Source organism: Amphiura filiformis, chromosome 1, assembly GCF_039555335.1.
Source record: "Amphiura filiformis chromosome 1, Afil_fr2py, whole genome shotgun sequence".
Taxonomy (NCBI): domain Eukaryota; kingdom Metazoa; phylum Echinodermata; class Ophiuroidea; order Amphilepidida; family Amphiuridae; genus Amphiura; species Amphiura filiformis.
This window is the reverse complement of record NC_092628.1, coordinates 60219316-60284324: the sequence shown is the minus strand read 5'-3', so window position 1 is coordinate 60284324 and position 65009 is coordinate 60219316. Positions and strand designations below refer to the sequence as shown.

The 65009-nt window shown below is 36.7% G+C and overlaps 2 protein-coding genes across 2 annotated transcripts; one reads left to right on the top strand and one right to left on the bottom strand.

The window, feature by feature from the left end:
- Positions 1 to 10918: 10918 nt before the first annotated feature.
- On the bottom strand, positions 10919 to 46720 carry LOC140150041 (BTB/POZ domain-containing protein KCTD5-like). Its single transcript, XM_072172049.1, has 6 exons — positions 46464 to 46720; positions 25839 to 25947; positions 16324 to 16415; positions 15600 to 15695; positions 14897 to 15022; positions 10919 to 12604 (listed from the first exon to the last, which is right to left on the bottom strand). Exons 1-6 carry the CDS (start codon positions 46665 to 46667, stop codon positions 12560 to 12562), a joined length of 672 nt encoding a protein of 223 aa, XP_072028150.1. The 5' UTR covers positions 46668 to 46720; the 3' UTR covers positions 10919 to 12559.
- Positions 46721 to 50359: 3639 nt separating this feature from the next.
- Positions 50360 to 63801, top strand: LOC140150030 (ADP-ribosylation factor-like protein 6-interacting protein 1). The gene is made up of 6 exons (XM_072172038.1): positions 50360 to 50441; positions 55127 to 55260; positions 55912 to 56031; positions 57729 to 57846; positions 58432 to 58516; positions 59437 to 63801. Exons 1-6 carry the CDS (start codon positions 50376 to 50378, stop codon positions 59565 to 59567), a joined length of 654 nt encoding a protein of 217 aa, XP_072028139.1. The 5' UTR covers positions 50360 to 50375; the 3' UTR covers positions 59568 to 63801.
- Positions 63802 to 65009: the final 1208 nt, after the last annotated feature.

Sequence of the window (65009 nt, the reverse complement as noted above, 5' to 3'; positions counted from 1 at the left end):
ATGATCACTTCTTTGATGCGTAAGCGGCCAATCAGATTACTGGTCTGCTGTTATGATTGTGAGATGATTGAATTAGCCAATCAGAACACAACTTCCATGTTTACACTGTATGCTCTCAAAATGTAAACAAGTGTCGTTCTTTTCTGCGAACAAGTTTAATGAGCATGATTCCTTTTACAAAATGTGTGTACTTTCTTGCATCCAGCATGTAATTGCGGTGCCACTGTTTGACTGCTAACACAATCTGACAATAGTCAGCAACAGTACTAAAGCCCCTGCCAGTTGGCAAATGCTGATGGTGAATGTGCACTCCTTGTAAAAGGAATCCTGCTTGATATTTTAGTTTAGGATACTGCATATTTTGGAGTAGGGGAACAAGCAGAATTATACACTTTACTAATACATGCAGCAAACCATGGGAAATATTTAGGTAAGTTGGCTGATCACTAAATGGAGGGTGATCCTCATTGAAATTTCAACATTTTCCATCTAAAATAGGAATTTGAAAAAATAAAATTTTCATCTATATAGGTTCCAAGGAGGTCATTGCACTTTAACATGCTAACAGGTATTGCAATTTCTATGCTATGTACCAAACTATGACAAACCATGATATTGCAAAATAAATTACTTCAGATCATGTCACAGACATTTCCCATCGGATTTGTGCATCAACATTTACGCAGTAATCCCTCATTTCATATCAAAAAAAAATTGCAAAAAGGCTGTAAAGAAAACTGGCCAGATTATACTACTCAAACATGGAACTAAAACAATGAGTTTCAGGTATGTTGGTAAGCATAGAGTGTTAGATAAGAGGGAAACACAGAATAGTATGTTCTGATGATATGAATATCTACAAAAAACCTTCACAGATGTGCATGTGTAATTAATGTACAGTAATTGATTGACTAAAATCATACAAAAGTGTTTTTTGAAAGCCAAGATATATAGACAAGATATAGGCAAAAAACATAATGTGTTGAACAGTCAAAATATATCAAACCCCGAGACATGATGTATGGAAAAATAGGAATGGCAAATGATATTCAACAGTTGCAGCATCTTATCCACAGATTCTAGTCATTTAATTGGTGCAAATGTATCACATGAAGGTGTCGGAAATAGGCAGCTGTTGTGAATTGGTCAAATTGTGGTGTCCTGTAAATAGTATTGACCTCTGGCGAAAATGGTTTTAGTTATTTTGAAGCGGACTTGACATCAATTCAAATATTAGTAAATTCAAATATCAGTTACACGTTTGTAGGTCTTGTGGTTCTTGAAGTAAAGAGTGTTGAAACGAAACATCTTCATAAAATGACACATATCTCAAGAACCACAATACATTAGGCAATTTTTGAAAGTGCATGTTTTGCATCCGTACCTATTCAAATCTTCAAGGTGTAACTTTTCATGAATCCCCTAATCTCGACAATAAAAATTTATTTTTTGGAGTTGAACGACCACGATTACTCCAACACGCCTTAAACACAGCATCATCTATGTTGTTGATACTTGCAAAATTGATCACTGATCCAGCTAATAATATTGCATGTGATGAGTAGCCACAACCCACAAATGCAATTGTTTACGGACTGTGTCATTTTTGATGACACATTGGCATTTGAGAATGGTGTATTTCACACCAAATGACCAGTATCTATGAATAGGTTATATAAATCGGATATTTGTGTGATGGTACAATACACCAACCCTGATTGGGAAATAATTTGCCCATTCCACTCGCTTATCAACTTGTAGAAAGAAACAAATCATCTTTCAAATTCGGATGATGCATCTACCATCTCACTCAGTAAGAACTGTATACTAAGCATTTACTTGCATTTTACAAAACTTCTGTCTATATTCACTAAATAAAATGCATGTCAAGATAGTTGTTCCGACTATAGTGTTCAGCAAGGTTCTTCAGTGGTCTGCCAATTTGGCCCAATTTATGGCGTATATGGAAGTGGGGTTCTGATTGGCTAAAAGTACTTGAATGATGTCATCATCACTACGGCACCTCATTTGCTGGTCAAACTGCGTAGCATCGCGCGGCCTAGTTCTTTTTACGCAATAATCAGAAAGAGCAGACATATACCACTGAAGGAATTAGCTGAATACTAAAGTGTCTAGGATTTCAATTGGGATAGTATAATGAGTAGAAAAGATGCTACTCTGGCAGGCAGGCAGAAATTCAATGGTAGTATTTGCTGTATGACCATGTTAACCAACAGCAGTTGGCCAACATTTTGATTAGGATGAAGTATTATTAACTTCTGGAACAAAACAATCAAAAACAGGGTTGAACAAAAAAACCCTATAGATTGGATTCCATCTTTACTAACCATTTTCCTCAAAACACCCTGTCAACAAACCAAAGATCCTGGTTCAAATCCCAGAGATATGGCCACATATTTGTTTTCACTGCTTTCATGTCTGATTTCATTACAATATGCTTGTCTATTAATTCCATTATTAATACTTTTACTGAAACATCACATCATTTTATTCCCAACGTTACAATGAGTTTCCAATGATGACACTGTACATTCCTTTTCTAAAATGCCATGCTGGTGTGTGTCACTTACATGTTGGCTACATTGTGAGACATTTCGGTAGTGCGGTGTGACTTTCATGTGTCAGAGGACACAATAACAACATTCATGGTTGCTTTATTTTATTGGAAACTATTATCACTACTTTGGGGTAATGTGACAGTACACTAAAAATACCCACTACACTCAACCAATACAAGCAATACTATGTTCATTGCTTTATTAAAATCACAGTCAGTAGATATTTCTCGGTGTAAATTCACATCAATAGATGCAATGGAACATTATTTTGTATCTTCTTATTTGGCCTAATTTCTGGCCAAATTCTGTATGCACTGTAGTGTATACAATTGCAAATAACAACCCTAAATTAATCTATTTATTATATAACCTGGGATGACCAATCAATGCCCTAATATTAATACCTTTTCGGTAAATGGCAGCATGGCAAATGAACAACTCTTAGGCCAGAAGAAGTCAAAAGTATTACTGCAGATTCTATGAGGCACAGTGAAATATGTGTATTGCACATCTGTTTACTTCACTAGCTCATTTGTACATTGCGTTTGCAGTGGGACTACACAAGGTATATGTAATTACCTACTCCCAGTCCCAGGCCAGGGATGGATTTCATTAAAATTTACACCACATCAATTTTATACACAAATCTTTTCTCTGTGTGTATCTGCACTTTGACCTGATTGATGAAGTCATGTGACACAAAGAAATGAAATGAAATCAAACAATCACAGAGGTAAACGAACCGATTAGCATAAAATATTAAGTTACTGTCTAACTCATCTAAAATAATAACTCTATATTACTGCCACTGTCTATAACCATATAAAATAGTAAGCCTATCTCACGGGATCAAATAGAATGTTAGAACATCAGACATATCAAATTGCATTCTGAATATGAGGAATGCCCTTCTGATATCAAATAATTTTTTGAAATTTATGATATAATACAAATTTTATGACAAATTATTAACAATTGATAATTTTGACATTTAACAGTCCTCCCAGTAAACTTCATAAATCTAATGATATGTACTCAAAGTGTATGTAGCTGGGAGGAAAAGCTGTCCATATTTGACAATTTTGACCTCTTGTATTGAAGGTAAACATTTTTTCCCAAAAATTTTAGGTCTTTTGGGGAAAAAATGTTTATCTTCAATACGAATATCTTAAATACGGATGGTCAACATTTTCAAATGATAGACAGCTTTTCCTCCCACATACCTTAACTTTAAGTACATATCATTAGATTTATAAAGTTTACTTTGAGGACTGTAAATATAACAAATATCAAATTTTAATAATTTGCCATAAATTTGGACTATATCACAAATTTCAAAAAATCAAAATTATATAAAATCATCAGGACATTCCTTGTCATCAGAATGCAATTTGGTGTGTCTGATGTGCTCTCAGATCCCACAAAAAATACTGTGCAAATGTTGCCATCTGATTCCTTGAGACAACTGAATTTCCCTATATGCAAGTAGTTGGTTCACTACTTTCACATTTGTTTCCTCTACAGGTTCACACTGAGGTCACATTTCAAAGTGTAATGTGCACTGAGCAAAATTTTGGTACAATAAATTTGATTGAAATCGCAATGTTAGCTGGAGAGGAAACAAATTATTTTGGCACTGCCAATGAATTGAAGAATATGTCTTCCACTATCTTTGCATGCTGGAGAGAAAAATAAGGTAGCTCTAGAATGTATTGCAATGCATCCAGCTATTTTAGTTTTGAGTATGTACATGTCTAAGGCCACACAAACTTTAAGTGTATTGTGGGTAATATGACTGCACTCACTGCAGAGTTAACTGCTACATGCATAAACCTTTGAAATCATCCAGGAGAGTGATAAGTAGCTCTCACAATCTTCAAAGTGATGAGCTACTTCATTGCTCTCACTCTCCTCAGTGGACAATATCTGCTTTTGTGCTCGTCCCGTCCAAAGGTTTTCAGCACTCAGTCCCATTGGGGTGTGATGTGTGTGTGTGTCATCTCTACATATGACAGTACTTGAAATTATTTTGACCTCGTGCCAACCCTTACCAGTATATAAAGACACGGCTAAAATACACATATGCTGCCAGCCTCTGCAATTTCCAAGGTGAGTCAGTCACAGTCTAGTTGCAGAAAGTATCAACTATTTGGTCAATTGTCACCTTTAAAATACTTTAAAATGTAGCTGAAGTTTTGCCGCTTCTGATTAAAAAGACAAAAACGTTCCAGTTTGGAACAAAAGGTTCTTTCCCAACCTGTAGTGTTTTTGTCTGTTGGAAAATGGAGATTGTTGGATTGGCAACACAGCATTTTAGGCCTTGTATCAATAATACACATTTTAACACAGGTTCAATAGGCCATTTTAATTTTCATGACATTCTTTTGAACCACAACACCAACTGAAATGAATTTTACATTAATTTCAGTTTTCTACGACACCCTACAATGGCCCATAAATTATATTGGACTGGCCACTTTTCTTGGTCATTTCTACCATTACATTTAAATGATCACAATTTCATCAAACACCATCTCACCATCTATATATTATGTCTAGGCTCTACAATGTACATTTGTTTGCATCCACACTGGGTAGTTACACGCAAAGGTGTATCAACCATTTAACATTTAAAATGCATATAACTGAAAATCAAATATAAACAAGCTATGACAATAAAACAACATACATATATTCCACAATGTAACAGTCTATAACATTTCTACATAATGACAAAATTGTTATATAAATACTCTTTATATATACTCTAGATACAGTTTGATTTATGTAAAGCTATAAATGTTTGATGATACTACTTTCTCGTTTTTCCAGAGAGCCTTACATAAAAGTTACAACAGGAGTTTGATGGCTTACCCCAGCCACCTGTATGGTGTTGCCAACAAACTTAACCCTTTTATCAAGTATAAAGTTTAAATTTGTTTATAGATTTTTAATAAAAATTCAACCTGCACCTCAGGTCACAACAAGGAATTCACAAACTTGTTCACATCTCAGTGGGCTAATGGATTAAATCAGCATGTCAACTCCACAAATGTGTACATCAAAATATCAAAAAGATGCACTTGTTGGCTGCTACATGTGTCTCATTTCATATAATAGCTAGGAATAAATACCAAACTCATCTCCAGTAGAGGTCACTTCAAATCATCCCCAAGACACACGGTTAAGGAATACAGAGAACATTCCTAAACCATGTGAATTGGGGAGGATTTGAAGTGACGTCCACTTGAGATGAGTTTGGTATCTATTCCTAGCTATTATGTGAAATGATCAAATGAGACACATGTAGCAGCCAACAAGTGCATCATTTTGATATGGATGTACACAAATATCAGTTACCATTGTTGATGCAGCTGCTATTACTGTTGCATGTTGTTGTTGCTGCTGCTGGTATTATTATGAAGAACCTCCAGCCCTATTGAAATGTGATACGATGAAGTGCTTTATTTGAATCAGAGATTGAATGGACATATTTTGCACTGCACACGATTTGTACAATGAGTGTTTTGCAGGGTACTAGGTATGAGGCTGGTCGAGTGCAGATCCATCGGAACACGCTTTTCAATATGGAATAAACGCTAACCTCATTGTGACATCATACAAGCAGCAAAGTTCATTTCCCGTTATCCGACAGATCTGCAGTCGACTATTCTGGTATAGTTTGATCAGCTTATAATTTGCAAAAATGATTTGGTTTTTGTTATTGCGCACATCAATCAAGTCCCAACTTATGCCCGCATAAATTCACATAAGCGCACGCTAGTAACGCATAATGCAACTGAAGTTTGTTTGACTTATATAAGGTGGAAATTATTCAGTGATGGGAATCAAAAGTATTTAATTTTTTGATTAATCTGTGTAATTCAAGCAACACTGCATAAACCACCCATTTCGCAGGTACCAAAGTTCCTTGACTTGTGTACAAAAGCAGTCTATTGTGACTTTGGTGTACAAGTTGGCATTTGGGTAAATAATAGATTTTCCCACAATGTATAGAACAAAAGCATGACACTTTATGCCTTATCTCATTTGCATGCCAAATAATACAATCACATGTGTGTATTCAATTCTGAATCTTGAGGAAGCAACTGCATGTCCTATCATTCAACATTCAGTATTAGCATGATTAGAATGGAATGAAATAAATGGAAGATTACACTTTTTTTAATTTGTTCTATTTACTGTCAAGTAAAAACAACAAAAATAATAATTTCAATACAAACTCTTTTCTAACTCCTGTGCACTATAGAGAAAGTCATGAAATACCCACCCATCTTTAAGTATGTAAGTATATATACCATACCCCCACTGACAAGTAAAAAAGCTGAAGAAAAAGAAACAAAAATATACCACATCCATTAACAACACCAATTTACAAGAGGATACCTTAACCATTATGAAGAAAAATAGGCTCCTTAGTTTATAAAATGACATCAACATCTTTGTATTACATGTACAGCAAAAGATTGAAGCAATTATAAAATAAGTGTACAACAAGTTTTCTGTTTCATATTCTGAAACTAAAGGCCTTCCTTTCTCATGCTTTCCATCATGCAATATTCCAAGGGCTTACATCCCACTATGTATCACTCTCATCTACACATACATGTGCTGGCTAAACAACAAGAGACATTTGGATTCAAACTATGAGTGTACTGTGTGTGGCCCTTGATGTAATGCATGATGGACAACTTGTGAAAAAGGTCTATATAGCAAGACTATAGTAAGTACATTATAAACACATCTGAAAGCACTTAGTGTGTTTATACCACATTTTCTTCCTACATGTGTAATGAGTTGTTTCAAATCAATTTAAGGAATCGCTGAGTGTCTATCAATATCAATGCAAATAATCATACTGCAAGTCTGACCCGGAATACAAAGTTAAGCTCCAGCAACTTAATTGTTGAACCATTTCACATGGTTGTAAACACAGTCATTTCAATTGATGACGTAAAACTGTTATACATTCTTAAATCATTGGTGAGCTGCGTAAATTTGCAAAATTACCCTGCTGCAAAATTGATGCTTTTATAAATAAATTTAAACAAAGATTAACAGTATTGGCTGAAACTGGTACATTTTTCTTACTGATATAATAAGTATAGCCACTGTTTTGTATGTAAGGTCAGACAAGCATGATTAGATACTTCTCTACTTTTGTAGACACAGAACTTCCATTTTGCACTGCTCATACTTCACTTGTGAATCCAGAGGGTGTAAAGAATATATGCACCCTGTGGGTCTGGATAGCAAAAGTAAAAGTAATGCTGGAGTCTGTACACGTCCCTGCCTTCCACTGCTGCAACTGGACCACTGAACAGTCTTCCATTAGCCACCCACTCACACTGCAGCACAGAATGTAGCAGGTTATCTCAACTATACCACTACAATCATTGTAAGTATATTACAATCACATCATACAAACTTGGAAATATTTGTGTCATGTGAAAAATGTAATAACTTAGTAGTTCCTTTTTAGTGTGTGTGTCAATTTGAAAATTAGTGAAAGGTTTCACTGCAAGGCACAACTCATCTTAAGTACTTAAATATTCTACCAATGAGCACCCAGTTCTTGTTATAAGCAAATAGTGTGGTAAATATCAAGGAATCAACAAAGATGTATATAACACCATAGAAAAAAAATATGGGTAAAGAAAATAATGTGCAACTACTTGTCGACTGCTTAGGGCACTAACTAGTTAAGTGCTTTTTTAAATCGGTCACTTATACACTGGACTATGAACATTGCAAGTGCTAAGTAAAGGGTATCAGACATTCTTGAAATGTCCGATCAGACTTTACATGTATTGCGGTCAGCGGCACACATTTCTAAAATGTTCAATGCCTTTGGCTTTACATGTACACATTACAATGCTCATAGCCAAAGGTACAAGTGACTGATATGAAAAAGTACTTAACCAGGCCTGTGCACCACACAGACGTTATAATGCTTGTGCTACAAACTTGCTGATATCAAAACTTAAATATTATTTGGAAATGCAAGAACATCGCAAGGGACCAAACATATGGCACTCACTAAGTTCTTGCATTTTCCAAACAAAATAGACTATTACACTTCATGAATGGTGCATGCCAAGCCTCGTGTAGGCCACAAGATTGCCAATGTTGAGATCAATGAAGTATAACAAACATGATGAAAACCTAACATTAACTATTGTCTTTTATGACCATGACCTTTGTACATGTAGTCAACTCCAAAACCTAACAGAAGCTTTATCATACAAAGTTTTCATTTAGTTTTGCATCATTTGTATGGAAATGCAAGGATATCCACAATTGTTGCACTAGAATCCAAGTTGCAATTTACATTTACAGCATGTTTTTTCAATACCAAAGTTCAGCTGCACTTTGTACACAATAAAATAACAAATGCTAATTAACACAGTGCTTTGTGTGGAAATGAATAACTATGGGTTAAAATAATTACAAACTCATATGATATAATTATGAAATGCTCCATTCTCTTTTCAAAGCATCAGAAAACAAAGCTATCAATATTAAAACAGATTTCCAACCAGTTTTAAGCTGTGTGCAAATTTGGTCAGATTTTACATCCTACTACTGTTTTTCTTTTCAATCGTATACATTTGTAGCTATGATATTCAAAAGGTATGGTGAATGTTTATAGAAATATGAGCTCAGTAACAAAAGATTTCCATTGTTGTATACTGTTGCTGTATCTGCGGAACAGGTTAATGTGTCAATGCAAGATACTAATGAGTTAGCCTATATGTTATGCCACACTGGCTAACTACATAGAATGAAATACCATTTGCTCAAACTGCTTTCACATTATGCTATGAAATTCCTTTCAAAATCCAGTGATGATTAAGTGATGTTGAAATCAATTAATGGACATAAGCCATTAACTGTACTGGCAACTTGCAATCTTTGACCTGTGGACTGCTTGTTACCTGCTTAATACAATTTAATTCCAGACATTTAGTCCCAGACAAATATCAGGATTGACACATACTGATCAGGCAAGTAGTTTTGTCACTTTCTCCAAATTCCTGGTAGTAGAGTGAAATGGGTGTCTTATATGTGATGTGAACAAGGAAAATCAGTCACAACTCGGAAATATTAATTTTGAGATATAGCCAACAAAGGAAATATTTCCTTTGTTTCCTGTTGTTTTGGAAACTCTTTAATTGCTCATATCTTTGGAACCGATTGTTCAATTTCAATGCGGTTTTCTGCAAAATGCAGCTTTGTAAATGCTTTTTACTATCCTATAAGAAACCGGAAATTTAATTTCTGAGTTCCAACTGATTTTGCTCGATCGCATCACATATTAGAACTGCCAAGTAACTCAATTAATTACCAAGGGAACTTTTTCACTTTTGGGAAATGATCTGTACAGAATTGCTTAGCATTAATGGTGAAGATCAAATGGGACATTGATCAAGCAGTTTGGGTGATATTTCTATACTTCACAACTTCTCAGAAGAAACATTTTACAATTGTGCCAAATCACCACAAACAATACTGTAATGAAAAAGCAAGGCACATTCCCACAAAAAAAGTTGCTAACTTCCAAGAAATGTTGAAAAGAATGAAATATCCTAATAATTAACCAAAAATCAAGTACTTGATTTATTTTATAATCCACATACAATCCATGATAACAATATACAGGCTTCTTCATAATGTAATTTCAAATTGCATGTTTTTTACCAAAAATAATTATGATGAATTTGAAACATTACTTTTGCATAAACAGTAATGGACTTACCAATTTAGTATTTCTGTGTAAATTATGATATACGTAGGCTAGCAGACAGATAGACCCAACAAGCACTTACAAAAGGAATAACTTGAGCTGTTTTATAAATAAAGTAGGATTTAATTTCACCTACTTATGTTCGCTGATCAATCAATTCTTGCGGTAATTAAGTCAACTATATATGACATGATCTGATCCCATCACACCAAAGTTGGCAATAGTGATATTGAGATACAGGCAAAAATAACAAGCAAAAGTACCACACACATAAGAAAATGAACATCTGAAAAGTACAGTATGCCAGGTATGTGGAGATTTCAACATTGATCAGTAATTTATTTTTTATTTATTTATTTATTACACTTTATCACTGGCACAGAATTACAAGAAATATATAATATTGCACATAAGTTACATCAAAAATTACACAATATTATGAAAGGAACATTTGTTTTAAAAAGTCCAGTGAATGGCTGGAGCGAACAGGTGCCAGGCACCTCTAAGACCCCCCCCCCCCCACCAAAACCAAAAAAGAAGGGAAGGGAAAAATAAATTAGAGGGGGAAAAAGTGTAGGTACTGAGCAAGTTTGACTCAACTTTAACAATTTCTGACTTTGGTCTGACTGGATCATATCATGTCACATATTGTCCATTTAACAAACTAATTTATCCCGATTACATTTGATTAGAGCCCGAAATTCTCTGTTTTATGGAAAACGGAAAAATTTCACGGGGGAAAAAATGGACAAAACAGAAAATTAACTTTTGCAACAACAGGCAAAATTTAAGCTTATTTGGGTCTAATTTCCAATGTACATTCAACAGAATGCACAAACCGATTAAATATTTCACAGAAATTTACTTCAAATTTATCATTACTTGCCTTTAGGAGTCATATTTGCAGTTTCATGGGGTTTTTTTTCCGGCTATGTCGCCGATTTTGTGAGGTCAACATGTGCATCATTCAGTGTTACTAGATAGAAACATTGTTGACAAAGCATTCTTTAATATGAAAAAATTGGGATTTCCTTAGAGTGGGTTAATTTTATGGTTATATTTAAAAAAAAACGGAAAACAACACGGAATTTAACATTTACAAAACGGAGAATTTCGGTCTCTACATTTGATTCAATGGATCATATCAACTCAATTCAACCACAGACTTGAGCTAATTCCATGAGTATCAATCATAATTTTCATATACATTACACATGACAGATTTAAAACTGAAGCCTCAGTATATTCAGCTCAAAGATTTACAACTTTACCTAGAAGCCACCTTGCGTAACTCAGAGCGGGAAAAACAGGGGTATTTAGGATGGTATAAATGCTGTTTAATCAATCTAGATGCTCAATTCCACCAATACCATCTTGTGTGTGAATTGGACAAGCAATGTGTTGAGATATTGTGACTGTCAAATTTTCACACAAGCAATCAGTAAAAAGCTAAATATCCCACTTTTTCTCTTGACTGTTACTCATTACATATGGCATTCTGATAGGTAGGCCTTTAAATTAGACGGTATAATAGACTTGCACCAAAGCAGCTCGTGGATACCAGCAACTACTACACAGATCTGTATGCTTTTTCTTTCCTCCTCTTTCCTGGCATGGTTTATATGATTCATTTCATAACCTCCATACAAGCAGCATCAACATGATTATGCATACATACATGTTGCATTGACATACACATTTTATCTACAATACAATGCAACAATTCACCTATGTTGTAGGTGTAGTATAACACTGATACATAGCTATTGCAGCCAGCTCATCTATCCATCTTGTGTACACCATCTATTCACCATACTCAAAAATACTCTTGATTTAACATTGTAAACAAAGCTCTCCAGCAATGTGTGGCAGGTAGCAACTGAAGATGTAGTTCTTGTGGTCACCTGAGCCCATTCACTTCAGCACTTGTCCTCGTTTAAAAGGTCAATCCATGCATTTGCTTTTTTTGCAATCTTCTCACTTCCCATTACCAGTTGAGATCTGATCACCAAAACACCCATCAATATTAACAGCGTTCCCTATATATATATTTTATTTCCTAGGCAATGCAAAAAATTGTTTTGGTGGGACAAAAATCCCACAGTAGTAGTAGTAGAGTAGTAGTAGAAATATAAAAACGGGTCACTTCTAAAATTAAAATTGCTGCAGCTTCTAGGTGGTATGTAACAATGACCTTTGACCCTATCATGTCCTATGACCTATGTTCTCTAACACGAGATGCTCTTTCTTGAAGAATCTGTGAAAAATAACAAGAAAACAAAGACAAAAGTCAGATACTGATAGTCAGACTCTTAATATGCTAGTTGTTTTTACAGCAAAATGGGCGGACTTTAATGGTGAATAGGCTATGAGGCAATTAAAGTATTCATTTCATCCCGTCTGGTGTTGATCGTAAAACACACTGACTCATCTACTTTAGGCAGTGCTTTACACTGAATTTAAATATGCAGTGCAAATAATCACAACTGAACAACACTCATTCATGACTTGTATATTCCTACAGTCTGCCTGTGTTTGTTTGTTTGTTTGTTAGAGTCTGTTTCTATCGTTGTTTTTCAACTTGCGGTATTATATAAGTTGTTCAAACTTAAGTTTAAAAATTCATTTACATTATGGTTTATCTGAACAGATATAACTTAATGAAAGAGGACACCCTACCCTAACCCTAAACCCTTGGGTAGTGTTTCTGTTTTCTGTCCGACAAAAAGTTTCTATGTGTTTACAAACTGATATCAAAATGATTGTATTCTACTTTGTGCATCCTTCAAGGAAAATACAAGCACACAAACAAATGAAAAAACAAACAAAACAACAAATCATTGTCAAATTATTTTTCATTCTTTACTACCAAATGATCACATTTCCCAATTTATATTTTGTTGCAATTTTTCAACTATTACAATTCAAAATAGACTTTTTAGAATAACGAACAGAATACAGAAACCCTTCTTTATCAGTTCAGTTCAGATTTTGTACCCAATCATCATAATAAAAACTACTAAATTAAGTTTATATGATCAAAAGTACATGATCAAAAGTAAACAATCAATAACCATCAAATACATAAATATGATGGTTGAGAGGATGGATGGGGACACTGCTGGGCATAAGGGGGAGTGACAAATTATCATTAATAATGGACACCAATCAGCTAGGACATAAATAAATAATACTCCCTTGGGTGGGTACTATAATATGTGACCCACTCTGTCAAAACCAGAAACAAGTCACATTTTTTACATTTCATGATTTGAGTACAGATGTAAGCACTAGACAATAAGCTTAAAAATGATACCAATATTATTAAAGAGCATCAATACTTTTCAAGGTATGGATAATTTTGTAAATAATACCTTGACAATGTTGTCAAATTGCTATTTTGAGTAATGGGCTAATTAGTTTCCTGCCTTACACAGGATTGAATAGCTATTTAATATCACAGTTAAATGTTATTTATTGATTAAATAAACCTCTTTTTAATAAGTACTTTCAACGATTTGAAAGTCCGCTTAGTCCTACAGTCAAAAACCATGAAATTAAGAATTCTGAAATTTCATTTTTTATGGGAATGTCATCTTTAAAGGCCTATAACTCAAAAACATGTCTGGTGACTTGTTCCAGGTTTTGTTGGAGCTGGTCACATATACTTTACACAATCTTCCTGCTATTCTCTGACAGGTTGTGTATGATTTTGTTTGTTTGCATTTTCAAAAAACAAGTGACATCCTGACAACAGTTTCATCCAATATTGTGGGCAATAATTCCAGTCCAACAGTTAATAGCGGAACAATTTGCTTTTGTCCCGAGGGTCACGTTTCACAGAGTGCGACACATTGATGGAAAACACTTGTGCAATATAACGGTGATGTTATTCTCATCAGATGAGCGAGCGGTCTGCAAGTCAAACACTGTTAGTGTCTATAGAGACTGGCTACTTAAAGACTCCATTATGCTACACATGACTAGGAATTAAAAACAAGGTTGATAGAGGTGTTTGTTTTTGAAGTAGTCAAGATGTATCGCTTGAGTAATATACGCTGTCCATTTTTTGTAAGAAAACCTGACAAAACAACAAACCTCAGAGTCCCAGCTTTAAAAGCATTGTCCTTTATGAAATAATAGCCAATAGTAGTAATATTGAGGCATGGTTTGGCATAATTGGTTTACAACTTTACATCACCTACCAACAGGCCATATTCTTTTAAATAAGGAAAAAACATGTTGACTTCTCAATATGGAGAAATCACCTACCTTGTTTCACAACCAGCCTGAGAGTCCAAAATCTGTCCGATGTTCTCCAGAAATCAATGCTTCATTTACCAATTTTGGATATATCACCAATAATAGACCTCTTTGCCCTATCTATGGGTTCAACTCCAATACTTAAACTACTATGCCATTAGCAATTCTGCTGCAAGCCAAATACTGTCCCATCTAACACACTGCTTAATGGTTTTTTTTGGAATCACTTCAAATGTTTTATGTGAACCTTGAATGATGACAAACCTGTGAAGAGAGAATTACTTACTTTTGCTTTATCTGTGGGTTCTATTGTGCTAACGCCATTTGTGTTACTCAGTTCCCGGGATACCACACACAGAAACTCGGACTGGTCTTCATTACCATATGTGTACGATGAACCTATGTTAATTAACTGTGAGAAACAAAATAACAAGAATGATAATAAATATTTTATTTACAAAAACATCTCTCTCCATACCTCAACATTGTATTGTGTCATGTAAACCCAGCCCATTTATACTATGCAGCAAGGTATTTACTCAAAATAACAAGAAAGATATTCCTAGCTTTACAATCTGCTAAATATCATTGGTACTGATAATAAATGTTTCGAGATCAAGTTTAAACGTAATTCTAAATATAACTACTTTTTGTCTTGTTAGAAACACTGCATCTCTTATCTTATTTTTCCTGTCTTTCAAATCCTCTTCCTTTAAAAAATAGTATTGAGGAACAAAACAATAACAACCAATGGTGAAACCTTTTTTACAATTTCCCATTTTATCAGAAACTGGCTTCATAAATGTATTCATATGTCACCAAGTTTCATAACTCTTTCTTTCCACATATGTTTATGTGTTTATTTAAGTCTGAATATGCCAACATTTTCCAGGAGAATTATAAGCTAACTCAATATTCATGAGAGCAAACCAACAACACTGTGCGGGCATCAAACTTGCATCATCTCCCAACAGACTCTGTCCCCTTACCTGTTCAAACCTCCATCCATCTGACATTGTTGATACCATCTGTGTGAGTTCTTCTTCCTGACATTGCAGTACTCGGTATACATGTTTTCTTGCCCCCTGTTCAATGAAAAACACAAGAAAAGCTTACAAATTGGACCAACTCAACAAAATATGCAAACCTTGACCAAGACCAAAAACACTCCATTAATTAAGGGTAAAATGTAACAATTTGGTCAATATTTGGGGACGGCCATACAAATCATAAAAAATAAATCGATTGGCCCTTAATTATATCAAAGAATACATGACCTAAAAGTATGAGGAAATCAGCATCAGCCAAACCCAAAATTGTGAATAATTACAATATTAAGCCTAATTAAATTTGATAAAAATAGAACTAATTAGTGTATGCGCTATGTCGGGATGCTACATTACAACAGGAAGCTGCCTACAATATGATGGTATAATTATCCAACATTAGCATTCACACATACATGTTATGAGAATCTAGGTGACTACACCTTTGTGACAAACCAGCTGAGCATTGCAAAGATGCACACACCTAATTGACACATTCTCCCTCATATGAGAGACACACAATCATGACACTCTGCTTGTCTAATCTCTATGACGTATGTGTATGGAATAGCTGCAATGATACGGAAATTACCCTTCAAAAGTCAAGCCAAATATAGTACATCTTTGCTGTGAGGAGGGAATCACCATGTGACCATTGTAAACCTACCGTTGCATTTCTTGTATCTCTGTCTCTCATTCTGTCTTTAACTAATTTGATAAGTGACGTGATATTGTAGAATTCAGCTTCTTCTAATACACCTGTAAAAACAAAATGTGTTAAAAAGATGGGCTTTTTAATGAAATCTCTAAGATATCGAACAATATCATTTAAAATTATACTATACTCTTTTGTGCCGACTGCATGAATAGTATCACACTTCTTAAGCCCACCCTTTGAAACATAGAAAGCATTGTATAGTTTTACATTAAAATGGTTCAGTATAAAAGACACATTCGTAGCTCTTGACATCGACTTATTCCCGGTTTTGTTTTTTGTATTTTTTTTTACTTAAAATATTAATTGATGTAATTTCACTGTTATATTTTCTTAGATGGTAAAATGCCAAGTCACAAATATCATAGTATCATATAGTATGTGATAAACACACTTGAGGTATGTTTTTAATATTAGTAATTTGCAAATATTACCACGTTCCAATACATTACCTGTCAAATGCTCAATTACAACCTAAGACATACAGCATAATATTTAGGGCAAAAGTTTTTCACAACTTCTGACATTAATATTTTTCAAATATTATTACCCAAAAGCTAACAGAAAAAACAAATTCTTGTCAGCAGCCCAGCATCATATTTGTTTTTGAAAAATTTCCCTTATATCTCCCAAAAAACATGAACATTTTACACACAAAAAATTGTGGTGGTTTTGCAGTGAGTCAAGCTTTTATTTCTTTACACTGTGATTGGCACAATAATGTCAAGACACTTCATCATGACTGTATGCATTCTTTTATTCTCATCCTGTATCTCTTCAGCAAGCTTACTTTCAAATTAACGTAATAACACCTTCAAGTGGCTATTACATATATCATCAAATAACACATTGGCATTTCACACTTGAGAGAGAGAGAGAGAGAGAGAGAGAGAGAGAGAGAGAGAGAGAGAGGTTTAATGTCGACATATTTAAATATCAAAAAGCATAGGAATGAAATTGATGGTGGTGGTATTCAAAAAATGTACTCTAATGATTCAAAAGCAAGTGCACAGGTCTCAAAATGAGTGCGCTTCATCAGACCATAGATGATCAGACTATGAATGACAGCGTTTTTGGCTAAGATGTTGTAGCCAATCAATATTATTAATTTTCATGTGAAATAAGCACCAGGAACCATTTGTTGCATACGATGCTATTTACTTAGAGACAAAAAAAAATTATACACACACATACAATTAGTAGAGTTTTAATTTCTAAAAATATTTCAATCAACTAGGGCCTATATTTCAGATTTCCATGACTTGTCCTTTCATTTCAGTTGGAGGTAATGTTTTTGTGATACATATCGTATATGACTTCAATTTGTAAACTGATCAGTTACTGTCATGTTAAAATTAAAACGGGACTGGTACGTAACTCAATAGACCCTATCATGGTTTTATTAAATACACATGTACATTGTAACTTATCATTTCCAGATGTAGGATTTAACCAATTTATTTTAAGAGCAGAAAAATTCACAATTTATTATTAATAATGGAATAATTCATTGGAAAATCAGAATGGTGTTTTATAGCAAATGCATCTTAAATTTTTAAGTATTATTGCCAACATTCATGATGTCAATGTTAATGTCAATACTGTTACATATTCTGGAAAGTCAACAAAGTAAACCAGCTGTGCAAAAAATTGCTCAAATCTCATTATGGATACATGTCATCTTATTAGTTTTATAAAATAAAACATCAGAGTCCTGTACATACGTTAACGTTATTATGCTGCTTGGTGAATTTGCCTACAATGTTTCCACTGAAAAATAGAACCTATTGAATAAACTCAACCGGACTTGTATAACAATTGAAATGGCAGACATGTTGGTTCTAAGTTTTAAGTGATAGAGGGACAGGTCTCTAGTTCGATTCGACAGCCAACCTATCACCTGTTTTATTGTATTATCATCAACCATTCATACCTATCACCTATTTTATTGTATTATCATGAGAATTGCCCTGTGGTACCTTATGGTGGACATAATTTTATTTAAATCAGGACAAGCAACATAGTATTCAATAGGGTCTATTACATGGCTGTATATTTTTCTTACAGGTTCTTTCTTTCTTTGTGCTCAGAGTGTTAATTAGGTTGAACACAGTATATCAGGCCTTTTGTTTTGAGGAGAGCTAGAGCTGTCACTCTCCTACAGCTCTCCTTAAATGTGTTTGATGAGAGCTATAAATCATTCCCCTTAAATGCAATCAGGGGAGCAGTTTTTCATGATTTCACCCAATAGTTTCACAGAAGTTTGTTAACAAATTATGACTGAATATCAGTAAAACATACCTGGAATCTATTGATAGATTTTACCCATTTCAAATTTACACTTTTGCATTCTATAAGTGTCCTTCATCAGACATTAATGTAGAAAAACTACACCACCACTCTCCTTAACCACTTGACCACTCTCCTTAAAAATGTCAGGGAGGCGGTTTGAACAGCTCTCCTTAATACCCTCAAGGGGAGCTGTTGCCAGCTTGCCTGGCAAAATCTAAAACACAAGGCCTGATATAATATGTACACACACTCAGCAACCATGAATCGGGTCCAATAATTGTGAACAAGCATCTGTGAAGAGCCTGCACAATTGTATCTTTTGAAGCATTAACAGCACAATCCAAATAGCTATAATAAGCCCTGTGTACTTTTCTGCATGCTTAGTCAGTCTATCTTACCACCTGGCAACAGCCATGTTTACTATCATCACAGAATACAGAAATGAATCCCTGTTAAGCCAACCTATATAGCCTCCATTGATTTCAATGTAACTGATACATTATCTCAGGACAAACCTTTACTGCATGTTGTCACTTCTACCTATGTGATCTACTCAAGAAAACATATAGGCCAGGAAATGTGGTGGTTTTTTTCAGAAAATAGATCCAGCTGGAGCTTGTTCTTCTGATAAAAAAACATGAATCTTTGCTGTAAATTTGGCACATCAGCGCTGCACATGGTACTTATGCGATGCTCATATGTGTGGTGTTATTTCTTCCCCCCACCATTCCCTCTAACATGTGCAAGATATTTCTAGGATGAGGAAATCAAGCAAAACTTTTTGTTTTGATTGGTCTTAACTCAAGAACAGCAAGACCTACAATGTAATGTACATACAAAGTGATTACGCAACGCACATATGAGGAATATCCCCGGGGAATATCATTTCTGGATTTTTCTGCCCCCCCAGAATTTTCTGAGGGGAAAACAACCGAAACTGTTGTTTAGATATATTATTAGGCTTAGCTCAAGGACTGCAAGACCTATAAATGCAAAGCTGGCGATTTTGATGGCTTTAACCCTTTTTTTCCGGAAAGCTGGAGAGTGAGGCAAAATGTGTAAGATTCTCATAAAATGCTTGAGGTTGACTCCCGGATCTAGAGTTCAAATCATACATAGCGGTGGGAAAGAGGGTGCACAAACTGCAATGGATGCATCAGCATGTTTAGATGTATAAGGGGCTGTGCCTCCGGGGGGAAAATTTCTGAACGGCCCACAAAAAATCGCTTGCCCCCCTCCTGGCCTGCCAAAAATCGCTTGCCCCCCTTTCGGCCCGCCAAAAAATCTTTACCCCGCCCCCCTTTGCACATGCCAAATTTTTGGGATCCCAATTTGCAAACCTTAAATGGTCTAGAAAAAGCGTTTCGTACTGTTTTCCTAAGCCTTTTAGAGCATTTTATTTAAAAGCGCCCCATGAATGTGTGCCAAAAATTGCTTGCCCCCCCTCTCGACTGGCCAAAATTGCTCCCCCCTTTGGCTCATCAAAAAATCTACCCTCCCCAGGTCTCATCATTATTGCACAGCCCCTAAGTCATGGTCTTCAATTTTGTCATGCATTCAATAATCAAATTTTTTTAAGTTTGATTATTTAAAATTATGCGAAAACATTTTCAAGTTATTATGTCCCTTTAATTCTAATCAAGAAATGAAAGAATTGACTTTCCACAAATCATACAAAATATATTATAAAACGTGTATAAATATTCTTGTTATTTGATTGGCCAATTGCTATTGATTATTTGTGCTATTTTTAGCATCAACTGAAAAAAGATTATTGCACTCCATGTTCCAGGCTAGTATAAATTTTCCATTGCACTAACACAGAGCTAAAATGGCAAATCTGACAAACGCATTAAGTTTCTTCCGTGCTGACCACCTCGATTCTCCAAGTACAAGTATGGTTGTTGCTTCTAAAATAAATATAGTTCAGATATTTTTAATACATTTTGTTTTCCAGGTGATTATAAAATTAAGTGGATGAAAAGTAAATATAAAAGAAATACTGAGCGACTATTTTTATTAATTTTTTTAATAAGAAGAACATTTTCATTTGGGGTCATTATTTCTCTAATCACCCAAAAAAATATGATTTTACACCTCACCCCCTTCAAATTTGTTCAAAATTGGTATATACAGGGTGATTTTGGCTGGCAAAGCTCAAATTTCAAATTTTAGCAAAAAAACAAAAAATATTACCCCTCCAATTTTTTGATATTTTGTAGACAACATATGGGGGTATAATTCCAACGCAAATTCGTCTCGCAGTCACGTGGGCAACAAGGTCAAATTCAAGGTCAAAGTACAGAAAAAAAAGGTCACAAATTTTCTCTTACTCCTACATACTCAATGATAGCAGATTTGGATTCTTTGAGAGATTAGCTAAATAATGACACCAATTTCAGCTCAGTAGGACCTACGGTTACGGAGATATGGTCGCGACAATATTGATGGGCGCACCATTTTTCGCCGAAATCGCCAAAAATGGGCGGGGCATAGCGCGAAACCGTGCGTCCGATTAAGCTAAAATTTGAAATTTGAGCTTTGCCAGCCAAAATCACCCTGTATACCAATTTTGAACAAATTTGAAGGGGGTGAGGTGTTTCCCATTGGGTGAATTGAGAAATAATGACCCTTTGGTTACATATAAACTGTTCAAGGCTTTCAAGAAAATATTCTTTCCATTGCAAAACATTTGTATACTATTTATCCATCAAAACTCACAATAATTGTACAAATTGAAACAAGAGATCATAATTTTGTCCTCAATCTATTTAAGGCAATTTCTAGTCACTAATGAAAACATTAGTATCTAAATAACTATCCAAGGAAGAAGATGACGCATGTACTGCAAGGTTACATCGTTTTTTTAAATGCTATCATCTTCATTAATTAAAAACAGGAATGTTTGCACAATGTTGGTCTACTTAATGTAGAGACTACTCTCTTAACTTTGTGTTTTGAATTAGGGATGCAATCATGTTTCACCGTTGTTTATCACCGATTAACAACGATGTGTCCACGTCGTCTGCATGGTTTACTTCGAAAGGGCAGCCAGAGCGAAGTAAATCATGCAGATACGCAACAACGAAAACAAGCTAACAACGAAAACAAGCAACAACGTAAGCAAGCTAAAGATCGTATAATTCACATGATTATTTCATGAGGAATGTCACTTAATCATTGACAGTCAGCCTTACAAAATAAAGATCGATGATTTCTGTTGATATCAGCAATAAAACTGAACAAGAGCACCAATGGTGCTGTAGCTCATTTTCCCTAATTAAATATGCAAATTAGTTAATTAATATGCTTAACATTTGAGTATTTTTTGTTTATATCAATTACTTTGTACCAAGTTTTAAATTTCTATGATATTCACACAAAAACCGATTACACCTGTCTCACCTTAATATAAAGCAGGGCCAAATTTTTACGAGCTGCATAGTCAATAAGATAACAATAATGTTAATTGGACCACTAAGTACTTATCTTGGAGACAAACAACTGGGTGAGAAGGAAAACAAGAAACAATTATATTGAGGGTTTAGGACCATACACTGCAAACCCAAAGTGCCTATATTTCAGTAGATCTTCTAAAATTGGTTTGGCAGTAACAATGAGGGATTAATTACTAAATATAGGCACAAATTTAGACCACTATTTGGGGAGTATACAATCCAGAAGATCAGACCTCAAATGTAGTCTAGTCTGATAAATAGACTCAAAATTAGACACTATAAGCCCAAAACAGCATAGGGTGCATTTTACACATGGGTGGTTCTGGAATAAGAAGCAAACATGGGTAACATTATGGGCTCTTATAAATCATTGCAAAGGAGCAATTTTCCAGTTCAGTGAATTGCTAGCAAACAATAAGCATGGATTTCAATGGTGATGTTATTTGAGCAGTAATTTTACATATAGTTGTACAACAATCAACATTGAATAATAGTTAGTGATCTTCAGAAAAAGTGTATAACAAACTAATTGGGAGGGAGCTAGCAGACCATGAATGTGTCTATAATAATTGTTTCCGTAAGTAATTTTGTCCAGTATCAGTTCAACAAAGGCTAATACTCTAGATTCATATCTAATCTCCAATACTAGAAGTTTTGCTGAATTTAGACGTTCTGGGTTTGCAGTGATAGCTGCTCCATAGACATTTGGGTAATTTCTGCATTCTATATTGTACACATTTTACACCTGGCAGCTATTGCAGATAGGGTTTTCTTGCCCTAAACCCCTAATGTGTACTGTCTTTATCTCTTATTAAGCTACTTGCAGTTCCGCCATTATGCACTATGTGCGGGAGAGCCTCGAACTGGCAGCATACATGAAAGGAAGAATTATGTAACCTTACACAGAACGTTATGACTAGTTCAATTCCCATTCATGTATGCTGCCAGTTCGAGGCTCTCCCACATAGTGCATAATGGCGAACCGCAAGTAGCTAATACTACAAAATTGTAAAAACACATAGATAGGGTTTATGCAATAGCTGTCAAGTGCTTTATTTTTAAGATTATGTATAGGGTAGCTATTGCAGATACGACCTTCTCGATATAATTACTTTCACAACATGTTTGCCTGACCTAATTAAGTGTATTTAATTAGCTCTCAGTTTATTTGCTCAGTATTTTATGACTGCTAAGCCTTTATAGTTGTTTACTGGTCCCCAAAAACCTTCCAATTGGAAAAATTACACATTAGCACATAGCAGCACCATTGAGTTATTAGTTAGCCTTGGTGCAATATCTATGGACTTGCAAAATGTATGGCAAGCAACACTGAAAAGCAAATATTGAAGCCGCACAGAAGTAACAAAATTCAACATCTCTTTTACAAAATCGCCAGATCAAGGAGTTTGAACAGTGTTTGTAATATGATCAGCACCACAAACAGTCTGCAAAGGAGACTATTCCATGAAATTTGGTAAAAAATTTTGTAACAAAATGCTCCAAAAATCACACTTTCCGTCCGAATTATCCTAGCTAAATAAGTAACAATCATGAACGATCATGCAAAGATCGCTCCCTCAAATTACCAGATCCATTGCTCAAACGATGTAGCAAGAGAAAGTAAAAAACAAACAGAAATCCGGACTATGCCTATAGTTCATTGCTTACGCAATGAGCTAATAAAACGGCAATCTTTATTCGATACTTCCAAAATACTGAATTCAACTTGTTTGCGTGATAAGCTACAGATTCCAGACATGACGAATTTTACACGCTCGTTTGCATATACGCTTACTGTAAAAGTGTGGATTCATCACGGATTAACAACGGTTGGCTCCTGTACAAAAGTATAGGAAGAGTTGTTGAATGCAAAGTTAAGAGTGTACTCTCAGTATATTTGCACTATGTGTAGTATAAATGTATGCTGAGGTTACGTAGCATGGTGTGGGGGAGTGTGTAGGGGTGTGTACGTAGGTATGCAGGGGTGCATAAGTGCAGGTTGGTGCCCGGGGGTTGGTGGGTATTTTCAAATCTTTTCTGGGGTAAACATCAAATGTGGATAGTCATATCGTTTGAAGCGTTATATTCAATTTGGCCAATAACATGCATGAAATAGCAAGTTGATATTTCTGATACTACACTATCACTGACTATATTGTTATAGACCTTGAAGGATCTTCCTCATTTCATAATACAAATAGAACCAATTAAAGCTTGTCATTTTTTATTCTCCTTTGAATTATGCCTGATTAAGTCCTCATCCCCACCAATTTTATCTCTCTCACTCGTTCCCCAGAGGCTTCAATTAACCTTTCCGTGGAATCAATTACTTGTGCGGGCAGCCAGCCGGGCAGTTGGATGGCTGATTGGGGCATTGTGTGGCATTGAGCAATAACCGTTTATACTAACTGGATGACTACAGCTGAGCCCTGCTCAGTCAGTAGATCTGTGATCTTTAAGTTATTCATTACAAAACTCACTCTAGCTCTCTGTGATCACAGCAATAACAGCAATTTAGCATTGCACTGCCTTATCCCACCTACCTTCTATAAATCCAAATAGTCTATGGGTGTCTAGATCTGTTTGCCCCAGTCCCATCACTCCCGTGTATGTGCAGGTACGAATGCTCCTCTCCAAATTCTAAAACACCTCGAGTATTTTTTTATATTCGTTTGCAAAGTTTTTAGGTGATAAACACCCTTTCAAGATAACACTGGCTCAGTTGTATCCAACTTACCCACTCTGAAAACGAGTCTGTGTTTTGAAATAATGATCTCTTTTCTTGTATTTCACAAATGATGTTTCTGTATCTGAAAAACCACCATTTTATGAAATTGAGGAAGAGCATGCAGACCCATAATAAACGGAGCACTGTGCAAAGATGTACAATCTTGTTCCTCTAAATAAAGTCTTGTTGTCATGCTACTGTTTAGAGCTGCACCAGAAGCATAACATTATTCAGTGACCCATCTAAACACCTTTCAGAATGGTGACTGTAAATGGATGGCAAAGAAGCATTAACTCATCGTAGACCAGTTGTCAATTGAGCTGGCTGTATTTTACAACTTGCCCGCCAGCATTTACAGCTTGATTTACAGGCTGGATTTTGCCAATGGAAAGGTTCTTAATTCGAGCCCTGCTCATCCATGAGGACATCAATATTGAAAGCAAACAACATTTGAAAGAATTATAATCAGTGCAGTTTTGTTTACAAACATGCAATCATAGTGTGTAATTTTTGTCCTAAAGACAGGTCACTGGCTAAGCCCTTGATTGAAATCCTTACATGATGAGATGTCATTTTAAATACCGTGCATCCGCGGGTATTCATGCTCTTCTAAAATTTCGCGAAGTAAGGGCTGTTTTCAGATGAAGAAAAGTGATTCGCGAAACACACACAAAAAAAAATTGTTTTCGCGAAATTGAAAAAGAGGGTATTTTCATCGAAATATCACTTCTCTTGCTTTTAACAGAGAAGAGGTAATATTTTATCTGTGGTTTTACGAAAATATTGCAGTTTCACAATTTTCCGTTCAGCACATCTAAAAATAGGGGTATTGTCAAAGGCCAAATAATTTGCAAAATTGCTAAAAAAGGGGTGTTTTTCCCCTGAAAACTTTGCAAAATGAGATGCAAAAGGGGGTGTTTTTAAAGTTCACTGACAAGCATGAATACCAGCGGATGGACGGGAGTGCGGGGACCAGGAAATAAACCTACCTTCTTCTGCTAAATCTTTATTTAATACTAATTTGCCATGTCTTAAGTAGTTAAGAACAGGCCCAAAATATGTGGGATCTCTGTCTATCAAATAGGCACCAGTCTCGTCCTGAAAAATATAAACAAAATAGAAATATTGAGTGTTAAGAATCAAACATATTTGTGGAAATCTCAAGACCACTGAGAAAAGTTGTGAGGAAATTGCATGACCACGCAAAAAAAATCATGTCATACAAACACAAAGTCAATTCATATTACATATTACAAGTATATACAACTAGCTCAATTCACCGATGGGAAAAATTGAACAATAATTAATTGTGAAAACCGAAACATTTTGAATACTTTTCAGTATGCTGAACATTGCAACTCAATTCAATTGTATATTTTTAGATTTGATACATTACAGAAGTAATTTTGCGCAATGGGCCCACCCATATTAAGTAACACATTTTTAATCAAATTCAGCATATACTGTTGCTACAGTTGAGATTTTGCATTAATTTGTGAAACATTATAGCTCTGCACTATCACAATCAGTCTGGAAGAAAAAAGAAATGAAATACGCGTATCTTGTGTAGCGATTACATAAGCTATAATTGAACGCACAATGCATCTCTGCACTGAAAAAGCCATTATCATAACACTTTCATTTCAATGCAATTCTTCCAAAATGGACGCAGTGACTTTTAGTATTATTTAATAATGAGCGCTTTTAAAGCGCAAGTTGCCTGAAGGGAAGAATTTAGCCACAAGAGCAAGTTAATTCAATTTTCCCCTATAGACCCACCTCTATTGATCACCTTTCTTTTTGGATTGAGGGTTATAGGATTTGCTGTTATTTATTAGTCATGCTGAATTTGGTTGTTTCAAATAGTATCATAATTGCATAATTGCAATTTAGATTTACAGCCAGACCTTGTCAGCAACAGCAGTCGTACATTATATTTGATATGAAGATCAATTTTTTTCCCCAGGAAAATCCGGATTCCGGGAAAAAAACGGAAAGCCGTAAAAAACCCAGAAAACTTACATCCCTGTTTCGTAAATAAAAGCAAATTAATAAATAAATAAATTATAAATAAACAAATAAATAAATACCCAGGTACAATTTTCCCTGTAGATCCACCTCTATCGATCACCTTTCTTTTTGGATTGAGGGTTATAGGATTTGCTGTTATTTATTAGTCATATTGTTTCAAATAGTATCATAATTGCATAATTGCAATTTAGATTTACAGACAGACCTTGTCAGCAACAGCAGTCGTACATTATGTTTGATATGAAGATCTTTTTTTTTTTTTTTTTTTTAAATCCGAATTCCGGGAAAAAAACGGAAATCCGTAAAAAAAACGGAAAACTTACATCCCTGTTTCTTGAATAAAAACAAATAAATAAATATGTGAATATTCTCAGTCATCCAGGTAGATAAACATAATAAAATGAATATTAAATCTGTTCATCTGGACTTACTATTTTTGATAGCGACAGTATCGCGTCTCATCCAAGACGCATCATCAGGCTGACTGACCAGGTTGTTGACTATTGACCTGTGACGTACTTGATGGTATGACGTCACAGGGGAGTCGCCGGGTAGCTTCCGGATTGCTGCGTCGTAGGTCCTGTTGTTCGATTCACACCATCCGCTCATTCACAAACTCGGGGTAATTAAAACCCTATTTCATCGTGCAGAAAAAATCCCATCTACCGAGGAGGCTAAGTTGGAAGAACGTAATCACCTCAAATCTCGTTAGGTACTTGTGGGTACCAGAACTGGACATTTGAGAAAGCTCTCAAACCTCACGAGAAATCAAAATCCATCTCGTCTGATTCCTCTACCACAAGGAGCACTCGTCCAAGGAACATCACCATCCCATACATTGCTGGGGTTTCGGAGAAGCTTAACGAATATTCGAAACACAACATCCCGTCTCCTTGAAACCGGGCAATACTTTGAGACAGAAACTAGTGCATCCCAAGGACAAACCCCCCAATAAACAAAGTAATATTGTTTATGCCATCCAGTGCAAAGACTCTGACTGTGAGGACTCCTATATAGGGGAGACTAAACAACCCTTGCACAAGCGTATGTATCAGCACCGTAGACCCAGTTCTACAGGTTTGAACGATTCGGCAGTTTATACGCACCTCAAATTTGCCAACCATTCTTTTGAGGACAAGGATGTGCTAGTGCTCGACAGAGAACATAAGTGGTTTGAAAGAGGAGTTAAGGAGGCAATACATGTCCGGGGGAGGAACCTTCGCTCAACAGAGGAGGGGGACTTCGCCACAACCTGTCCAGGACCTACGACGCAGCAATCCAGAAGCTACCCCGGCGACTCCCCTGTAACGCCATACCATCAAGTACGTCACAGGTCAATAGTCAACAACCTGGTCAGTCAGCCTGATGATGCGTCTTGGATGAGACGCGATACTGTCGCTATCAAAAATAGTAAGTCCAGATGAACAGATTTAATATTCATTTTATTAAATAAATAAATACATTATAAATAAATAAATAGAAAATTGTTGTACATGTAATCTTAAAATTCACATTCTAGCTGTTTTATTTTTTTCACATGAAAAAAAACCGGCAACATTGTACTAATTGAGGTTATACTGTCAGAAATGTCACATGCAAATATCAGCATCAATTATTAAAGAGAATTATAACAGAAATGTTCTTTGTGGATTTGTAAAGCCAATCAATAAGTTTTAATTATAACATTCTGCTATGCTCATATATCACTATAAATGACTGGCATGTGGATTGTGTAATGTAACCATGACATGGCCAGTATATTGCCCACTAAATTAAAATGATCTATCAGGATATTGCCACATTTATTTATTTGTGACTGCAACAGTAGCACTGAACAGCTATTTCCCATTATTAAAGCTAAAAAGCCATGCCCATGAGATCACTTGACAATTAATTTTATATTTCAGTTGAGAGTCTCCAATAAATAAAATTTTATAAAATCTTTCACATCTTCTCTAATTTTGATTTTGTTTTTTTTTATAGATTGTTCGAAATTGTCCAGAAATTACCTGAGCTACATGTACCATTCACTGTCATTTATAGCATCTTCTTCGTTGATAGCCCATTCAAAATACTAAAAGGTCATCTACACCTTCTCTACCAGGCTCAGCGGTCAACTAACACCACTGTCACCTAATCATATCACCGAACAACTGTCAGGATTGCTTACACATAAGTAATGTACATGTAGCAAAACAAGTTAGGCCAATGGACACCATGCATGGTTGGAAATTGTATCATCTTTTAAAGCTCATCCCAAATGACATAAATATAGACCTGTAAAGTAATATTTTGTTTTTCATTCATGTGTGTTGGGGGGGGTAGTGTGTTGAGTGTGTGTGTATGGTGTGTGCTTGTAAATATATCCAATCTGGGACATTTACTTATCTATAACAGACATATGGACGAATGTGTCTCCCCTTAGACCATCAGTGGCGGCTTCAGGAAATTTTTTTTCCGGGGGGCATTGAGGGGGCAAAGTGAATTTCAGGGGGCAATATCAACCAATTTTGCTTAAAATTACTGCAAAAAGGTGAAATTTTCACAATTTTGGATTTTTACTGGGAGGAAACAGGGGGGCAAGAGTTCTGACTGGGGGAATTTGCCCCCTCATGCTCCCCGTGACACCGCCACTGTAGACCATGTCCCCCAATAAATAAAAACAACAAACACACAAACAAGCAATCAATTTTATGTGTAAATGTAAATGTTCTGTATCCGTTGTGTTTATCTTTGAACATGTCTGCGTCAGACTGTGTATAACTAAAAGCATGCTCCAGTTTGCATGATTGTGTGTGAATGCAGCAATATTACTGTGTGCAATTCATTCAAGTCAGGTTTGCAGGCCGCATACTTGACATCAAGTGGAATATATGTTGCTGGGATGCAGTGACAGATGTTGGGTGTATTGGCATGTGAGGTAATCAACACCTTATCAACTTGCCTACTATCAGATTTTCTAGCTGTCCCTTGTCAATGTCCTCCCGGTTAGAAAACTTTATTCAATATAATTTATATTAAAAAATTTATAGACACTTTGACCTCTTCAAGATTGTATTTGGCTCCTGTTTATCAGGGACAGTCTGTGTTACTCAGTGGTCAGATCGTCCGCCCGACAAGTGAAGGTCTGGGGTTCAAGTCCCAGCACAGGCAGGTATGTCCAGAGTTTTTTCTCTTGATTTTTCTGCTATGCATGTTATGTTTCCATTTCATGTTTAGTTGTGCTAGTGTGCAAGGCGAGGTACTTCTTTCTCCTGTATATTGGCTAGAATACTTTGATCCATGTGATATTTTGCCCTCAAAATCTTACTTTGACCATCACTCGTTTACCTTCTCCTAACACTAACCCTAACCCTTACCCAAATACTCCAATGAACAATGACCTCATTCGACCAACAGTTGCCAAATGGTCAACAAAATGTCCAACACAACATCAGTGGACTTCTTCTGATGAAGATGTGTCAACACATCGAAAATTCCAAGGTTAGTTGAATTTGTTGTGCTGAAAGTCAGTTTAAAACTTTTAGAAAATTCTTACCCAAATAAGGTTTGATTGCCCTTTCCCGACCGACCCAAAAAATCAGTCACTTTTTATTTTCAAATTGGAAATCAAGCTTTTTTAACATTTTGATTGAGTTCTCACTTCTCAGCACTAAATATTGGTGAAATGTAGTTCAACAACTCTTCCTATTCCTTTGTACACAAACTAAGCGTTGTTAATCCGTGATGAATCCACACTTTTCCAGTAGCGTATACACAAACGCAGGGTTAAGTGTACGTGTTAAGCATGAGCGCGTAAAATTCTTCATGACTGGAACTTATGCGTAAACACTTTCTTAATGTTATTAAAGTAGCAGCTAAACATTACCGCTTCATTCTTTTGTTTTATTGCTGATACATTGTAGGCTATCAACATGTTATGGTTGAGTGGAAATAACAAACAGATATTCCGAATAAAAAAATCATGAGAATTGGACAATATTTAGCTTGTTTTCGTTGTTGAAAGGGATTCAATCATGTTTCACCGTTGTTCATCACCGATTAACAACTCGCGTCTGGCGCGTCTGCGTGGTTTACTTCGCTTGGGCAGCTTTAGCTAAAGCTGCCCTCGTGAAGTAAACCATGCAGACGACGCGGACGCATCATTAATCAATGATGAACAACGGTGAAACACGATTGAATCCCTAAATCTTAAAAGGCGTAGACCTAATATATTCACATGTCAAAGAATGCTGTAGGTCTATATTTAAAACAAATGCATGACTACGTAACTTAAGGGCAGAGTAATGGGAGAGAACATGGACCTTTTCGAGCTTCATTATTTCTGAATTGTATGTCCAAAGTATATAAAACTATACATTTTTGGAAAGGAAATGAGTCAAGGAATCCCATGGTGACGCAGATTTGTTGAAAAATCTCAAGTTTTTGAAAACATCACAAAAAATCACTTTTTTACCCCCATTTTTTTGTGACAACTTAGAAAAAAATCCGTACGGAGTAAAACAAATTCAGTTAGCTTTTCATGAAGAAGAGACATGAACTTAGGGAAGGTTTTTATTTTTTGAAATTGTCTCTTTTTTCGTAATTTTGTAAAAAACATGTGAAAAAAGCAATTTTGTCACTCTATTAAGCTAAAAATTGCACATAATGGTGTATATTTTTGTTTAAAACAAATATTTTGAAAAATGAAAAAACCTTCCCTAGACTTTGATGTAGGCCTACTCTAAAGGATAGTGCAAAAAGTTTACCCTTTGATTGCATATTTTTCGAGTTATCTTGTCACAAAAATCGCGCAATATTGTCAAAAGTGAACTCTGAGAAATCGACGTTTTAGTAAAAAAATGTCAAAATTATGCACAAAACGTCCTTAAATTTTAAAACGGTAAGACTTTCACACTTGTAAAAGCTGTATCTGGCGCATGGTCTAAATATGCATCTTTGTGCACCAATGAATCTATAATCTCTGCTTTCAGTGCGCCAAAATTCAAAATAATTAAAAAATCTAAGTGGCATTTTGAATGCAAATTTTGTTTTGTTTACACCACATTTGCTTGCGTTAACAACATACCGAATGCGCCTTGACTGCGTTGGACATACAAGCAGAGTTGCGCCGCGCATTCTGTTAAAGTTGCCTAGGTGAACATTACTGACCAAGACCAAAAACTTTTGCTGAAAGTCTAACACAACAGCCTGTGCCTGCAAATTAGCTAGAATTAATAACTGTTAAGTGTTTCTCATTGACCAAATGGTCCATAGCAAGCTGTCGATACCATGGAATACTTTGCGATCTTTAAAAAAAAAAAAAAAAAAGATCAACCTACCGACCCAAATAAATTTTGAGCTAAAAGGGCAAACAGACCTTTTATTTTTTGCCTAATATCCATACAGTTGTCAATTTACATCAGGAACTGTCATGCTAGTAGTTGCTTAGGCCAAAATAAATGAGAACTCTTGCTATCCCCTCCCCCCTAGTAAAAAGCCAAAATTACTAAAATTTCCACTTTGGGGGCAATTTTGTGCACAATTTGTTGATTTTACCCCCTATAATTCACTTTGCCCCATGCCCCTCACCCCCGAAAAACTGATGCTCACAGAGCTCAAAATCTTAATTCCAACCACAGACCCTCTAATACTAGGGATTTGAGTCTATGTTCCAACCAAAATGATATCTTGCATCATGGTCTGCTTTCAATTTTGGACCTGACAAACTACACGTATACACATCAACCACCTCATTCAGCAATTAAGTTATCATACGACTTCCAACTTCTCTGCAAATTGAATCATTTCCTTTACTATGTCAATTTTACACAAGATATGGCAGCTGATCTTCTAAACTACCTCTTAGGACTTGAGTCATGAGATACCATTTCATTATTTGATGCCAGAATTTTAGGTTGCCATAAAGCTGCGCACAGCCAATAAAGGTAAAGGACTCTGTGTCATCAGACAAATTAATTTATCAAATGATTGTTAAGTTCTAGGAAATAAGTATTTCAGACTGAATAATTGGTCACTTAAATTCCACAATTTAGTGCAAATAGGTCAAGACACTTTGGTAGTATTTTTAATCATGCCTGCTCCACAACAGTGGTAGTGCTAGCCTCGGGTAATGGACAGAAGGGGTTTACTACATGAAAAGTTTAATTTTGACGGACCAAGTGGTAAACTAGTTTAAAACTAGACGGACGGCAGTTCTCGGATGTCGCAGTTTTGCGTTGACCATGATGCCTCCACATAAGGGAGCGATTTGGCACACAAAGGCAGACTGAATTTGACCTCAGATGACCCCTGGATGACCCAAGAATGACCTTTAAAGAATAAATGGTGACAATACCCACCAAGTTTCATGTCCAAAGGACAAACTTCATGAATTTGACCTCAGATGACCCCTGAATGACCATGGATGACCCCAAAATTACCTTTAACAAATTTCCCTCTTATATACATGGTCATAATACCCACCAAGTTTCATGCCCATAGAACAGATTTAACAAGAAACGGCTTTCTCTCTCTCTGGGCCAGATGGCGCAGCATTGAGCTGCTGTGGTCTTCACAAGAGTACGCCATCTACTTCTATCAAAAGCCAAACATGTACAAGAGTACGCCATCTACTTCTATCAAAAGCCAAACATGTTGCACCATACATTCCATGTGATAAAACGTTCATCACATCATTTGTCCAAGATGTTGATGGACGTCCCCTTCCACGATGGCCTTCCACAACTCCCTGAAGAATCTGCTTCTCAACTCCACCATCATTTCTTACAATGTGGCCAAAGTAGCGCAATTTCCTGTCAATGATAGACTTTCTAATGTTTAAGTCTGTGCCAATCTTATTCAGGACCCAGATATTTGTCTTGTCTTTCCAAGATACTCCCAACAGCCTCCTATAGCACCACATCTCAAATGCGTCTATCTTCTTCCTGTCATTCTTTGTCATTGCCCAGGATTCGCACCCGTATGTAGCAATTGAGAAGACTGTTGCACAGAGTAACCGTAACCTTTTTTGAAAAGCCTGTCAGCAAATCAGTTCTGCACAGTTAGAACAGTTAATATGTTGCACAATTTGCACAATAGTAAATCATTTTCAAATTTTGCAAGTCAAACACTGCCTAAAAATCATAACATGAGCAGGGACAGTTGTATTAAATACAAATTTCGAACGTTTGAGGACATATTCTCAAGTTGTAGAACCTTTACATTGTTTGTCTGACACGCTTTCTTCACTGTACAGCATGGGGGTTTGGAATTCCCAAAATCGGTAAAAAGGGTGGGGGTTAAACTTTTACTGTATAAAGGGTGGGTTTCTAAAAAGCGTGGGAGCAATATTAAAGCGTGTGGGTAAAGTTACCAATATAATAAAGTAATTCAACTTGTAAACATCACCCATAGTAAATTTGATGATCCATAAATTTTATAAATGGCACGATTAGTCAGTCTCTACACAGCAGCTTAGGCCCACTTGCTACACACTAGTAGTGGAGTGAGCGGAACCACAGCAGCTGTGTAGAGACTGATGTATCACCATCGAATCGATTCAGGATGTCAGCCCCCTACTATTCTCCCACATGCATACAGAATCCAAATAAATGGTGGAAGATCTGGTTTTAAAAAATCTTTTTCGTAAGATAATTGCATGCAGTAATTGTGCCAATAATGTCGCAAATATTTCTAATGAAGAAGAAAATCATGAGTGCTTGTTAGATGAGGATAAATTCTGCATCAATTTGGAATCTGAAATGGACAAGGATGGTGCAGATAGTTTTAACTAAATTTAATGGAAATGACTATGAAATTTGTGAAATTTGCGCTGATGTTCAGTCTTCCGAATTTGATAACTCCAGTGTTGTAAGCTTTGGTCACAAAAGATTGGGGCTCAATTTTTGATAAAAAGGGCGCCTGGCTAAAAAGCGTGGGTGAAAAATAAAAAGGGTGCCACTGCCAGGGGTTTGACCCCCTGACAAACGGTACTTCGGTAGGGTGTCCTACATGTATAGTATTAATTTGTTGGCAAGTTTGCATTTAAGGTGGTACTACACCTGGCCAATTTTGTGCATATTTTTGCATTTTTCTCAAAAAATGATAGGACATTGGTGACAAATATATGGTCGAATCCAATGAAAAGTGTACGCGGCATGTTCAGGGCCATAACTTAAAAGTATTAATCAATTGGCATTCGCGCCATATATAATAAGACCCCCTTCTGTGAAAAACTTAGAAACAGAGACCTCAAAACATGCTATTTTTACCCATTTTTTCAAAATATTTCTTAAAGTATTTTTAAAAACATCCAAATCAGTTATGAAAAGAAGTCATTGGATTGAATCTAAATTGATTTCCTGAAAGGCATGTATTCAAAGATTGCCTGTTCAATTTTTCACATATTTGTATATAATTATGAATTTTTTGTGATCATTTTTTGAGTGGTATTTTTTACATTACCTACGAATACAATTTTTCATAGCACTAGATATATCTTTAAAAATGGAAATCACTAATAAATGCGCATAATTGATACAAGCTTTGATATGTCCAATACTGAAATGCATTGCATTCGACATCTTTATTATTGTGTTTAGCTGCCAGAAATTCTAAATGGCACAAAGGTAGGTTTGGTAAAAATATGCATTACCTCCGAATACATGTTAAAAGCTGTGTCATTTCCACAAACTGAGAGAATAGTAAACAATAGTTAAGCAATAGTGCAGGGTAATACACTCTTTATTCTACCAAGTTTCAATAGCCTGCGTTTAAATATTTCTGAGATGTCAACAATAAAAGCAAGTATTCGTAGGTAAATTTTGGTAACCGAATGTTACCTACGAATACAATTTGACATCATGACAGTATTGTGAAACACTGCCAATCATGCCAATGCCCATATTGGTACATAACGAAGGCCTGTATGTTTGCTTTCAAATCATATGTCAATGAAAGTTGCGAATTCACATACATGCCCACCATGCAAAACTGAATACGGCTTAAGGGTACTACCTCTTTTCGAGGTTTTGAGCAAAAAATGGGATGAATTTGCCACATTAAATATCAAATTTGGCCCAGAAATAATCATCAGAAAAATAAAAGTTATACCTCATCTTAAAGGTAAAGGTTTATATATTACTATTTTCTCATTGTTATTTTTATAGCCTTAATCAGATTTTCACTGGAAGCCTATGACTTGGGTCCTCGCTTGCACCGCTCGCTGTTTTATTTTTGGACCATTGACATTATATTATACTTCACACCGATTTCTCTACCAAATTGTAGGCATATGTCAAACATTCCAAAATTACATTCTTGCTATAAAATTTTAATATCTGAGCCTCCGAAATACAATTTACAAGTTCTAGAAAACGTAAATTTTCGACTGAACTTTTGAATCTGTCAAACTGTCTTTAAACTCTCCGGAATTCATAGATTAATTTATTATTTCCCAAAAATTCAACTTTACAAGACATCCAGGCATGTTGGTATTCAAGCACATGTAACATTTGAGGCAATATTATCGACCAATTTTTCAGAATTGGGCGGTTTAGATGGCTGTGTACTCTAATTTCGGCTTAATTACATTTCTACGCTAGCACATGTGTTTAGGACAAAAATGTAATTTTGTCGTAAGTTAGCGCTCAAAATCAACTAAAATGGGAACGTTGATAGTGTACGATGGAGCATAATTAATATGCCACACGGTTTACTTACATCGATCAGCTCAAAAGGAGGCAATTTCCATTTTATATTCCTGGCTTGACATCTCTCCGGACAATTTTTTTTTTAAATGGCCGCATTCTGTTGACGTATGCATATACGCCATAGAGCAGGTCATGAATATTAATGAGCTAGCGTGTCGGATTGAGTTATTTTCTTTCTTTTATTTTTCTTTCACTCACAAACTCACTCAAATATTACTCTTTAGGTGTACAACGAAGTAATAAACAAACAAACAAACAAACAAACAAACAAACAAACAAACAAACAAACAAACAAACAAACAAATAAATAAATAAATAAATAAATAAATAAATAAATAATAAAATAAAATAAAATAAAATAAAATAAAATAAAATTAATTAATTAAATAAATAAATAAATAAATAAATAAAAAATAAATAAAAAATTAAATAAATAAAAAATAAATAAATAGATAAATAAATAAATAAATAAATAAATAAATAAATAAATAAATAAATAAATAAAGAAAGAAAGAAAAAAAGAAAAGAAAAGGCTTGGACCAATCTGAAGTAATTAAAATAAGCAAGTAGGCCCATCGCTTCGCCCCAGAGAGGGGGCGGGCAGGTGATTTCGGGCAGGCGGAAGTAGGGAGCAAGCAATTTTTGGCACCGGGGGCTCATAATTATTACACAACAAATTTGATTTCTTTTTTGGAACAGAAGGATCATCAAACAATTTTTATACAGCCATACATACCATCTCGTAGGCCTATAAATATTACTTTAACGTGCATGCATCGTGCGAAAGTCGGAAGTAAAAGGAAGTCGGTAACCTTCTTGTAGGCTTATTCTTTTGCACAAATAGTTAACTAAATACCTTCAGAAAACATAGCATTAGGCGGTTAATAAAAAATATTAATGTGCATGAAAAATCTGCAAGTCAGAAGAAAATTATTTCGGAAACCATCTTATAGGCCTATTAAATATTTCTTTAATGTGCATGCATGGTGCGAAAGTCGGAAGTAAAAGGAGGTTGGAAACCTTCTTGTAAGCTTTTTCTTTTGCACCAAAAGAGCTAAAGAGTTAACTAAATACCTTCAGAAGACGTAGCATTAGGTGGTTAATAAAAAATATTAATGTGCATGAAAAATCTGCAAGTCGGAAGAAAATTATTTCGGAAAGCATCTTAGTAGGCCTATTAAATTAAATAATAATTTTTTAATGTGCATGCATCATCGAAAGTCAAGAGAAAAACCATGTAGGCTACCACTTTAACAGACCAAGAAAGTGTTCAAATGATACCAGTAATTCAGTCGGTAGTCTAATCTTGCAGCTGTTTATCTTTTTCAGACACAACATTTTATTATTTTGGTCAAAATTCTGGAATACCGTATTTTTTTTGGGTTGACCGTACTACCGTATTTTTCACGTTTTACCGTACAAAATACGGTGAAACCGTACTAGTTGGCATGTCTGCATTCCCCCTAGACACGTAGCAAGGGGGCTGCCCCTCTGTGAGAAGCCTTGCCCCCTATTTCCCCCGGGGATGCTGGCCGCCCTGATATTTAAGATTTTGAGGCCTTTTTTGTCATTCAGCCCGGCATTTAGCCCAGTTTTGACACTGGAATTTTCACAAAATTTTTCCCTTGAAATTTGCCTTGCCCCCCCTCTGAACCAGTCCTGGCTACGCCACTGCATCCTCCAAATGTTTTTCATTTCCCAGTCCCCCCCCCACCCACTTTCAATGTACCCCCCCCCTTACAAAAATTTCAACTTTTACCACAATTTTGGTCAAAATTGGTTGACTTCCCCTACAAATCACCTTGTCCCCATTGCCCCCCCCAAAAAAAAAAAGGATTGGGTTGGTATGTAAAGGGGAGACAGCCTGTCAAAAATCCCCCCTTGCACATGCCAAATTTTTGTGATCCCAATTTCCAAACCTTAAATGATCATGTAGGCCTATGTTCCGAGGGCAGCGAGAAGGAAAATAATATGCGATTCCATATTTTGCTTGCCCCTCCCCTAGGCCTTATCCGATCGCCAAAATTGTCTTGCTCACCCCCCATGTTATCCTCCCACCAGAGCTCATAATTATTGCACAGCCCCCAATTGATTGGATTCTGACAAATGGTCTTGCAATATTAATTCTAAGCACCCTAATACATCATCAGTTCAGGCAAATCATACACAGGCCTAGTAGTATACTACGCATGACGTCACCTCATTAATATTATCAACCAGGCAGTCTCGGGTGCCAATGTAACTCAGCGCTTCTAGTTTCACCACAGTGGTTACACACGTGGGTTGCCAAACCCGCGATTTGGTAGCCCAATTGGGCGACTTTTGAAGATTTTTCCCGCGACTTTTGACAATTTCCTGTCCCATAGAAACCAATGGTTAAGAAAAAAATTGGGCGACTTTTCAACATTGGCTCCCGCGACTTCCGATAGTTTCATGTCCCATAGAAACCAATGGTAAAGAGACATAATGGGCGACTTTTCGATTATTTGACCCGCGATTCGGGCTGAAATCTTTTGGCAACCCGACGGTGAATGAGACTACATACATCGCTAACAAATAAGCGTCCTTAACAACCATCTACCAAAATTCAAAATTGTCGAAATAGGACACTTTCATGGGTTTTTTTCGTTTTTTTTAAATCACCTGATTAATAGTCATATCGCCTTCATACTTGGCAGTGGGGTTTGATCCCCACCCTTTTTATTTTACCCCCACCCTTTTTATTAAGGCACCCTTTATTGAACATTCCTGACCCCCACGCTTTTTACTGAGGCACCCTTTATACTGAAAATCCCTGACCCCACCACTTTTTGCTTTTTCCCTATTTGTATACATTGATGAAGTCACAGGCAATTTGGTTTGAAGTAAATCAAGTACGCCGAATTCTGCACCTATCATCACAATAACCTAGTGGATGTAAACATGCATCAAATGGAATTTTATCTTGCGATATGTTTTGCTGACAGTGGTTTGGCACTTATTCTTGTGGTTATTTTATCATTCAATGAAAATATATTGTAAGCTGGCACTCCCACCCTTTTTATTTTACTCCCACCCTTTATATCAATCCACCCTTTTTACCAACAAAGTTTAAACCCCCACCCTTTTAAGGATTTTCCAAATTTCCAAGTGGCACCCTTTAAAAGGGTGCCCTGCCAACAGTGCCTTGCTTAGAAATTGAAAATATTTTTTTAGACCAATCAAACCAGTATACTAGAGTATGTACCCTTAATTGTTGAAAAAATTGTACTGAAATAGACGACGGTCAAATCAAAAACTACTTGTCCTGAGTCACTGAAATTCCAGTGTAGTAACTGGATTCCTTGCCCCTATATATAATATACAAAATTAACATAACTTTTTTTACCAGTGTTTTATTAGTTTGTGAGAAAAATGCGAAAATAGTCAAATTTATCAAGGGGTGTAGTACCACCGTTAAGTATATCTAGTAAAATACATGTACTCTAGAAACCTGTGTCATATGTCATCTGTTATTGCTCAACTTAAGCTGAATTTATATTCAATCGCTGAGCGATAGCGAATGGTTTTTAGCCAATGAGGAAGAGCACTTTTTGTAGCGTTGGGAAGAGCGTGCCACCTCACTGGTCAAATTCCGATCGCTTGTCGCTCAGCAAAAATGCACATAAATATGGTGAATGCACAATGCACTTAATATAAACACATACACAGCACTTCTTGAAACTCCCGGTCTGACTGCTTTTACCGTAAAATTGGCGTCAATTCCCGATGTCATGATATGTGCGCCATGATTTTTAGGCTCTGCGATTGCCGATTACATAGACGAGAGCAACTGGTAACCAGCGAACCTGTGCAGTACCAGTCTGCTATTCCATTGCGTGGTGCATGGGTGACATGTACTCGTACCAAGACCGCCTGAAACGATACCAGCGAATGAAGCGTTTCTAGATGATTTCAAGAACACCACCGCGCATGCGTAAGACCTTTTTAGCCTACGTCTCGTATCCTACTATCGGATCTTTGAAACAAGAAAACCTCATCACGAATTCACTCACCTTCGACCTTCCTACACCACCAGTTGAAATAGAACTAAAAACTCCCTGTGTTATTCCTCAAAACAAAATGTAACTTCATTAATAAACTAGATGGATGGCGGTTCTCAGATGTCGCTGTTTTCGACGCACAGTGTCAACTGTGATGCCTCCACCAAAGGCAGCGATGTGGCACTCAAAAGTTGATGCAAAGTTTCAAGCCTGAAGGGCAGACTGAATTTGACCTCAGATGACCCCTGGATGACTCAGCTATCGCAATTACCTGGCTGATGGTGACTGTCCCCACCAAGTTTTATGCCCATATGACAGTTTTTACTAATATGACCTCAGATGGTGCCCCCAAAATGACATTCCAAAATTTTGGCTCTACATGTTGACTGCACCCACCAAGTTTCCTGCCCATATGACAGTTTGTACTAATTTGACCTTAGATGACCTCTGGATGACCCCAAAATGACCTTCCAAAAATTTGGCTCTTAATGTTGACTGTACCCACCAAGTTTCATGCCCATACGACGGTTTTGACTAATTTGACCTCAGCTGACCCCAGGTGACCCCAAAATGACCTTCCAAAAATGTTGCTCTAAATGTTGACTGTACCCACCAAGTTTCATGCACAGACAACAGTTTTTACTAATTTGACCTCAGATTACCCCTGGGTGACCCCAAATGACCCCAAAATGACCTTCCAAAAATTTGACTCAAAATGTTAAATCAACCCACCCAATTTGACCTCAGATCACCCCTGGGTTGACCTTGGATAATCCGAAAATGACCTTCCAAAATTTGGCTCCAAATGTTAACTGTACCCATCAAAGTTTCATGCCCATACAAGTTTTAACTAATTTGACCTCAGATGACCCCTGGGTGACCCTGGATGACCCCAAAAGAGGTAAATAAGGAAAATGCCCCTTGTAGGAATACATGCAACAAAGTATAAAAAAGGTCCCCTGATAAATAAATAAATAATGAGGGTTCCCATCTAGTGCAGCTATGACCCAAGATTGGTTGCATTAGGATAAAAACTGTTCATATGAGACCACATTTTAACCAAAAGTCTCAAAATAATGGTGTTTTACAAGTTGACCTCAAATGACCTTTGACCTCAGTATATGACCTTTAATCACCACCAATATATGAGGGTTCCCAAAGTGCAGCTATGACTAGGTCTGGCATTTTCGGGTAATAATTTAACCGGTACCAAATTGCAAAAAAAAAAAAAAAAAATTCGGTTGTCCCCGGACCTAGACCTAAATGCTAGGATCATTCATGGTTGACCTAAAAATAAAATAAAAAATTTCAAGATGTTTTGTATTTTTAATATGAAAATTGATAATTTGTATTCATGTCATAGTCTATTAATGATTTCAAAATACATTGAATTTGAATGCATTTTGAAATCATTAATAGAGTATGACATGAATACAAAACATTTTTTTTAGGTCAACCATGAATGATCCTAGCATTTAGGTCTAGGTCCAGGACACTACTAAACCGAAAAAGTAAAAAACTTTAAAAAAAAAATTTGTTTTTATTTTTTTAATTTCGTGCACCCGGGTAGGGTACATGTATTTCCTGCCCGGGTAATGTAATCTCGGGCGGGTACCCGCTTACCCGTCCGAAAATGTTTGGTTGCAATAGAATTTGAACTGTTCATATGAGACCAAATTTACAAGTTTACCTTCTTTGACCTCAAATGACCTTTGACCTCAGTATATGACCTTGAAGCACGGAAGCTCGGACATTGCTAAAACAGTATGTGGATTGTGGAGGCATAAAAAATGAAATCCTAGTATGACCCGTTATCGGAAATTTTGTTTGATAAACGTCAACAAAACGTTATTTTTCTCACGCGCAGAACGCATGTCAAAATGTCGGCTCTAATGCTGGTTTCATACTTTCATGTCGCTTGCCGCAGATCGGCATGACGCATGAGCAGTCCAGCTAAACGGACATAAACAAGGCTTACGATTGGCTGATACGTCATCACATGTGTATAAAATTAGTCTCATCCAGGCCAGCCGCCAGACTGTAAGCTACTGTATGTGGCTATCACAGGTTTGTTAGGATCGACGAGCGGCAGTGAAGGCTATCATCGTGAAGCCCACGTTGGAACCCACTTGGAACCAATAGAGTAGGCCTACTGAAGAAATATTCACGGGACTGAAGCAATATGGCCATTTCTAAGTTTGTACCGGGCAAGTACCAGCCATTTTTCGACACGGAGACTGAGCTCTACAAATTCGTCCAAAGGTATTAATTTGATCGACAAATCTACCTTACTATCAGTATCCATGACGACACGATAGTTACTGTGGATCGTAAGGTAGACTGGGGAACCATACCGGCCCAAGTCGGAGAAAACAAAGGGACCTGAGGCTGTCGACACTTTTATAACGCTAAAAAACAATTTTTTTGATTGTCAAATTTGGCTGCAATTAAACCTAACATTTATGTATCTTTTCTGAAAAGTTTGCTTACTTTTAACCAGAAACACAGGCGCTGAAGTACAAATTCTGACCATTTAAAAAAAGTCCTTGTAATTCTGCAATCTTGCTTGAACAAAGTTGTTTCGACGACTGACTGGTTCGCTGATCCCCCTGGATTTTTTTCTCGCCTGATTCATGATGGAGCCTCAAGCTTAAGGCAGCTGTGTACTCTCAGACATGCATGTAGTAAAAGTACAATAACTTTGTAATTATTCGCGCAAGACATATAAAAGTATACATTTTTATAAAGGCAAGACACCAATGAATCTTAATATAAATATAGATTTGGTGTAAAAACAATAGTAATGAAAAAAATCATAAAAACGTGAGTTTTTGGCAATATTTGTTCGGTACATCATAACAAAAAACACTCTTTCCAAAATATTTTATTTTGTTTTTATCTCCATCTTGAGGCTCCATTCCAAAAACGCTTTTTTTAGTTTTTTGATATTGGCCTTATTTTTGGAGATATTGACCATATAAGGCATCAAAATGAACTTTTTAAAATTCACAAACGCCTATTTGCACAAAATGATGTCTAAAATCGGAAATAGACCAAAATATAAAAAAATGGGAAAACCGTTTCTTGAGTCGATCATGCTTCATACGATGATCATATTTGCTTACCTATAGATGCTGTATTTATTGAGTTATCGTGTACCTAAATCGTCATTTTACCGAGAAAATGAACATTGAAATAATGGCTGTTGAAGTTTAAAGTGGTCACATTTTGCACTTGGATCAGAGCTCACAGGAGAATGCGGCATTTCTCGTTTTTCTACCTTACATTACATGAACATCGGGTAAATACACGGCCCCTTGAGAAGTTTGAGCGAAATCCATTCATAACTTGATATTTAAATCGGGGAAGAACTTGAAAAACCCACATTTTATCAGCTAAAACGGAGCCATTTGACCACTAGGTTTTTGTGAAATCAGTGCTTCCGTGGTGTTTCCATAATATATTGATGCGCCGCGCATGCAGATAAGCGTCACGTATGCGTAGCGTATTTGTGCGTCAACAAATTGCGCGATACGCAACGCGATGCGTTGTTGCGCGCGTGTACCCTGGCTGGTACAACAAAGATTTTCTTTCTTTTTCAATTTCAAACACGAGTGGAATAGTGAAATAAAATCCTTAAAAATTGCAGTTGGAGTTTACAAATCTGGATTTTCATTCCTTGTATTAAAGGAGGATTTCGTGATCCCAGCATCCTCTTTTTATGACATTTTTCAGTAGATATCCACGAAAAAAGCTTATTTCCAAAATTTCAGTTGATTCCGATTTTGCGTTTGCGAGTTATGCATGATTATGTGTATTACACTGCTCCAGACAATGTGTTGTAATTTCGTTCTGGTGCACCAGAACGAAATTCAAATTTGGCGATATTTTTTGCTAAACGAATTAATCTGCAAGAAATATTTGGTACATAAACATTATGTAGCCAGAGGTATCCAGTGGTGTAAAAATCTCAACTTTTTTTTTTTTATGTGGGGGGATGAGGCTGTGGATCACGAAATGCCCCTTTAACATATCAAAAAACCTCAATTTCGCGAAAGAAACAATGTCTATAGTGCACAGCCCGCGTTAATTGGGAAATCTCCAAAAATCGGTGAGGGTGGGGACAATATGCATGTTATTTATTTTACTTGCCTTATTATGTGCGTTTTGTTACTGCAATGCCAATGCTGGTGGGAACATGGGGGAATCAGAATCAAGACAATATGCATTGCATGAATGCTGTTTTTGATGTTTACTCTGCACTGTATGTAGTATTTCATTTGCACACAGTGATACCAACCCGTTGGTCTACCAAGAATTTGAATCAGTAAAAGATCATAGCATTCATATATGCACAGATAAGATATATTACAAACATTACATACAAAAACAATGCACGTATGTATGTATGCCTGCCACTTCCACATACTTGTGCATAATACGGAAGGTCGATTTGTGCCCATAAATGTTTAGGCCTATGTTAAACTGTATGTTATACAAATTGTACAGCTATCATTTCTACCCTATGACGAACCGACATACCTGTAAATCAAATAGCCCACAAAAACTGGTCATCGCTGGTATTTTTCATGAAGAAAAAACGACACTTTTTACGCCGAACATGTCCAAAACACGTCAGCTGACGTACAAGCCTCCCCACGCATGTACATAAACAAGCCGTGTTCATTGTTTAATTGTCACCTGCAGCTGTTCGCAAGAAAACTTTCTGCATTAAATTACCTGGGGTCGTTATCAGGCCTGAGACACACTGGCGCTAGTTTGAGGACAGTCACTATGAGTTACTAATGTCGGCACATGCAGAAAATGCGTGATGGGTCGCCATTTTGTGACTCGTGCAAGCTAACACAAACAAATTATTGGACTTAATAATCTTTTCAAGTTTTAATAAAACGAGCATCTATCATGATAATATTACATTTTATTATTTTATTATTTGAATTACATAAGCTATGTCAATTTTGTGTCCATGTTAATTTTTATATGGATTTACCTGTGTTGATTTTAAACTGTTGTGAACGTGAAGCTACGCAAATTGGCAGGCGATTACCCACCATGCAATGCGAATACACGGAAACGATCCAGTTTAGGATGCATCGCAGTTCCTGTTGTGTAAACCAGGCGTAAACCGCCCATCCAACCTGATCGTGTGCACAGGATTTGTGCTGGAGGCTAGTTAATGCGCACAACCAATGCGCAGAAGAAGACCTTGATACTAGGCGGAGCTTACGTTTCACAAGAATGATTGACAGCTGTGAGTTAAGTGAAATTCTGTTCTGTGATTGGTACAAAAATATGGTTCTCGTATAAATGAATATATTATCCATGGCTTCAAAATTAGGAACTGTTTCTTCCACAGAGCCCTATATAGGGCTCTATGGTCTCTACTCATCATACACGACCGTAGAAGATCTGGCCAGCGACGGCGCTTGCCAATCAGGCTAGCTATTTGTACGGGCGTGGCCTCTCATCCTTTTTATTATCTCTGGTCTTGTCACGCTGGTAGATTCGCCCACCTGTGATTACTGACCTGGATCTGACAGAAGATTGTGGAATTTACGATTTTCAGCAGCAGGATTTTATGAAACTGCCAATATTTGCAAGTATTCTGAAGGATCGGTAATAATTAAAATATTTTTCATGGTGTCGGTAGTGCAAGTTGAATTTAGTGAATTTGTGGTTTTGTATGTTATGTGCAAGAGTGTTTTCAGGAAGCGTAAATAGGCAGGCCGTTATGCTAAGCTCTCCATGTTATATGCGAGTTCGGCGACGAACTGGACACATCACACGGTAGTGTGATGTGTCCAGCCTGGATATAGTATGTAAATAAAAATACAGTCAAGAAGCTTACCGTGTCTGAATTGAGGTCAGGGTCTTCTTGGCAAAGCCTGCATAGAAACGACTTCGGGTCACGGCATAGTGTCGTCCTGGTTGTTAGAAAATACGTTCCTCCAACATTTAGCCGGACCCATTTGGATTTTACTGCATCGGTGGGTCCATTTTCACGTACTTTTTCCTCAGTGTCCATTTCAAGGGAATGGTTCAAAGACGCCATGTTTGTAAATGGCCTGATGTAGTCAAAATTCCCTGTATCAACCACTTTGGCAATACACACACACACGACTTGAAGGTAATCTATTGGTAAGTGTTGAACTTCGTCTTTGTGATGATGTTAAATCAATTTTGACACCGGTAAACACAACAGCGACATCTCTTGAAAAGTTGGTGCAAAGGGAGTGGTGGTCTCTCTCTTCAGCATGTTCAGTAATCAGTGGCACTTCCTGAATGCATGCCAAAAAAATAGTAGGCCTTGTATTAGGCCTACTCGGGGGCCTACTCAGTGCTCAGAAGGGCCCCTGGCCAATTTTGTGCTTATTTTTGCATTTTCCTCACAAATTATAGCGCATTGGTGACAAGTGAGATAGGCCTATATAGGACCTAGGCGTATATTATAAAAAAAAAATATAGGCCTAGGCCTATATATATATAGGGGCAATGGGCATCCGGGCAATTCAAGGACTACAACTATATGCACTGAAAATTCAGCAACTCAAGGCAAGTAGTTATTGATTTATTGATCAAATATTGGTTTTCCCTCATTTTTGGCTGTAACTCCACAACTGTTGTCTGTGCTGAAATAAAATTTCCAGTGCAGTAGGCCTAGTTGTAGTCCTTGCCCCTAAAATATACATATCTTATTTGTCACCAATGCGCTTTAATTTGTGAGAAAAATGCAAAAATAGGCCAAAAATTGGGCAGTGGTGGATGGTGTGCCCCCTTAAAAGGAAAAAATAATAAACCTAGCTATTACAAAATTGAACAAGATGAGGTTCATAGAAAAGAAAGGCCACTCAAAAACATATGGGGTGCGGGGTGGTGCACTCTAAGAAATACCGGTAAAGGTTCTACAAAAAGGGACCGGTCATTATTTAAAGGGGATGGGGGCGGGAGAAATATAGGGGGATATGTGATTTTCACTTTAACAAACAGAAATATGTGATTTTATTTTTCCTGATATGGGGGTCATGTGAAAATTAATAATTATTCAATATGACCAACCGTAAAATGGGGTAACTTCGGTCAGCGGAGTACCGGTAACTTTGGTCGGTCAAATATTTTTTTTGAAATTGATCATATTTTCGTACAGCAATTGTTTTTACTCATATTTGGTGTTAATTTGTTGAGAAATATATTTGAAAGAAATAATGTCATATCTCAGAAAAACAATTCTGTGAGTAAATCTGCGAGTTCATCTTGAACTTGATCGAACACGAACCTCAAAAAATGAGAGTTATAATAATCCTTTCTGTAATGTAAATCATAAATAATATGATGCCTGGAAAAAGCATAAAACTTGGGTCGATCCTTCATGTAATTATTTCGTGTTATAATCCTAACTCTAACCTAATCCTAACCCTAACCCTAATCCTAACCCTAAACTAACCCTATAACCTTAACCCTAACCCTAACCCTAATTTCGTGTAAAATTACATGAAGGAATCGCCAAAACTTGTAGGCCTATGATCAAAATACTGGGACTAAATTAACCAAAAGTTGTAAAAGCCCTATTTTCTATTATGCATCTTCCTTTGGCACGATTTTAGGGCACATATTGTCCTCAACTTTGTTAATCTTAATATTTGTCCAGGTAATGTTCTTTTAGTACAGTGGGAAGATTTGGAAATGTTGCTCCGGTGCAGTGGCTCGGTGACTCCAATACATCCCCTTTGAATTTTAGCATTGAAATAGCAAATTTTCGCGTGCTACGCGCGCACTTAATCATATTTTCGTGTGCTTTTCCCGGTAAAGGAATTTTGGGAACAGCTTGGAAAAAAAACTTGGGTTACCGTCAAATGTGGGGAGAGTAAGGGCGTCTCATCTAGGCCTATCCGAAGAGCTGGGCTGAGGCCTCGCCTAAGTAAGTAAGTAAAGTAAGTGCCGTAAGTACTAAGTAAGGGACCGTTCATAAACACTTGTTGGAGCGGGCCTGATGCAAAAAGGGGCCCAATTGTTGACCCTGTTAGGGCTATAGGGGGGGGGCCTGAAAAATGACCACAAATTTTCCTGGGAAAATTGAGTTTATATGCTTTTCTATGGGGCCGGGTTTACCCATAATTTTCATGTCAAAAAGGGGGAGGGCTCTGAAATTTTTGAGATCTCAAAAGGGGGGGCGAAAAATTTCGTGATGAATTTTTTTTGCATCTGCCCCCACCCCTTACAAGTGTTTGTGAACGGTCCCTAGTAAAGTATAAGCAAGCAAACAATAAGCTTTAAAGTAGGGTAGCTGCAGGTAATATGGGACAGCAGGTAATATGGGACACCTGTTTTCATTTTAACAAAAAGTAGATTAGAGAAGGTAAACACTTTAAGTTGATTTGTTAAGTGTTTAGAGACATCAATTGTGCTTCTAGAAATGCAGTTTTGGAGTCTGTGTATCAAACTCTTGGAAATCAATGCCAAAAAGAGTGAAATTGCCCAAAAAATTATGTCGTTTTTTTGGCCTGATATAAAATCAATGACGTCACATTTTATGATTGTGTATCCAAAAACTCTGGTACTGAGGGGGCATTTGTCATTTTTTATGATAGGTGATGGCTTAAGCTTATCAGCAGGTAAAATTCCACTGACAAGTGGCACTTTCCTTTTATAAATGATTATTTTCTCTGATTTTCAACTGAATGGGTGCAGGTAATATGAGATAGGCCTACATAGGAAATTGTGTGCATTGTCAATGCGAAAAGCAAAACTATTTAGAAAATTGAATTTTCTTGTAGAAATTTGCATTTAACATTCAAAATCATGTAACAAAAATGTTTTTAGAACAAAAGAGTGATTTTCTGAACTTTTTGATTTTCACCATAGAGATAACACAGTGTCCCTGGGACACTTGACGATGACGTCATTTTGACGTCATAGCGTCCAAACAAACATAAAAACAAGGTAACATTGCCTGTTTTATTAATCTTAAAGGACAGGTTGTTCATCATAACAATCTCTTGTGGGCATATCTTCTTTAGTTTTTATGCAAATAAGCTAAACGTCCTTAATGGTCCCATATTCCGACCGTACCCTATTAAAGTAAGTAAATAAATAAGTTGGCCTAAGTAAGTAAGTAGGTCCTAAGCGCTCCTAAGTAGGTAGGCCTAAGGGGTGGTGCAATAATTATGTGTAGCCTACCCCGGGGGTGAATTATAGGGGGGGCAAGATTTTTGGCAGGCCAAAAGGGGGGGCAAGCATTTTTGGCAGGTCAAAAGGGTCAAGCGATTTTGGCAAGTCGAAAGGGGGGGGGCAAGCAATTTTTGGCACAGATATTTTGGGCACTGTTTCTATATTACGCCCTAAAAGGCGTGGGAAAACGTTCTTAACACGTTCAAATATGCAATATTTCCTGCTCGCTCCGCCGCATTATATGTTAAGACAATTTAAGGTTTTAAATTCGGGTTCCCCAAAATCTTGCATGTGTAAGGGGGGGGGCAAAGATTTTTTGGCACGTCAAAAGGGGGGGGGGGGGCAAAGGTTTTTGGCATGTCGAAGGGGGCAAAGATTTTTTGCACGGCCAAAGGGGGGCAAGCGATTTTGGCAGACCATTTTGAGAATTCACCCCCGGGGGTACACATAATTATTGCACCACCCCTAAGTAAGTAAGCAAGCAAGCAAGCAAGGAAGCAAGCAAGCAGCAAACAAGTACCCCCCCTGGGAAAACTGTATACGTTATACCGCCCTCGACGTTTGACAGGTGCCAATCAAAACATTCAAAACAGAAATGGCGGCGCACGGAAGGAATTCCGACGATTCCAACAATGGAACCAAAGCAGGACTTGAAACCAAGGTGAATAAAGAAATAAATGTATATGTAAATATGCCCTTATATATCAGAGATAAAGCATGAGAAGTTTGGTCCTCAGAATGTTACCCGTTTTATGCCAATTACTAATTGCATAAATGCCATAATAAAAGTAAACATACCGGTACAGCTTAACATGTATTTGCGTGCGCGTTGTGTGGCACTGCCACTGGCAGAGTAAATTGTACCAGAACAAGTACACAGCCCATGAAATGACATTATTATGTTTTGATGGATCCAAGTTGTGATAATATTGGATCCAAAACATAATAATGATAAAATTGGATGCTTTACGCCCAATATTTATTGGTCTCGCAATGACAGTACGGGCGCACAGAGTTTTTACGAGACGTACTTACTTGTACCGCAATAACGGGAATTATTTTACCAACCGGACTTTGCTGTCCTGCAATATCGGAAATCCTGTCATAACGAGACATTATGTTTTTAACATGCTCTTCGGGCTAAACGATTGAGTATCGCATGTCGTGAATAGCGTCATCGTGTTCACCGTGAAAAGAACCCCTAAGTCGACCATGGCGGGGGCCGGGGTTACGGCAAACTGGGATGTTACTGATATTTTGCTATTTCTTGTTTTCCATTGAAAAATCCATAGACAATTCGAACAATGCAATACATATTTAGCAACGTAATATAAACAATTTATTATTTGACTTATTTCAAACAAAATATATTTTATTTGTTCCAAGAAAGAATTTCCAACAACTGAGGAGTCAAATTTTACTACAGTTAATTTCCGACTCCCAAACAAAATTTATAAGTCATTTTTTAAACCACATTCCACTGCATACATTTTCAAAATATCGTGCTCACATTAGTGGAATTATTTATCGATAAGCTGCTCAAAAAAGTAGCATAATTTGCTGAAAACTGAATCAATTCCCATCGGATTTTTTTTCAGTGGGCGCCATGATGCTTATTAATATTCTGACGTAAAAAGGTCATAGGTTGAGTATTTGCATAATTCGAAAACTCCGGAAACTCCGCTGCTAAATTTCATTCATAAATCCAAAGTCGGAAGCTTTTTCCGACCGATTATGGTGGTGACGTCATCTAAAAATGAGCCATCTGCGCTTGCGCCGAGTGAAAATAACAGCGGCCATTTACACACTGGCGAATGCATACTTCGATAATGTCCTCTGATGGTAGTTTTCACGTTATAACAGGACTTCCTTCAATCACCGGACTTTAGGGTACGGTGGGAAATAATAATTACGAATATTTAATAATGTCTGTTTATTGCAAGACATCCTCTAATGTAAGAAAGTCCGGTAAAAAGTCTGTGCGCCCGTACTGAATGAGTTGTAAAATATTGGACTCGACTAGACTGCCTAACTGGCCTGTATCTCGTTTCGGCCAAAGTACGTCTGTAATACAGTACCTGTTTTTAATGACCTTGCAACAATGTTTCTATTGTCAGCAATAACAGCTTGCATTCACACTTTTGAGTTTATATGGTGAATTTTCGTACACATCATAAATAAGTGAAATCAGAATATCCTGAAAGGAATTTAGGTAACAAATTCAACGACACTGGCATAGCAACAGCTAATGTTTTCATGTAAACATGGCGTCATTAGACATTTTAGCCTACGTTTAGTATCCTACTATCGGATCGTTGAAACAACGAAACCTCAATCCCGGCCTCATTCACGAATTCACTCACCTTCCTACACCACCAGTTGAAATAAAACTCAAACATCCCGTGTTATTCCTCAAAACTACATGCACCTTCATTAATAAAAATTGAAATCCTAGTAGAAATCCGTTATCGAAAATTGTTTGATATAAAACGTCACCAAAAGTAATTTTTCTGAAGAGTAGATACCGCGTGTCAAAATGGCGGCCGCAGTCGCATCCCCCCAGCTTTGTACGTGTACCCAGGTCACGGTATTGTCTACGTGACGAACAGTCAAGGTCAGAGAACAGCGCAACCTGTCTGCTGTCATGGCGTAATATAATATAATGCTCCGCCCAATGAACGGCGCTGTCAATCATCCTTATTGCCTTTGTCGAACAGACTTTTACGCAGGTAAGAGCTCACGCTGTCCTCACTTTTAGGATCGACGAGCGTCAGGCCGACACAATCTGGTTGTGTAGGAGACTATCATCGTGATGCCCACGTTGGAACCATTGGATTTATACGGAAGAAATATTCATACCAGGACTGAAGCAAATGTGGCCATTTCTATGTTTGTACCGGGCAAGTACCGGACATTTTTCAACACGGAGCTAGCGGAAAATACTGCAAATTCGTCCAAGGTAAGCAAAGGGTTGGGGATCGCATTTTAACTTTGACTAAACTGTTTCGGAGTTAAGGCACGCTAAAAGTAGACCATTTCGGGGCTGTATTTGGTGTACATGTGACGTTTTGAAAAGAGTAAAAAAGCGACCACTTATTCGCTATTGCTGAAGTATACCCGCCGAATCATGTACCAATACACAAGGTATTGGTACATGAGATCAGGTATAGGACTCGATTACGTCTCGTCCAATATTTTAAAACTCGACATAGCTCGACCAATAAATATGGGCTCAACCGATCCAATTTTATATCAGAGTTGTACTCCGTGCCCTAAATATATAAATTATATTTACATATTTAAAAGGGCATTTTGTGATCCACAGCATCATCCCCCCACTTTTCACACAAAAAGTTGAAATTTTTATATCACTGGAAACCGCTGGCTACATAATGTTTATATACAAAAAATTTCTTGCAGATTAATTCGTTTAGCAAAGATATCGTGAAATTTGAATTTCGTTCTGGTATATATACCAGAACGAAATTACAACACATTGTCTATGGAGCAGTGCAAAATCGGAATCAACTGAAATTTTGGGACCGTTCGTGGATATCTACTGAAAAATATCATAAAAAGAGGATGCTAGGATCACGAAATACTCCTTTAATGCAATGGAAAATAATGAATGTGAGCTCAGGTCATTGTCTGTACGGCAAATTCATCAGTACTGATACATCACATGATCATGATCACGCCATGTGGAAACCAGAGAAGTATATACTAGTGGTTAAAAAAAGGGAGTTCGTACTTCTGGATCTTGCAATCCTGACTTTTAGCCCACCATGACCGACCGTAACCCGAGATGCATGATCATATGAATAATATTTTGCAGTAAACCTTTGACGAGAGCATGAGATGGATATTATGCATTACACCCAAAAAACATAGCAAGCGAAAAGTAAAAATAAATATTGCTTGCACCCCGGCCTGATTATAAAAACTGTATTTGTAGATTGAGCACTGAGCAGGAACATGTAAAAGTTTCCATAGGCCTACTAAAGGCTACTATTTTCTTAGAAAGCCTGTTTCGAGTGTTTTGTTTTGAACATCCCCCATGAATGTGTGCTTGAAATCACTTGTCCCCCCTTTTTTGTCTTGCCAAAAATTGCGCTCCCTCCCCCCCCCCCCTGGGCTGCCAAAACAAAACATTCTCGCCCCTAAAAATAATCCCAACCCCCACCCCCAATTTTACCATCATAATTATTGCACAACCTTTGAACTCCCAAGAAAATCCAAAATATGGGGTGCAAACCTAAAAACTAGGGGTTCTTTTTTTTTACAATCCAGTCCTTATTGTTCATCTAATTATGCATTTTGTGGGGCTTTTTATTTAGCCAAAACGCCAACCCTTAATTATTGCAAACATAGTCCTAACTCTAACTTTTCACCTCCTAAACCTGAATCAAACCCTTCAAAACTTATTGCTTGCTTGCTTACTTAGGGACCGTTCACAAACACTTGTAAGGTGGGGGCTGATGCAAAAAAATTTCATCACGAAATTTTTTTGGCCCCCCCCCCCTTTTGAGATCTCAAAGTTCTGAAAAATTACGATCACGCGACGCGACTATGTTTATTATGTGTATTTTTAATGTTAATGGTGCAGAATTCAACACCTCAAATCTCACTGTGTTGCGCTAATTTACTGCTATTTTATCCTATATTGCCTATTATTTTGTGTTTTGGAAACTCCATTTTAAATTTTACTCAGCAATCAGCATGACATGAAAATTAGTTAAATGATGATTTTCTATGGTATAAAACTATACCGATAGTCGTCGGCGTTGCACGAGTAGTATAAAAATATTTGTGCATGCATGATCCAGGAAATCCCCCAGCGACAGTTTACATACAAGAGAGAGACTCTTTGCAGGTGGAGTCAATTGTTACATTATTTCATTCGCAGAGCCTTGACTCGCACGATGTTTCAATAGATTGGTATTTAGAGTGAATGATCTGATATAGTTCTTGGAGTATTTATTTTTGACATTTTGTCTGAAATGATCAGAATTTGTTTTGTGCCCTGTCAATAAGTTTTTACGTGCCTGTTTTCTGTGCGTCTGAGATATTCTTGTTGAATGCATTAGGTAAGCTTAAGGTTAATTTTATTAAGTCCCAAAAACAGTTCCACATGTCCCCGATCGTAGACATCGTGCATTAGCGCTACCCTGACAGTACTAATCTTATTTTAGCATTTTGAGTAAAGAAAAACAAAATTAAAATTTGATGGAAATTGTACATTGTGGATTTAAAACTTTATGTCATTATTTCTTGCCCTCAAATTAACAAACATGTCTACATTTTGTAAAGTGGTGTTACTAAAGTTAACCTGTTTTGATTTTGTAGGATGAGGAGATAGCCTCATTAGAGAATACATTACATGATTGGAGACACATCTTATTACATGCTGATAGATGGTTACGATGGCAAGATGACAGTTATCCAGCCATTCTTGTAACATTGGTTACACTGTGCTATGGGTAAGTAACTTGCTTGCACAAGAAATTTATTCATCAATTACATTACCATTTCATTATAATGAACCCTTTCACAGTACCGGTAACTAAATTATGAATCATTCACACAACCATCAATTGAAGAGATTTGATAGTTTACCTCTCATTGATGTACCACAGTGGTGGCACTATGGGATGGAACCCCCCAATATTTGTCTTGTCCCCACCCCACCCCACCCCACCCCCTTTAAAAGCCCAAAATTACAAAATGTCCACTTTTTGCAGCTAATGTCCCCTTGCTCCCAATATTTTTCTTGCCCCAGTAAAAACCCAAAATTATGAAAATTTACACTTTTTTCGGCAATCTTGCACAAAATTGGTTGATTTTCCCCACTGAAATTCACCCCCCCCCCCCCACCCCCAATAAAAATAAAATCCTGGCACCACCACTGCTTATCCACTGTATTTGTGACCTCATTAAAGGGAAATATGGGTATGTTTTCCAAGTAGGGTATTGACCAGGGTTTGAAAATAATGTGTCCTCATGGATGCATTGTTCTCATCTTTATGTGAGGTCAAGTATACAATGTAGTAGATCAGCACACTTAATATTTTCAAGCCTCCTCCTGTATGTATGTTGTTTTGTTTTTTACCTTCAATTTGATTTCCTTGCAGAATCTTGTGGTGGTGGGAGCCCTCAATACTGACCACCATAGCATTGATAGTGATGAAGCTATGTCTGATTGACTATCTGGTACCCACTGTCTTCCAGAAGTACTTCAACACAGAAGAATGGTAAGACAAAATGATAGGTTTAATAGTATGTGTGGTCAATCCTGTTGTTAATGGAGTCAACTTAGATAGATTGGTCAAGAATTCATGTCAGTTGAACAAGAAAACAATAATTTTTATTAGGTTTACAGGGGTGTGATTTTTCCGGATTTTTCCGGATTTTTGGGATTAAAAAAAAATTCCGGATTTTTTTGCTTTTGGAGTGGCCCTGGACCAAGAGCTAATGCTTAACAGAGATGTCACATTTCCGGAATTTTCAGTTTCCAGATATAAGAAAATCTCCAATTTTAAAATGAAAATTCCTTAGAACCCTGACTGGATGATTTATACTAAATTATAGACACGCTGTACTGTGCAAAAATGGTGATGCAATTTCTCATGTGTATGTGAATGATATGATACTGGAAGTATGTATTCACAGATAATAAATGTTTTTATACTATAAAGTGAAGTATTTTAACAGTTTCTCATTTTTGCATTTTACCCCATGAAATTGTATCTCAGTGGTGCTCAAGTGTGTAAAACCCTCTGGCTTCCAGGGGCTTCGCCCCCTCGACCCCCACCGGGCGTTGCCCCTGGACCCCACCAGGGGCCCTTAAGCGGGCCCCTGGACCCCCAGCCGCAACAGGCGACAGCTCCGCTTCGCAATTTCATTGCCTTGGGTTTTTTTTCTTAAAGCACCAATCACACCCCTGGGTTTAGCATTCATCTAGTTCTTTGATTATGTACTTTTGAAAAAGCAGGGTGACACAGGCAAGAGGTAGGCTATTTAGAAATTTTGGAGCATTATGTGCACACTTTGTACAGTAATATAATAGGGAAAAGTGTCTTTAATTAGCAGTGTGAAGAAAGTGTTTTCATGTTTCGGATCCTCCATTTTTGGGTGACCTATTTGTGACATGCGACCATAGGTGGATTTACTTCAGATTTTCAGGAAAGGTGGGCCATGGTCAGAAACTCTGCCTACTTATTTATTATTATGAATATCGTCATGTATTGGTGGTATCCAAGGTCACATACAGAGTTCAAAAGGTCAGTTGAGGTTATGTTTGTTTGTTTAGCAATCATACAGTTTGACATTTAGCTGATATCTTTCTGAATTTAAATCACCCCATGGTGGAGGTATCCCAATTGCCACCTTGTGTTGAAAATTGTGATGTTTCTAGTTGTTTACATCTTTAAAAACCCTTACCAGATATCCACACATTTTCAGGGCTTCCTTGATTTTGCTCTCTTCAATACGCTTGTCTTCCTCCTCTGCAATAACTTTGTCCTTTCTGTCCATTAATATACACCCGAGCTGGTGTTGAAGTGGGTGGTGTAATTAGAAATTAAAGTACTGATTTGTGTGCATCTTTTTCCGGTAAACTAAGAACTTTTGAACCGCTCTGCTTTTTAACAATGAGAATGTCAAGAAAGTGATTAGCCTGTTTTCTTCTTTTTCAAATGTGAATTTGATATTGCCAGTTTTGTCAATCTGGTAAATATTGTCAATCTGGAGCTGTTCCTTGTGTCTAAAACAGGTTTTGACAATGGATGAAATCATTTTTACCACAGATAAATATCTGTGTTTTTACATACCCTTTTCACCTTTCCTAAAATATATACTACAAGCCCAACCTTAAATCTGAAATAACTTTAAATAAGGTACAAAGCTATTTTACATGCTATGTGTTTTTTATTTGTTTCATTATTTGCAGGACAGCAGAGCATGAGCGCAAGCTGCAACAGATCTGTATCATACTCATCCACAGTAAAGACAAAGTCATCAGGACTTATAAGTGGGTCAAAGAGACAAGGGACTCAAAGCCAAAACAGGTCAGTTATTGGGAGCACCTGGTATGTGTTAGTGAACATTGTTGTTTTGATCCAATACTACTGGTGCACCGAAAGTGACATTTTCTCTTTCCAAGTCAGCCAGTTACATACTCTTGATGTGGAGTTAACTGTCAGTTGAAATCAAGTGGCATATACATGTATGTATTTATTTGAAAAGTCTCTCTCACATGTTACTGCCAGGCATTTCAAAGTATTGACTTTAATTCCCCTTTCACATCAATGTTAAGTTTGATTTAATATAAAAAGTAAGGCTAGATGAATTGATTTAAATATTTTGTTTGATTTTTCTATCCACCTGGATGATTGAGAACATTTACAAATAAAAAAAATAAACACAAACCTAAGATCAGTTTGAGTGAAATGTCCTGCATGACTGTTACGTTTGAAGTTTTACCAAGAACATTTGTGTCCGTAATCTTAATTTATAAACTAGTTGTGAAGAGCATCATTCTTTTACCTCGTTCATATAGCGAATTACTACCATTGTATATATCATTCTTTGAAGTTACTGTATGCTTGGTTGAGCATAGTGATTAATTTCCTTGAAATTTTGCTTTGTTTCAGTATTTCTTTGCAGTGATAGGGGTGTTGTCTGTTGTTGCCTTCATTGGAAATCTTATTCCAAATTTACTCCTCATGTGGTTGCTCAGTAAGTAAAACAATCAAAACAAGATCTGTTTAAATTATGAAACTATTATATACAGGGTGGTAGCTAGCAGAAATTGAGTGCTGGGTAGCAATTTACAGAATTTCATTGATTTAGGAAGATGTCAACAAAAGTGGATACTTTAAGGATAGATTTGGTAAAATACACAAGTTTTTTAAGTTTGAGTGGTGGGCTCTAGCATCAAAATGAACCTTCAGTGCATGGTGGGCTCCGGAAGTGAGTGGTGGGCTCCACTGCCCACTGCCGCCCATCGTAGCTACAACCCTGATTATACATATTTTCTTTTCGTTTGTAATTCACAATATAATTTACTCAAAATAGGACACTGAAAGCAGGGCTAACTGTCATCACAGATACACACCCTTTCCTACTTTTGTTTTGACAACAGTATTTGAAGAATTCAGGTGCAAAAAGTAGAATATTGTCTTATTTCCTAAAGTTCCAGAATACCCTGTCTTCCTTGGGTTAGGGTGGTGAGCAGGGTATACCTGTCAAGGACGAAGATTGTAGTTTTTACAAAAATATGTGTTAATGGGTCATTATAATGTATAAAGTATATGCTTGGGACTAAAATACATTTTGTGTGTTCAGCAATTCTGTGTTAATCATTTCCAACTGTATTGATAAAATAACACAAGGTTGTACGTGAGTGTATATTGTGTTTTGGCCATTTTGTGTATTGTTTAAGAAAGACACACACACACACACACATAGAAAATAATGCTGTAAATAAGACTTGTTTTGAAGGTCATGGAGGTCAAACAGGTCACAACTAAATTATGCTCAGAATTGCTGTTTCAATATGTGCCTCCAAGAACTGCAAAATGTAAAAACAAATGGCTGCACTGCAGCTTATCATTCGCATCTAATTAACAACTTGTCAATGTTTCTATTCATAACAGGTGTATTCCTTGTCCTGGTACCAGGTCTCAACCATCGGGGCATCATAGCCAAGTACTACGCAAGCACATTGCAGTTTGTGGTGTCATTTATCCGACAGACCAAGAACCAAATGAAGAATAAGAAGGAATGAGAATAATCATGCCAAGATTTATTGCTCTGTCTTTTAAAATGAGAAACAAAAAGATGATGTTAAAATGTTCTTCTTGAAATCCTACGCAGGCAGTGTTAGGATAGTGAATACGCTTATGTAGCACGGTGTTTCAAGGGATGATAACTGATCTTACTCTCAATAGAAGACAGTGCTAGATTGTACTTGCATTAATTAAATTTGGCACAGCATGCAAATGATACACTGCAGCCCTGCAACCAGCACCCAATCACGATGCAAATGCTTGCAGGTGATATTGCATGTTTTTGCTGATTTAAGGCACGTTCTGTGGATGAAGCCATTAAGCCATGATTGTGAAAGGTCTGGTACAAATCTGCTGGATTGAATGACATAATTCCAGGGATTGATTACAATTCTAGGCATGTTATAAATAAGGACTATGTCAACTCACACTATAGCACTGGTCATTAATTTAAGGCATGTCATAAATTGCACTGGTATCTTATGTGTAATGCACTCAGATGCCCCAAACTCAAATCCTGTAATTGATTACATTATTTAACTGCATAATTCAGGGGACCTAATGTGAATTACTTTTGCTGTAGATAAGCAGTTAGAAAATGAAGAAGCTTTGATTGTGTGGTTACTTTGTGAAATGACACCAATATTGTCCATTGGGTGTCAACTTGTGTGTGCTTGTGATTAGAACTATTTGGAACCAAATGTATATACTAAACGGCATCAAAAGCATGGTAGTACTTGCATGAAAATTTGCTTATGTCACTCATTGTTTGGTAGAGACATTGTATGCTACTTGACATATTTTTGTATTATACAGCACAAAATATTAGCCTTTGTGAGTTTGCGTTTGCTACTTCTATCTACCTCACCCGAGCCAAAACTTTTACAAAAATGCATAATAGGGTGTGGCAAGTCAGAAAACCTGGTCATATCTAGGCTTGTCAGACTTGAAATTTGTTTCACTTCCCAGAAACATTTCATAACGCATAGAATGGCACACAGTTGGGCGCAGTGCTTACGCTAGTTGTGCTTGCGCTTAAGTGAATTTACATGAGCCTGAGTTGTGACTTCATTGATGCGTGCAATAACACAAGTTGAATAATTTTCGCCTATTACATGTATAAGCCAAACAAATTTTAGTGCAGGGGCTCTCAACTGTTGATTCGGGTCTGTAAGTGCCTGTAAAGCACAAGTATAGCGGATGTGGTTGAGGGGCCCGTCTTAGCGTCTTTCCCTGGGCCTTAAGGAAGAACAGATGATTAATTGTGTTTTCAACTGATTGAGTGTCCCAGGTTAAAGAAGAAATATAACCAACAAACAAAAGCTTGGCCTGGTCTATCTTTTTCATTTTTGTTAACATTAGGCCTATTATTATTATTGATTTTTTCACCCATTTTTGTTTCTCGTCAGTTCTTCGCGGGCAGAATTTGGCCCATGACTGAGCCACCTGTTGCAAGCCCTTGTCTAATGGGTGATTTCTGTTGTAACACAATTTAGTGTTATTAGCAAGTGTTAAGCCAAGCATATAGTGTGTCAGAACCATTCAGTGAGGGCAAATAGCATGACATTGGGATCAAGAGTGAGGAAGCTGCAAAGCAAAGTGACATGTTTGAGATTCTTGTGAATTTGACCAAATTGGTCACAATCTGCTGAAGTGTTTTGTGGTTTTAGATTACACTCTGTATTGTAATTTTGCACACATTCTTGAAGGTGCTAATACATGTACATTTATGTATATTAATGGTAGTAAGTTGAATGCAGTGTGAAGGGTTGATCATTTAGTGAAAGGTGTTTGAATAGTTCAAAGGGTAAAGTGTCAACTGGGGTGAAGGAAACGGCAACTTAAAGCTTTGATATGGAAAAGAGTGTGGAAAAACTTGTTCACTTTGATTAGAATATGAATTAATTGAACTATACATTCACCAGAAATACAACACATAAGTATTAAAAAGAGTAATTTGTGGGACCATAAACAGTTTCTAAATGTTGTTTCTAATTGCAGCTGATTAAGTACTTACCAAACAGTAAATCAAAGAATACAATGTTACAAAGGCCACAGCTGGTTTAGAAAAGTAATTATGTTGGCATTGTAGACTGCCAATCTTAAAAGTACCCTTGTAATCATGGTCTTCATTAAATTTGAAATAGTTCTACAATAATTTTGTGTCACATCCATTTTACATTTCTTCAGCAGAGTGAAATTATATGGATTATATTTCAATTATTTTAGCATTTCACTAGCAGTTGCCAGTAGTGCTGGAGTTGATTGCTCAGATCAGGCCATACATTAACGGACGGTTTTCTTTTCTTTTTTTTAAAACCTGTCAGTTAAAAAAAAACTCTTGGAAAGGGTAAGCTAAGTACAAAACAGTCATATATTGTTCTTATATATACTACCCCAAGTGTACCATTTTGACATTTCACTTATCAAAGGTTTAAGACCATTTGTATTATATTTTGCAACTAATATTGGAGGAATTTGATTCCAACTTTATGGCAACTATTTTCCCCTGGAAAACAAAATATTCAAAAGCTGTGAATTATGTATATTTTGGTAATAACATCACCTGTTAAATGTTGGCGAAAAAGTCGACTACTTACAGAAATTGGTCAAATCAACACTTTGATTGCGCAGTTGCTAGTTACAAATTCACATCATGTGAAATGGAAATTGAAAAAAGTGTAGGCTAATATTCAACAGCGTAGGATACAACCAGCATTAAGGTCCGTTCATACTATGCCGCAATTGCTTTGCGGTACGGTGCTTTGCCGCACTGCATCGTACTGTAAAATACTGCACTGCGGTATCGCAATAGAGTTAAATACATTTTAACTTAGAAATGTGACGAGTTGCGTTGAGGTGCGGCAAAAAGTAATCAATATATCAGCCACGCAAAGCAATTGCAGCATAGTATGAACTGATATTTACTGGTAGTAGGGGTGCACAGATTTTACGGTGTTGTGAGGTTAATTATTTTTCAGCCATTTTAAATCTTGCCAGACTTACACTTTAAAATCAGGTTGATTCACATAGCTTAAAAACCAAAATGCATTGTGTAGTTTGTTATATTATTTTTATAGTCGGGATTTGTGGCAAAATATGCCTCAAATCACAAATATTTAATGTCCAGAGATGCCACTCAGTTTCACTCAAAAAACTGAAACTAGTGAGAAAAACCTGAAAAAGCATGTGAATGCAGGCCAAAAAGCCCCAAAAGCGGGCTGAAATATATAAAAATGCGGGAATTGTATTTAGGCTAAAACCTGAAATGTAGCATGTCAGAGTAGGTTAGACATGAAATTTTTTAGGAAATTATGGATGGATGGGATTTATTGATTTCACATTGCTTCTGAGAAATTTAAAAAATATTTTGTCATTCATTTTTTGCTTGAAAATACATTGTTTTTCTAGATTTTCAAAAAAATGCTGTAAAATTGGCTCCCAAAGACAAAATGCACAAGGCCAATGGGAAACAACTTTTGTTTTATATAGCTCTATTATATAGCCTAGTTATCATATTTTCTCATGGGAAAAATATGTCTGCTCAATGCTATACTACACTGGCTTCCAGAGAAGAATGGCACTCTCTTGCTTTTGGAGGGTGTACACAGCATAAACACGTAAGTGGGGTTCAGATTGGCTGATTCAATCGGATGACATTCGACACACAATCATAACAACAGGCCAGTAATCTGATTGGCTGATTGATGCGTGAAAGCTGCGTTCGGCCCTCATGAAGTGTCACAAATGTTGCTCATTATCAGCGCCAGACAGTGCCGTTCTTTTCTGGAAGCTTGTGCACTAAAATGTACATAAAATATAAAAATCAGGAAGCTTGTAATATGCTTGTTTTGCTTTGTAACTTTACAATGTTAAATTTGTGCGCAGATCAGGAAATACCCAGAAAAATAAACAGTAGAGCCACTTTGTGCATCTTTGTATTAGGATTTTTAAAGCCAGTGTTCAGGGGGAAATCACTTTCAAACTATGAAGAGCTAGTCTTGTAAAAAACTAGAAAATATTGTAGGCTATTTATTGCAGATAGTGTCAGATCATTTGCATGTATGTAAATTCTGTAAATACTATTTAATTATTTTGAATTTATGTTGTGTTCATTGTTTGAAAACAATGATTATTCTGCCCATTCTGTCACCTGATAGAAACCTGAATGGAACCGTATCCAAAAATCACAGATGAGAGCTTTTGAAAACTGCATTATGCTCTATTTGAAAATCCCTTTCTATGAACTTCAAACTATGACACTGTAATAATAGGTTGTCAATTTTCAGTTGCTTTATTATAGATTCTTGTTTCTCTTACAAACTTGACAATAACAGTTTGAAAAGTACTGTACCAATATGTTATTTTCATTGTTTTCAATACCTTGGCAGATTTATACATACCGTATATCCTCGAATAGTCACCCCCTACAATTAAATGCCTCCCTCCCACCATTTTTTTCAACCAAGATGTTTAAAAAATGCTGATATTTCTTGTGTAGAAAGCTTACCAAGGTGCATTCACAATCGCTAATGGCATCGGTAGTTTGCAAAAGTCTGATCATAAACCCAGAATTGAACCAGAAATCATTGTTCCTAAAGTTCATAGTTCGTTATTTCAGTGTGAGTTTTAAAGCTTATCTAATGATTTTAACAGGAATTTTCGTTCTTTAAATGACCTCTAATAAACGTCCCCCTTTTGGAAAATGCAACGCCCCAGGGCGACTATTTGAGAATATACAGTACACACATGGTTTGTTGACAACAGCTTTTATAAAAAAGTGACAAACTTATTATATATTAGCATCATTTTCAGATTGTTAAGACTGTTAATCGGATTTATGTTTTAATTTTGAGTTACAACACAAGGTCAACTAGAGATAATTTGCGCTCACAGAGCGCAGACAATCGCAAGGCATGTAATCCTTTAATGGCCGTTTGACCTGACCTTTGACCTTAATGTTTCCGGGTCACGAGGTTTGTTGTCACCAAATTAAGCCCCCATACCCTTACAGACAATGAAATTACGGTATAAGATTTGACCCCAGATAACCTTTGACCTGACCCTGCAAACATATTCTCCCTGGTCATTAAGTTTGTTGTCACCGAGTTTGAGTCTCGTACCCCTTACAGATGTGCGAAGAATGCACTTCTAAAATTTGACCTTTGACCTGACCCCTACAAAATGTTCCCCTGGTCATGAGATTTGTTGTCACTGAGTTTCAGCCCCATATCCCTTACAGATGTCCAGAAAAGGAAATTGTAAGATTTGACCCAAGATAACCTTTGACCCGACCCCTGCAAAGGGTTCCAAAATATTCCCCTGGTCATTAAGTTTGTTGTCACAGAGTTTGAGTCCCGTATTACCATTACAGATGTACAGAAAATGCATTTCTTAAATTTGACCTCTGCATGAACTTTGACGTGACCCCTGTAAAATGT

Coding starts and splice junctions, on each gene's coding strand:
- LOC140150041 (XM_072172049.1), bottom strand. CDS start 46,667: ATGGCGTCTTTGAACCATTCCCTTGAAATGGACACTGAGGAAAAAGTA. Junction 15,023..15,599: donor ATGGATGGAGGTTTGAACAG/GTAAGGGGACAG, acceptor TGTTTCTCACAG/TTAATTAACATAGGTTCATC. Junction 12,605..14,896: donor AACCCACAGATAAAGCAAAA/GTAAGTAATTCT, acceptor TATTTTTCACAG/ATTCTTCAAGAAAGAGCATC.
- LOC140150030 (XM_072172038.1), top strand. CDS start 50,376: ATGGCGGCGCACGGAAGGAATTCCGACGATTCCAACAATGGAACCAAA. Junction 55,261..55,911: donor TTGGTTACACTGTGCTATGG/GTAAGTAACTTG, acceptor ATTTCCTTGCAG/AATCTTGTGGTGGTGGGAGC. Junction 56,032..57,728: donor TACTTCAACACAGAAGAATG/GTAAGACAAAAT, acceptor CATTATTTGCAG/GACAGCAGAGCATGAGCGCA.